This window comes from Myotis nattereri (assembly GCF_964212035.1).
Source record: "Myotis nattereri genome assembly, chromosome: 10".
Lineage (NCBI taxonomy): Eukaryota > Metazoa > Chordata > Mammalia > Chiroptera > Vespertilionidae > Myotis > Myotis nattereri.
In genome coordinates this window covers 7,017,318-7,089,406 of record NC_138085.1, presented here as the reverse complement: position 1 = coordinate 7,089,406, position 72,089 = coordinate 7,017,318, and the positions used below count along the sequence as shown (strand labels likewise).

Below are 72,089 nucleotides of genomic sequence, written 5' to 3'. Positions count from 1 at the left end.
GTGTGAGAGCTGAAACAGGCAGGAGTCAGAGGCCTTGTTCAACCGCAGCTGCAAATGTGCACATCAGGCGATTCCAGGATCTCGCCCTATGGACAGGCCCCTGACAGGCCATGGGGACCAAAGGGGGGTGACAAGTGCATCTCAGTGAGGAGGTGAGTTCGCCAACAGGGAACGCGGGAATGACGGGGAGCAAGCATATGTCCTCCTGGAATGGCTGGTGAGAGAGGATGAAGATGGCCGTGCCCGACACAGTCATCCCCATCATCCATGATGGAGGGGCGGTCACCCACACCTGGACGATGCTCCATCCCAGCCACCAGCTGGAGGCCCTTCCCTCCTGACCATCAGCTGTGACCGTGACAGGGCAGGTGAAAGGGCACCATTTCCAGGGGACTCCCCTGAGCTGAGCGCAGCGGGAGCTGAGGGAGCTGGTGTGACTGAAGGCGGAGATGCTGCTGCAGGGGCGGGCGGGTACCTGTCGTTCTCCTGCCGCAGCCTCTCCTCCTCTCCGTGGTTCTCTCTGGCGGCGGCCAGGGCCTTGGCCTCCTGCTCCTGCTTCAGGGCCTCCTGGGCTTCGGGCACCTGCTTGTCCTGCTGCCCCGGCTCCTCCAGCTCCCTCTCCTCGGCCCCCTGTTGGTTCTGGGGGCCCAGACTGGAAGGATCCTCCTGCCCAGAGGGAAAAGGTGAGGATGCCTCACTGGGTGCAGGCCCCGGGGAGCAACAGACCCCGTATCCCTGCACCCCCACATGCAGTGAGGGGCCAAGAGCAGGGCAAGTGCAGACCCCAGAAGAGCAGGGACCCTCGGGGCAGGCAGCACCAGCCGTGCTGAGTGCGGTTCCCCCAGCACTGAAGGAACTTCGCTGGCCGGGCCCACATGGTGTTACGGGAGCCCTGCGCCCTCTCCACACTCGGGACCTTTAGGGGCACAGGATGCCCACTCTCTGGATCAGCTCCTTGGCTGCCCTCTGTGACCACATGTAAAAGCCTATTTTTTTAAAAGGACATAGAGATCAACCAAAGGACTTCTATGCCAGCATATAGGCCTAACCAATGGACACGGACAACACGGGGCTGAGAGCATGAGTTCCCTCCCCACACCAATAGGGGGCAATGTGGGGATATGGACACATATGTAATAACTTAATGGACTGTGGTGGCTGGTAAGCAAGGAGGCATGGAGGAGTGCGCTTGCCTCTGGGGCTTGGACTCTTCGCGGGGATGTGGGTGTCCTCAGGAGCGCCAGGGCCCGGCTGAGATGGCAAAGGCCCAGGGCAAGCGGTGTCCTCAGAAGAGCCAGGGCCCGGCTGAGAAGGCAGCGGCCGAGGGCAAGCGGGCCCCAGCAGAAAAGCAGCACGAGGCGGACTCCGCAGTGGGGTGCTGGGTGGGAAGTGGAAGAATCGCGAGCCCCAGGCCGCCCCCGCACTGCTCGCTGCAGGACCTGCGGGTGGAGATGCTGGTGGTTATCTGTGCCTCGCTCCCCGTCACAGACCTGGCCAGCCTGGCCCAGGTCTGCACCAAATTCTGCCGCACCCTGCACCTGGACAACATCTGGAGACGGCGCTGCCGGGAGGAGGTTGGCGTTTGTGAGACCTTGCAGAATCTGGAGGCAGTAGGCAAGTCTTACCGAGAAGTCTATGCAAAGCTGTTCCACCCAGACAGACACATTTTGGGTTTGTGGGGGCGAGATATTGAGCTCTATAAAACACTGCTGTATGTAGCGGTGGACGTCTTAGGCATTACTGGTTGGACGTACAGGCCTGGTCTTAACACCCATGTGGACGTCCCAATGCAATTCAAGCCCGCGTTCCGAATCCGCCTGACGGAGCGGAAATCAGCCACGGTGGAGTGCATGGAAGGCCGCCACCGCAGGCCCCACAGCCGCCACCTGCAGCTTCGGAAGGACAGGCTCACCAGCCAGTGCCAGAAGAGAGACCACGGAAGGGATTCACCCACGCGGCTTAGGGAGGAATTCGGGACTGCGGGCGCTGATATGGAATGTCACAGTCAGTGCGGCATCACTGCTGGACCTACCGCCGCCTCTACCTCCTGCCCAGCCACCCGGAGGACCTCATCAGGCCAGGCCTCTTCCAAGGCAAATGCGATCGGATCGCTTGGGCCTCACGATTTTCATGCTCAGCTTCCACGGGAAGTGTGCCAGGCTCACGCACAGCACGGGAATCGCATTCCACATATTAGAGATCCACCTCACGCGCTGCATCCAGCTGCGAGATGGCGAGATCTTCCGCGACTTCCAGGAGCTCTCCCGCGTGGTCCGGGAGATGGAGGAGCAGGTGCTCCGGGAGCAGCAGCAGCAACAAGAAGACGGGACCGAGGAAAGCGAGGGCCATGGCTGGCAGAGCCCCGCCCAGCCCAGCATAGGGGAGTCCGGGGCTGCAGCTGCAGAGGAGCAGCCTGTCCCGTTTGTTCTGCCTGTGGGCGTGAGCCCAGGGGACCAGATCTACCCCTGGACCTGCAGGATGTGTTTCTATGGCATGGAAACTGTTCCCGTATGTCCCTCACACTGGCGCTACCCTGGAGTCGTCATCCTGTTCGATGAGAACCACTTGGGGTTCATCGATCTGGAGGAGAAAGCCTTCATCCTGTTTGGCAGAGTCCAGAACACCTTCCAGAATGTGGAGGCAGCATCCCCGCAGGCCTTCCTGGGGATGCTCAAGAACATTCACCCCCGACCACTTTTACCACCCAGAGAGGATATCTGATGTTTAGAGAGAGTAGGGGAGAGAGGGAAAGAAAGAAAGAATCGATGTGAGAGAAACACATCAGTTGGTTGCCTCCTGCCCAAGCCCGGAACAGGGCCAGGCTAGGTAGGGGCCAGCAATCGAGGTCGAAATAAACCTTAAACCAGTGGTTCTCAACCTTCCTAATGCTGCGACCCTTTAATACAGTGTCTCATGTTGCGGTGACCCCCAATTTCATTGTTACAAATTGAACATAATAAAAGCATAGTGATAAATCACACAAAAAAATAATAACTTAATCAATAAAAATATTTTAAAAAGAAAAGAAAAAGAAAAAGTACATAGCACAGCAGTCAGGATACAGAATATCTGAACAACACTAGCAGCCAACTGACCCTGATATTTACGGAACAACCATCGAATGGGCACAGCCAGCAGCACCGCCCTCCTCCTCCCCTCAGTCCTGTCAACCACCACCAAGATGGCCAGTGTCCCAGGGAGGCAACACCTGCCCCCGCGGCCGGCAGCGGCTGAGAATTGCTGGTCTGAGCTGCAGCTGAGCGAGGGAATATGGTCACCCAGGAATCACTGATCAATGACCAGGACACGGCTGTGATCCCGGAGGCTCCCTCGGGCAGGCAGGGGCGCCAGGGGGACATGCGCTCTGGAGGGCCTACCTGCGTGGCCCTGGAGGGCCTCACGGTGTTGGCGATTTTAGACTGGGGTTCTCCCTCCAGCTCTTCCTTTTGGCTGTTGGCCTTGTCCTGGGTGAGTTGGGTCCCCAACTCTTCCAGCTGCAGAGCCAAAGACCCAGCCCGTGACACAGTCAGGTCACAGAGTGAACTTGGCTTGAGAGCAAACCCCAAACCTGTCACCCCACGGGACACCTGGCCACCGGCTTGCCCGTCTATTCCGGACACCGCCCACCGTTACCTCTTTCCGGAGCTGCTGGTTCTCCTCCTACAGCGTCTTTACTGTGCCCCGGAGGGCATGGGTATTCTCCTCCAAATCAGTGATCCGCGTGCAGGCTGAAAAACAAAGTGGAGTCAGAGCCCAGCTTCCAGGGCCTCCACTTCCCCTCTCTGACTCTGGCCCCGAGAGGACCATCACCCCAGACGGCCACCCCCCCACCCCGAGGCCAAGGTGTGAGGGCCGGGGATGGTCAGCTGGGTGTCGTACACAAGGTGCTGCCGTTGTTGGTTGTGGCCCCTGTGCTGGCTCAGCTGGGGGCCGGTAGGGGAGCCATCCAGACCTTAAGAAGAAGGCAGGTGACCTTGGAGAGGCCAAAGCAGAAGTTCCAAACGTTGGAACTTCTGGAACCACTTTTTACCGAGTTCTAACCTGACTGTCTAGTCAAGGATTTCAGAGACTCACAGAGATGGCAAAGACATGGCATGGTCCGGGCCAGCCGTCAGAGTGGGGGGGGGGCGGGTCTGGGTGGCTCAGCTGGGGATTGGGAGGCACGGTAATTGACCAGTATGCCTGCGGGGGGTAGCGGATCTGGGGCGCGTGTGTCGAGGACTTGCCACCCGTGGGTTAGGTCCTTCGGGAGGAGAGGTCATTGAGCAGTCTCTGCCCAGGGAGACAGAGTGCAGACTGCACCCATCTGCCCGAGGAGGACATGAATGGAGGAAATCAGCCCAGGCCTCTGTTATAATGCAGGTGAGTGAGCACTGGGGAAGCTCCTGCCATCCAGAGCTTTCAATCCCCCACGGACAGATCTAAGACAGCCTCTGGGGTCAGCGTGCTGTCATCTGGAAGCTCCCGGGACTGCCCACACGGGCGCTGAGAAATCTGAATCTACTTACTTGTAGTTCATGTCCTGACTTTGAGGCTGCCAGGCCCCTCATGTTCCCCTTGGGTAGAATGGCAATGAAACGGTCCCAAATGGCCCCTGAATCACACCCTACTGACTTGGGCTGAGGGTGGGCTGACCCAGGAGATTCAGAGCCAAGGGCTCAGCTCCCTGGGTGAGGGAGAAGCCACAGCCAGGCTGGCTCCCCGGCGCCAGGGGTTGCTGCCTACCTTCTATCAGCAGCTCCAGGTCCCAGCTCTGGTGGGCGGGCTGGTTCCTCCTCTGGACCTGTTCAGCCTCGAGGGCCATGATGTCCCCCAGCAGCTCCTCAAGGAACTGCTGGGGGATGTGTCCACGATCCTAGTGCAGGAAGAGGGGTGGGGTGAGGATGCGCACCATGGAACCCGCTGGCCTGCCCCGCCCCAGTGCAGCTACCCTCATTCCCCAGGATGAAGGGCCTCCATGCACCTGCTCGCTTCCTAGAGCTCAGCTTCACAGAAGGGACTCCAACACAGGGTCCTTCTGGGAGACCTACAGCCACTAAAAGACATGCTGACCCCGTTGTAGGTGATGAAGACCCATGAGGCCTCTGTGGTGTCTGAGCAAAGTGACGCACAGCACAGGGCTGTAAAGCAGGTGACAGGAGGACGGGGGGCTCTCAGGCCCCTTAGCTGGTTTACCATGTCTTGGAAAGGCCGTAGGGACTCCCAAATCACAGCTCGGCCCACATCCTAGTTGCCAGCAGAAACCCTTATTGCCAGTCACCCACCTACATCCATCCTTACAGAAAGCAACACAGCAGTCAGGCCCTATCCGGTTTTTTTTTTGTTTTTTTTTTTAACAACCTATAGAATAAAAGCCTAATATGCTAAGTGTCCGGTCATCCATTCAACCAATGAAAGCATAATACACGAATGATATGCTAAGGCCACTCAACAGCTTGCTATGACGTGCACTGACCACTGGGTGGCAGACGCTGCAACTGGCAGGTTGGCTTGCTGCTGGGGTCTGGCTGATTGGGGCTGAACTAGACAGGCCTGACATGCCCTGGGGCCCTCCGAGGGTCCCTCCCCACTAGCCAACCTCCTGTGTCCCTCCCCGCCCTCATCATATACCAGTGGAGTCCCACTGCCTCGCCTATGCCCTCTCGCAATCTGGGACTCCTCAGGGGCTGTCAGAGAGCCAGTTTCAGCCCAATTCCCGTAGGCCAGGCCAAGGGATCCCAATTGGTAGAAGGGAAGCTGTGGACCTGCCGCCAGTGGACACGGTTCTGGTCAAAGCCTGGCAGCGGGAAAGGTTTGTTCACAGACTTGGGAGTCACCTGGACACTGTCTCTCTGCCCATCCCGGCCCTGCGCCAGGTGCCCTCTGTCCTTGCACAGTCACTCCTCACAAGAGCCCTGAGGGGGAGGCAGGGACAGTCCATTCTCACACAGGAAGAGGCTCTGCACTCACCGACTCTACGACCACCGACTCTTCTTAATCCAACTCTTCAAACCGACTCTTCACACACTGACAATTCGCACAGACTCTGCACCACCAACTCTGCACCACCAACTCCGCAAACACTGACTCCTCACCCTCCAACTCCACGCCCACCGACTCCACGCCCACCGACCTCACACCTAACATTCCACTGTCTCCATGGCTCCCCAACCAAACTGCTCTAGGCCAAGCATTCTAAACGGCTCTGCCAGAGGCTCATGCCCCATGCCAACTGCTTTAGGAATACGCAAAAATTAGGACACTCTCCCCATCAAGATTAAGATCTATCTGGCACATAAAATATAAAGAAACATAAAGGTTATGTTTATAGATCCTATACCATTATCAATGGAAATTAACCACTTCATTCTGATATGTCTGTCTATGTTTCAAAAAATTATTTTTTCCCATCAGCCACATTACAGAAATTTGATTCGTTCCTTTCAGGGAACTACACAATCATTTTATTTTGTGAAGTCTTACCTACAGAGCCCAGCTCGGAAATTCTCACCATCGACTGTCAATAGTTCATACGAAAGACCCCTCAAGTCCACCAGTCAATTGCCTAAAAAGCAATTTGACAGACCACTCACTAATGTGTAGTTTATAAGAAAAATGAACAAAGTAAAGCTATATATTTGAGAAATATTTTATATACATATATATTTTTAAAAATATATATTTTATTGATTTTTTACAGAGAGGAAGGGAGAGGGATAGAGAGAATCATTGATGAGAGAGAAGCATGGATCAGCTGCATCCTGCACACTCCCCACTGTGGATGTGCCCACAACCAAGGTACATGCTCTTGACCAGAATCAAACCTGGGTCCCTTCAATCCCCAGGTCAGCCCTCTATCCAGTGAGCCAAACTGGCTAGGGCTATACTTTATATATTTTAAAAAAATATATCTTTATTGAGTTCCGAGGGGAAAGGAGAGATAGCGAGAGAGAAACATCAATGATGAGAGAGAAGCATTGATCAATTGCCTCCTGCACGCCCCATAATGGGGATCAAGCCCCCAACCAGGGCATATGCCCTGACTGGGTATCTAATGGTGACCTCCTGGTCGTAGTGATACACTCAATCACTGAGCCGTGCCGGCCGGACTGGAAAATATTTTAACAAAAGGACTTTGTACGTAGCTTTCAGTGCAAGGAGTACTAAATTAGCACATGCAAGAAAGACATTTAGAGAACAAATATACAGGCACCCTCAGAACAGAATTTAAACATTTAGGCTGCCAATCAATTATTTCTAAACTAGTAATGGTTTACTTGGGTTAATTAAAATACTCATTCTTAATTTAAGACAAATTTAAATTGTTTAAAGTAGATGAAATCTTTGGACTTAGATTGGGGGTGGGGGGAGAGTACTGATTAGCATTTCGATTCATTATCCAGCTCCAATGACTGTTATAAAATTACTGAAAGTGAATCTGGACAAGCAATGGGTCCGGGCTGCTGGTCACTCCTTGAGCCAATGAGCAGAGACAGGGTTGAGATCATTTATTCCATGAATGCAGCAGAAGGAGAGAGCAGCAGGTAACCCACAAACGTCTGCTCTACCCCCTGTCCCCCTCCCCCAATAAGCCAGCTGCTTATCTTGGGTAGAAGGACAAAGATCACACGGGAAAGCAGACATTTCAGGCCTGGGAAATTAGGAAGTTATAGTGGTTACAGGTTACAGGCAACTCAGGCTGGGTGTTGGCAGATGCCGGGTGGCTCCGGGTCCAGATTACAGGCAACGAGGTTGCTGATCTAGGCCTTTCTCAGAAAGGAGGGTGGCCTGCATTCCCTTGTTAGCTCCCATGTCCCAGGGCGGACAACTCTCCACCAGATCAGAACGTGCTTTCCCTCATTAGAACAGAACAATCATGCTTAACAGAGCACCATTAATATTCCTTGTAATCATAGCGAGTCCCCAGCAGTTTATTCCTGCCCCGAACAAAAGAACAAAACTGAAAAAAATCCCACCTAAAGTGGTTACTTTTTCATACCTATCTCAATCAATTCCTCGTACAGAAGCTATTCCATAAATCTAACTGCCTTCATTTGTGGGCAGCATGATGAGATTTCAATTCATGTCCAACGAAATGTGATCTAACCTGGAAACAAATTTATAGATGCAGTGACCTGAAGTGAGAACACAGCGAATAACATATACTTTAAGGAATCTTGAGATAATGAAAATTATTTATCATTATGCAAATCAAGATTTCAAGAACAGTTGAATTGATGAGCTTATGCCAAAGGGATATAAACTGGATGATAAAAATTCAAACTCTCTGCTCCCCGTTTTCAGGGCCAACATTTTAGAGAAACGATGCAAAAGTTATGAACCTAGTGCTATTTTTAAGGAAAATACATAAGAATGACACAGAAAACAGGATGAGGCCGACTGAAACCACAAAAGAGTGAGCACAAGCCTGGCACAGTGATGAGCACATTGCACACATTGCATCTCATTCACTCAACTCAAAGTCATCAAGGTGTTCCATGAACGCCCATGAACTGAGCTGTATTTTGGACCACGGATATGCACAAAGGTTAGGAGTCACAGAAAGTTTTCTTTCCTAAAAATTGGTCCACGACCTGGCCGGTGTGGATCAGTTTGCTGGAGCATCATTCTCTACACGGAAAGGCTGTGGGTTCAATTCCCGGTCAGGGCACATACCTAGGTTGGGCGTTCAGTCTCCAGTGGGAGTGTGTATGAGAAGCAACCAACTGATGCTTTTCTCTCACATCAATGATTCTCTCTCTCAAATCAATAAGCACATCCTTGCCATAGGTTTTAAAGAAAAAGTGGGTTCCATTAGGTCGTAGAAAGTCATTCTCAAATTTTCAGTTATCAATTCTTAGCAACTTCTCCAATAGTTTCAAAGAATACCTTGAAGCTAACTAAACCAGGAATACCATTCTTTTCTTTATACAAGCAGGTTTACCGGCACCCGAGCCTTGTCGGCCTGGTCCAGTGGTTGAGTGTCAACCTATGAACCAGAACCAGGCAGTTATGGTTGGCTTCCAGGTTGGGGCCCATGTCCCAGTTGTGGCCTCCATCCCCAATGGGGGGTGTCCAGGGACAGCCAATCAATGGTTCTCATCATTGGCGTTTCTCTTTCGCGCTCCGTCTCCAGTTTTCTGTGAAGTCAAGAAAAGTATATATAAAATAAGAATTCTCCTCAGAAAAATGAATAAAGAAGTAATGGTAGAGGACGCCCTGACTGGAGAGGGCGGTGGGTCTCTGCTGTGGTCCCACGTAAACATACCTGGGGTGGTTACATAGGCAAGCCCCTCAACTGCTGGGCTAACGCCTCTGGTCCTGGTGGGCCCTCTTCCAAAGTGGTCAGAAGGTCTATGGTGATTCTGCTGCACAGCTGAGTCCAGCACCACCGGCTAAGTGTGGGGGATGCTGATCTCACAGGGACACACTGCACACGGGCCCCTCACAGGGTCTCACCGCAGAAACACAGCTGCCATTCGATCCCTCGCAACTCTTGCTGACCAGGCCGGGCACCCGACTCGCGGCTCCAACTACCTCCCAGCCTTCCACGGTGGGTCCACGTCCACAGGGCACTCACTTCCCCTCTTAGCAATTTCCTCAGTTTCTCCACAGGCTCAGGCTCACAGCCCGGAATCCTCTGTACGCCACTGCTCTTCAGAACCAGCATCGTTTCCAGCACGCAGCGAACCTTAAAAACATAAAGAAAAGAAAGAGAGAGCCATCCATTTCAAACGGTCATCACTTCAACTTGGGAAGAAACAAACCAACTCTGCACGTGGCCACCACTGCTGATAAACCCGATGGTCGTAGGCAGACCATCCCCACTCCAGCCTCTGCAGCCTTTTAACATGACCCGGCACCGGACTCCCGCCAGACCTCCACCAGGGCCTGGACCACTACCCACAGAGCTCCCCTTCCCTCTCCTGCTCCCCTCCACCCCCCTCCTCCCACTCGTTCTCCCCCCTCCCTGCACTCCTCCCTCCTGGCCCTGGGCTCTGAGCCACCCATCCTCTCCACGACCTTGGCCATTCCTTCCCCACTCCTGGCCTGTACCCTCTTTAACTTTTCAACTGGAAAGAATGTCACACTGAGAGAAAAGTCGCAAGCACAATTCAGAGACCTCCCAGAGAGCCCTGTCTGAGATTTCTCCAAGTATTCACTTTTCAGTGAGAGCATTCACACAGCATCACACCCACCCATGCACAGTGTCCACTGCGTATGTTAAGGGCTGTGCGTCCTCAGAGGGCTCAGACCACAGTACATCCCAGTGAGCATTTCAGGTTTCAGGATGGTCCCGTCCTCCCTTCTGAGCCTGTGTCTCCTGCATGTAGTGCTGTCCACTAAAGGCCCAGCTGAGAACATGCGCTGACCCCACCTTCCCTCCCACCCATTCTCCACCTGGTCAGTTCCAACTCCCACACCCTCTCCCACACCCACGTCCACTACCACAGAGCTAATCCTCCCACCACCATCTCTGACCCCTGAAGGGGGTCTTCCTGCCTGACCACCTCCGTCTTCTACGTTGTAGCCAGGGTGACCGTTAGCACGAACCCTTCCCAGTCCATTTTCCCACTCAGAACCCTCCAGGTGCCTCCAGGGTCAACGCCCAAGTCCTTGCAACGGCCTCTGCCCTGCTCCCCTGTGGGCCCCACACGCACCCTCTCCCTGCTCCTCACACATCCCTCGGGGCTCCCCCGCCCTCCCCTATCTCTGATCTGCAAAAAAGGAAAAGAGGCAGGAGCTCTGCTCAGCCCTGTGTTCTACAAGGGGAAACTGAGGCTTGGAAGACTCAGGTCACATTGCTGTCCACTGCTGAGCCAGAAGTCCAGGTCGCTGACACCTGGCCCCGAGCCACACGGCCTTCCTCAGTGAACATTTGTTGAACAGATGAGTGTGAATTAAATTGACTCTTAACTCACAAAAGACCCTAGTTTTAGTAAAGGAATAAGGTTTGCTCACACACTCACGATAAAAACATCTTCATCCCAGGAGCAGACGATAACAGATGGCTAGGGCATGGCACACAGCATTTCCCCACTTATTTCACCTGCTGCTCAGCATCTGCGCACTTAGGCACTTAGGAGGCAGGTCGAGTGACCCACCGTCCCTGGTCTGGTCCCGGAACGTGCTGCCTGCCCCGCTGGCTTTGCCCTGGTCTCTCTGATCATTGTCAGGGACATAGCATCGTGTTTTCTCAATGAAAATCCCCAAGATCATGGTGCTGGTAGTTTCAGTGTCTGCTGAGGGCCTGCTTTCTCGCTCATTGCCAACCTTCCCTTCACTGGGTCCTCACTTTGTGGAAGGGGCACTAATGCCAGTCAGGAATGCTCCACTCTCATGACCTAAGCACCACCTCCAAACACCATCACATACAGCATATGGTTTCCACATGGGAATTTTGGGGCGGAGCGGGGCGGGGGCAAGTATTCAGTCCTCTCAGCAAACTCCTTCTTGTATTGAAGTCTTCTGAGAAGAGGCATTTGAGCTAAACCCTGAGGGCTGGCATTCCAAATAAAGAAATGAGGATGTACCCAGATCCCAAGACCACAAAGTGCAAGGTGTGTTTGGGGACACTCAGGAGATGATCTTAGTGCAGACATAGGTTTCAGCCAATTTTATATTTCTGGATAAAGAATTTGAACTTGATTTCTTAGGCCATAAGATGTCTATTGAATGAATATATATATATATATATATATATATATATATATATATATAGAGAGAGAGAGAGAGAGAGAGAGAGAGAGACAGAGAGACAGAGAGAGAGAGAGAGAGAGAGAGAGAGGGAGAGGAAACTATATATATATATATAGTTTTCACCTGAGGATATATTTATTTATTTATTTATTTATTTATTTGTTTATTTAGAGAGAGACATTTATGTGAGAGAGAAACTTCAATCAATTGCCTCCTGCATGCCCCTCACCCAGGATCAAACTGCAACCTAGGTATGTGCCCTGATTGGAAATCAAACTCCCAACCTTTTTTGGTTACAAGAGGACACTCAACCAATTGAACAACGGGGTCAGAGCTCCATTGATATTTTTTAAAAATATATATTTCTTTATTGATTTCAGAGAGGAAGGGAGGAGAGAGAGATAGAAACATCAATGATGAGAGAGAATCACTGATCAGCTGCCTCCTGCACACCCCCTACTGGGGATGGAGCCTGCAACCCAGGCATATGCCCTTGGCCTGGATGGAACCTGGGACCCCTCAGTCTGCAGGCTGACGCTGTATCCACTGAGCCAAGCCGGCTAGGGCTCCATTGACATTTTTAACCTAGACATCCTATGCCGTGGGAGAGCAGAGCTCAGGAAAGTTTTCTAGTTTCCATCAGTGTGAGATTGTACAGCTAAGTCCACGGAGAGCGAAGGCCGGTAAAGCTGGGGTGCTTCATCCAGGTCTAGGGGTCACCTGGCGGTGTGTCTGTGAAGCTCAGAAATGGCACGCCATGTTTCTGTGAGGACCTCCGTGTCTTTCCTGCACTTTTCACAGGGTCTGGCCCTACAGGGTGAAGGAGCACAGGCAGAGAGGAAATCAGCGCGCCCCTCACAGCCCCAGTCCCACAGGGGAGCGAGCAGAACCGGCCTGGAAGTGCGGCAGCTCCGGGTGGAGGCAGCTCAGGCTCCTAGTGACAGGACCCGGTGCAGATGGAGAGGCCTGGACGGTCCGGTCACAGCTCAGACTCCAGCTGACCGGGTCCTGCTTCCGGGCTCCACTCGGCGCCTGGGACCAGGCGGTACCGGCGGGCGGACCCAGCATCCTCCCCGGAAGCGAGCAGAGCTGGACAGCGGGCTGTGGTGCCTCCTGCGAGACCCGGTGCTTCAAGGCCCCGCCCCCGGGCCCCGCGCTAAGCAGGACGGGAAATTCAGCGGAGTCCGTCCTTTGGTTTTAGAGCGGGAGCTAACGCCCGCGGTCCTCGGCTGCTGCTCGCCGGTTCTCGGAGCGGGGGACGGAGGGGGAGGAAATGCTCAGCGGCGGCGGAGTCCAGGTGACCGACTCTGCTGTGGCCCCGGGGGCGCAGCCGGGCTCCCGCGCCTCGCGCGTCCCGAGTGACTCAGGCGAGGCCCGGCCGGTGGCGCTGCTGGTCGCCGCGTGTCCCTGACCCTGCACCCGACCGCCCCGGGCGGCGTGGCCTGGGCTCCGCGCTGCCCCTCCCCGCGCAGCCCCCGGCCTCCTTCCCAGCTGAGCGCGGTGTCTCCGCGGCTGCAGCTCAGAGCAGGCCCGCCCTGTGGCTGGCGCTGCTGAGGCCTCGGCTCAGCCCGCGGGTCTCGCCCACCCTGAGGCCCCTGACGCGGCCCTTCCGCCCAGACCTGGCTCCTGTGCCTCCTGTGCCTTCGGGTCCCCCCGAGCCGCCTCGGGTGCTCTTGGCAGGTCCCTGTTCCCAGGAAGCGAGGCCGCGGTCTCCCTGGGAGCGCATCAGTTCCATGCGGTGCTGTTATAGGGCCCCCAGGAAGCGCACACACAGTTGGGGCTGCAAAGATCTAAATATACTAATCAGCACAAAGTGGCCATTGTTCTGTGCAGGCGATCCTTTAATTACCGATTCTGTGGCTTCCTCTCAGAGTTAATATGTTGGATAACCTGTTGACTAGAACATAGGAAGGCCGGCTGGATTTTGTGGTGTTTGGTGTAAGTTTTATAAGGCACTGTGGGGTGCACAGTCCTCTGCCAGGGGCTGTACCCACGTGAACGCCGGGCAGTAGACAAAGAGGACATGAGAGACAGAGGCATATAGGAGAGTCTTTTTAAAAATATATTTTCATTTTTTTTTACGTAGAGGAAGGGAGAGGGATAGTTAGAAACATCATGAGAGAGAAACATAGATCAGCGGCCTCCTGCACACTCCCTACTGGGGATGTGCCTGCAACCAAGGTACATGCCCTGGACTGGGACCCTTCAGTCCGCAGGCTGTTCTCTATCCACTGAGCCAAACCGGTTAGGGCAGAGTCTCTTTTGCAGGCCATGTAGCCATTGCTAACAAGGAGCCATCAGACAAAACAGTTCTTCAAAGTAGCTTCACACAGTGGCTGCGCCAAGCAGCCCTTGCTAATACAGTAGCAAACAGGAGCCATACCAAGCAGCCACCCACTGGCTGGTTAGTAACACGTTTATACTAACTTAGACACAAAGGCTTCCTGCCCAACAGTGACATCAGTATTTGGGTGATAGTAAGGTACTCCTGCCCAGTGTGTACAGTACAATCTCTGTGTCCTTGCTTAGATTGGCCTTGAACATCCCAATTAGGATTCTCCTGCTCAGATTGGCCTTGAACATCTGGCATACTCTGATTAGGCTCCCACAGGCACTATCTCAGTCATGGCCCAAGTTAAACTGTTCTCAAAACTGACTTATCAGAAGGAGGAAAAAGTGTCATGAATGTGACATAACCGTTCTCTCAGGAATAACACTTAATTCACAGAAAACATAACTGCAACCCTAGAGGAGCTGCATGGGAACCACAGGCTTAGATATTTCAGCCAAGAAAGCTGCTGGTGCCAAAAAGATCTCAGAGGAGAAACGAAGTCATATTAAACTGTTTGTGATGTGAAAGCCCTTTCAAACACTGTTTTTAAAGGTTGTCTAGTGCTGACATGAATGTGTGTTTTGATTCCTGTATTTGAGGATTGCAGCTTAACCGCTATGCCACAAAACCGTTTTCCATATAAGAGTTGTTTGAGGCAGAACTGTCATCCACCTTCTACAATGGCCGAATTTGACTGGCTGTCAGTGACTGTTCGTAGAAATGTTCTGGAAGTAAGGGGTGAGGGCTCTTTCCACCCACAGCTCGCCCACTTCTTTGTAGTAATGAGCTGAACTGTAGTAGATTGTGTTCTTTCAAAGCCAGAACTGTTAAGTTTGCAAACAAGCATGACTGTTCCATCGCCAGTGATTTTGTTCATGCCTTGGTCTTTGGGGTTTGCACCAGAAATTGGCATTGCTTGCAATTACATGTTTAGGTGGATTGAGGCTCACAATTAATGATGACATTGACTAGTTTCTTAAAGCACCAAGTGGGTCAACTTTTGATGAATTAGAAATGATATATTGTTTTTGTTTGTTTCATTTCAATATGCCAGTGATCTGTTAGGTGTGCTTTTTAAATGTTGTTCCAGCATTTGAACAGAAATGCCCTTAAATGTTGAGAGCCATTTACTATAAAGTAAAACTTGTCTAAATCCTTAAATGTGAAATGTGGAGAAATTAGTGAGTAGTAGTAGGAAATGTAGGATCAATATTGTCAGACATAAGTGCTTATCTCTCAGCCCAGTGATTTCCTACAGTTGATTTTGTCAGCAACTAACATGTAGCTGTAATGTTAATTATGTACTGATAGTGTAAGGTAACTATGAAATGGAAACTAATAACCTGAAAGAATCAGATCTGGAATGCCCGTTGATGTTATGGTTACTTGTACACCTACAATGTGATAGGATTGTATGACACTCATTTAAGGATTTATGGCTCTTCTGTAAACTTCTGATAATTTTCTTCTCATTTTGATTCCAACAGCTGGCCAGAATGTGTTTGAATTCATACAGAAATAATATTGATATCTGAAAGCCATGTTGAACTTCTCTGAAGAAAGGGCAACAATGATTGCAGCTGGGGATTTGCAGGAATTTGTTCCTTTTGGTCGAGACCACTGCAGACACCACCCTAATGCTTTGAACCTTCAGCTTCGGCAGCTGCAGCCAGCCTCTGAGTTGTGGTCGTCTGATGGTGCTGCTGGCTTGGTGGGATCCCTGCAGGAGGTTACAATCCACGAAAAACAGAAGGTTTTATCAAGATTCTCAGTTTGCTTTTGAAATGTAGAGAGATTCGATCTACTTGTAATTTAAGGCTACCCAGATGCAACTGAGAAATGAGTATGATGCTACTTCTAGGGTATTGGTTAAGATTTGGTAATTTCCATGAAAGCTAAAAATAATGACCTTAATTGTATTACAGTGTCATGGCTGTTTAGACATATAACTCAGGGATTTATAATGAGAGTCACTATGATTATGGTCCATTTAAATCTCTTTTTCTTCATTTAGTACGTGGGACCAGATTTCATGTTATTTGATGGTTAGATAGTCGAGTTAGCAATGGTCCCTGCTGCCCAAAACTTACATATTTCTAGAGGAGAAAGGAAATGCCACATAAGTAGATACAGTACTAGTTTTTAAATAGGGGAATGAGAAGTAAGTGCATGTTAAACAGTCAGTCATTCTCATCTTAATTCCATTTCTGTATCCCTTTTGGGATACCAAAATTTCCAGGAGCGGAAGTCTGTAGTTAGGAATCCAAACCTTTCTCTGCCCTGTTCATTCTGATGGTTGGCACAAGGGCAGGAAGGTGAATGTATATGCAGTTGTGAAGCAGGGAAGTCTGCATGGTTGGTAAGCTCCCCCAGTGTCCCATGTGCACTTCACTGCCCCCTCTGCTTCACCCCCCATATGCTTCATATGTCTTTCGTCTCCCAAGAATGTTGGTTTAATTTTTGGATATATAGGTAAGGTCTAATTTTTGTTTATTTATGTTTTTGGCAGCATAAAATGGTAACGTAATAATAAAATACTTAATATAGAGAATTCTTGAGGTAAATTCCCATTTTTGAAATCCTGTAAGATACAGTATGATACATACACCCACACCCCCTCCTCTGTTAATCAGTGGCACCGAACCTAAGAGTTGGGCTTGGACTGAGCCTTACTCCACAGACAGAGCAGGAGACTTGTATCTGAATTGCTGTTCAATTTTAATTAATAAATCTTGCTCCATAATGTTGCAAAAGAAATAAAAACTGCTTAAACATGTCTTACATATGTAAATTTTTTAGGAAAGCTGGCAGTTAAGGAGAGGCAGAAGTGAAATTGGAGAAATGGATTATGACGAGGAACTCTATGTGGCTGGAAATATGGTGATCTGGAGCAAAGGGAGTAAAAGCCAGGCATTGGCTCTTTACAAGGCCTTTACCGTTGATAGTCCTGTTCAACAGGTGAGTTGATTTGAATTTTAGTATTTGATTGATTATTGAGTGTTTTTTTTTTTAAAAAACAAAGCTTTTATCCTAATTTTAACAGAAATAATAAAAACAATATATAATGATCTCAGTAGCTAGATATATGTTTTAACATGTAGTGAAGATAATGGTAGGGAAATAAACATTTCATTTATTTTCTATATCATCATTTTTTTGCACTGTTCTTTGTCCATTTCATGGTAATGTTTAAACACTTGAGTAATTTAATTAGCTATTGCCGAGAAAATTTATGACTTAAATTTAAGGGTATAAGAATATATTAGCACATGATTATATTTGGTTGCAAAGTGTTGAATAAATAAAAATCAAGTTCATAGTAAAAATAGAGAGTACGGGAAAGGAAAAAAAAAATCTAATTTGCTGTCATTGCACATGCTTGGGTTGCTGGCTTGATCCCCAGTAGGGGGCATGCAGGAGGCAGCTAATCAAAGTTTCTCATCATTGATGTTTCTATCTATCTCTTCCTTTCTGAAGTCAATGAAAATATATTTATATATGTATTTATATTTCATAAATTTATATATAAATTCATATGTATATTTATTTATATGTAAACTACATACATTTCTAACTGATTATAAAAAAAAGAATAGAAACAAATAAAAATTAGTAATTAAAGGGACAGAATTAAGCATTTGCTCTGCCTTTTTAGGAAGCCTTGCAGTTCATCTCCAGTTAATAAAGGAAAACCGTTATTTAAAGTAGAATTCCAGCTAATAAATATAGAAGGACTGGTAGAATTTGAAAATCGCTATTCTGTGTAACCTCTTACTCCAGTGTAACCTCTGATTCAGACAAGGATTGTAAGTGGGATAGTAATGCCATTGCGTGAAAGGTGTTAGCATGGCACCAAGGTGTCACCCAAAGTGAAGAAACAAATGCATCTCTACTTTGAAGCTGCATGTTGTTCTCCACCTCCACAACCTGGTGGGTTACCATCACTGATAGGGGACAGAGGACTCCTTTATACCTACAGCTGTAATGTGGCATGGAGACATGATGTCATCTACTCAGTTTTCTTCCCCCAAATATTTGATATGAATATGTAGACCTAACTTCCAGTTATAGGAAGTATGGGGCCTAGAGGATCAGTTTGTAAAATGAGATGAGGAATGGGTGGAGGTATAGATGAAACAAGAACCACCAGAAATTGAGAATTATTGAAGCTGGCTGTTGGAGATTTATTATGTTACTCTGTTTCCTTTGTATATATTTGAAATTTTCTATAATAAAGACTTAAAGAAAAAACCACTATGAGATACAATTAGACAAATCCAGAATATGGGATAGTCTACATTCTGGTCTCCTTAAAGAGTTAGTCATGGAGAGAAACCAAGATGGCAGCATAGGTAAACACTGGAGTTTGCTGCCTCGAACAACCACTTCAAAAATACAACTAAAAGACGGAACGGACACCATCCAGAACCACAGGAAGGGTGGCTGAGTGGAAATTGTACAACTAGAAGGGAGAAGGAAAGAGAAAAGCATACCGAGACTCAGAGGAGACGCAGTATGGCAGTAAAATACTATGGTGCGGAGGTGCATGCGGAGCGGGCTGGCGGCTGAGGGCATGGTTGTCGTTTTCAATCAGAAGGGAGTCTCAGGCTCTGAGCTCCAGTTCCAGGCAAGTTTCTAGGGACCCAGACTCATACGGGAGAACCCGGACTGTCTGGCATAGGTCAGAACTCGAGGGCAGCTTTCTCTCCGAGGTGCTTGCAGAGGTTACCAGGACATTGAGAAGCAGAGCCTCTGAGGGCTGGACTGAGAGCAGCCATAACTGCTAGCCCCACCCTGTTGATCCCGTGGGACCCGCCCCGCCTAAGCCCTGCAGGGAAGATTTTGCTGTATAGCATCAGGCAAAGGCTAGATTAGCACCTCCCTAGAGATCCAGGAGCCAGGAAACCCAGAGGTCAGAGTGGAACCATCCAGTTTGCAGCTCCGTGGAACCATAAAGGACACACTCAGGGGGCAGACTCAGTGAGCACCAAAGCCCCATTGAAGCAAGTCTTGCCCCAGAGGAGTGTGTCCAGCACAGAAGTTCTCCCACTGCAGACACAGCTGATACTCACAGCCAATTGGCCTGGAGGTCAATTCCTCCCAGTGATAACTACAACAATCAAGGCTTAACTACAACAAGACTGTGCACAAAGACCACAAGGGGGTGCACCAAGAGTGTCCTCCTCAGGTAATTGGAGAGGCTGAACCACTGGGCCCTAGTGGACACTCAAAACAGAAAACCACTTTATCAACACAGGGAAGCATAAAAATGCGGAGACAAAGAAGAAGGACACAAATGACAGAAATGGAGGAAAGCAAACTACTGGATATAGAGTTCAAAACCACACTTTTAAGGTTTTTCAAGAATTTTCTAGAAACTGCCGATAAACTTAATGAGATCTATAAGAAATCTAATGAGACCCTCGAGGTTGTGATAAAGGACCAACTAGAAATTAAGCATACACTGACTGAAATAAAGAATATTATACAGACTCCCAACAGCAGACTCTCTAGCCTTGATTGCAAGAATCACGTCCACGATTTGAAATATGAAGAAGCAAAAAACATCCAACCAGAAAAGCAAAATGAAAAAAGAATCCAAAAATACGAAGATAGTGTAAGGAGCCTCTGGGACACCTTCAAGCGTACCAACATCCGAATTATAGGGGTGCCAGAAGAAGAGAGAGAGCAAGATATTGAAAACCTATTTGAAGAAATAATGACAGAAAACTTCCTCTACCTGGTGAAAGAAATAGACTTACAAGTCCAGGAAGCGCAGAGAAGCCCAAACAAAAGGAATCCAAAGAGGACCACACCAAGACACATCATAATTAAAATGCCAAGAGCAAAATACAAAGAGAGAATCTTAAAAGCGGCAAGAGAAAGACAGTCAGTTACCTACAAGGGAGTGCCCATACGACTGTCAGCTGATTTCTCAACAGAAACTTTGCAGGCCAGAAGGGAGTGGCAAGAAATATTCAAAGTGATGAATGCCAAGAACCTACAACCAAGATTACTTTATCCAGCAAAGCTATCATTCAGAATTGAAGGTCAGATAAAGAGCTTCACAGATAAGGAAAAGCTAAAGGAGTTCATCACCACCAAACCAGTATTATATGAAATGCTGAAAGGTATCCTTTAAGAAGAGGAAGAAGAAGAAAAAGGTAAAGATACAAATTTTGAACACCAAATACACATCTATCAACAAGTGAATCTGAAAATCAAGTGACTAATCTGATGAACAGAATGAACTGGTGATTATAATAGAATCAGGGGCATAGAAAGGGAGTGGACTGGCTATTCTTGGGGGGCAAAGGGGTGAGGGGGATGTGGGAAGAGACTGGACAAAAATCGCACACCTATGGATGAGGACAGTGGATGGGGATTGAGGGAAGTGGGTGGGGTGGGAACAGGGTAGAGGGGAGTTATGTTGGGAAAAAAGAGGAACAAAAGTAATAATCTGAACAATAAAGGTTTAATTAATAAAAAAAAAAAGAACAGTAGTAGAAAGCAAAAAAAACAAAAGAGTCATGGAGGGAGAAAAAGGTGGGGCCTATTGTAGGTTAAAAGAGACTAAAGGACATCACCAAATGCAATATTTTTTGCACCATTTTGAATGAACTTTGATTGAGTCCTGGTTCTAGAAAATTGTCTTAAAAAAACATTTTGGGGAAAATTTGAAAAAGTTGCAAATGGACTGAATATTAGGTGATGTTAGAAAAAATTTTTCTTAGGCAAGATGATGGTTTTGTGGTGTATAGGAGAGAATATTTATTTTGGGGAAATGCATGATGAAGTCATGATGTGGGGGGTTTTCAGGTAGTCATCATCCCGCAGTCAAATCCCTCACATGCACATAAGCAGATATGGCATATTGGTAACCACTGTTAGATTTATTTGTTTATTTTTAAAACATTTTTTATTGATTTTAGGGAGGAAGGGAGAGGGAGAGAGAGAGAGAGAGAAACATCAGTAACATCAATGGTAAGAAGAGAATCATTGATCGGCTGCCTCCTGCATGCCCACTACTGGGGACTGAGCCCGAAACCTGGGTATGTGACCTGGACTGGAATCAAACCCAGGACCAGTCCGCAGGCCGATGCTCTACCCACTGAGCCAAACCGGCTAGGCCTTAACAACTGTTAGATTTAGATGAAACAGGTGTTCACTGTATTATTTCAACTTTTACTGAATATTTTTAGAATAAAAAGTTTTGGGGCGGGGGAGAATATATTTATAGCAGTTGAATTAATTATTGGGCTATTGACAAGAGATTTCAAGACTTTTTGACTAATGTTAAATTCCTTAGTGGTAAGCACTGCAATCTTGATACCTGGACATTGCTTTTGTGTTTTCCCCCATTAACTGTTTCCTGATGAACATTGTACCCTTCTAACAATATACTGGGAACGATAAACTGAATTATTCCTAAACTTGAGGGCATGTGTAAAAGCATTTCTGTCCAGGAGTGTTGAAGCCAGTGACCATTTTTTTAAAAATATATTTTTATTGATTTCAGAGAGGAAGGGAGAGAGATAGAAAGATAGAAACATCAATGATGAGAGAGAATCATTGATCGGCTGCCTCCTGCACGCCCCCTACTGGGGATTGATCCCGGAACCTGGGCATGTGCCCTTGACTGGAATCGAACCTGGGACCCTTCAGTCTACAGGCTAATGCTCTATCCACTGAGCCAAACCAGCAAGGGCCCCAGTGACCATTTTGATGATATTTCCGCCCCCCCCCCCCCCGTAACCATATGGTTAGTGTAGTTGTGAAAGTGGCATGATGATATCCAACAAGGGTTTTTTTTAATATGTATTTTTATTTTCCAGAGAGGAAGGGAGAGGGAGAGAGAGATAGAAACATCAATGATGAGAGAGAATCATTGATTGGCTGCCTCCCGGGGATCGAGGCTGCAACTCAAACATATGCCCTGACCTGGAATCAAACTGTGACCTCCTGGTTCATTGGTCGATGCTTAACCACAGAGCCATGCTGGCCGGGCTCAAACTCATTCTTTGCTTCTATGTTTCCATCTTAAATTCTCCAAAGGATGATTGCATGTTTACTAGATTCCATGGATGTGCAGTTAGATGAATTGTCTCTTTTGTCTCCGTTATCTTAAGTCTGCTTGTAAATAGAACGATAAGATTTTTAATTTCAGTCCTTTTGGTCTGGAAAACATATTGTTCTTTAGTCTTCTTACTATATGCGGGAAGATATTTTATATTTTGGTTAGGAATCAATACCAGGTGTATGTGACTCAGATTTAGTTGAACAAATAAACAGATAACTAAAATGCTGTATGCAGATAAATTAAAATGCCACATAATACCTGTGTGTCCACAGTGTGGTGAGAGTCAGGGGACTGGCTCTGAAGGAAGGATTTCTCAAAGAAGTTGCTGATTGAACTGGAAGTTGGTAAAAGAAGGGCATTCTAGGCAGAGCGAATCAGCCAAACTATTTATGGAAAAACATGATGTTTTTAAGTTCAGAATGGATGTACACAAGGTTTGGGTGTGGAGAGATGCTTGCAGGTGCTGAGTGGATCCAAACTTAAGGGCCTTGTTTGTACCTGGGAACTTGAAATTTAAACTGTACACAGAAGGAGCCTGTCAAGGATGTTAAAATGGAAAGTACATCTTCAGTTCTGTATTTTGAGAAGATATGACTTTGGTGGCAATGTGTAGGATGTGTAGGATTGGCTGTAGAGTAGAGAGACTGTTGTCAAGGATACTGTTCTATGATAGTTCAGGGGAAAAAGATTGGCTCTGAAGAGAGAAGACAGAAATGAGAGACAGAGCTGAGGGAATGTGCAAGTCCTGAGACATCAGGAGTAAGGGAGAGTATGAAAATACTATTGGGGTGGGGATGGGAGTGGCCCGGAAGAGACTAATGCGGGGAAAGGAGGACCTATGTAATACTTTCAACAATATAGATTTAAAAAATAAAAATAAAATAAAATACTATCTGCTTTTATAGACTGGGAGGATGGGATTTCATAAAAGGAAGCTGAGTCAATAATAGGTACATGCCGGTTTTTCCTAAATTCAACAACCACAGATCAGACAATTCAATTTAAAACTGGACAGAGGGCTTGAACGGACATTTCTCTAAAGATATGTAAATGGCCAATGAGCATATGAAACAGTGCTCAGCATGTTTAATCATTAGGCAAATGCAAATCAAAACCACAGTGCGATACCATGTCATACCTACTGAGATGACTGATTTATTAAACAATGAAAAAAATAAGTGAGGATGTTGAAACTGGAACCCTGTGATTACTGGTGGAAAAGTAAAAAATGCCACTGTGGGAAACCATTTGCTGTTTCTCAAAATATTAAACCTAGGCAGGGTGGAGGGGATGAATGGGGGATAGAAAGGGACATCTATAATAATTTCAACAATAAATTTCAAGATAAATTAGGGGGGGGGGAGTTAAAACTAGAATCACCATATGATCCAACAATTCCCCTTTTGATTATATATACACAAAAGACAGAAGCATCGATCAGATGCTCAAACCTCAGAGGGAAGGTAGGGGAGGGTGGGAGTAAGGGATCGAGGTCAACCAAAGGACTTGTATACATGCATATAAGCATAACCAATGGACACAGACCCAGGGGAGTGAGGTCATGAATGGGAGTGGGGTGGGGGGCAATTGTGGGATAAGGACATATGTAATTCCTTAATAAAAAAAATGTTGAAATAAAAGGAAAAGATTTGAAAGTGGGGACTCAGTCGAACACCAGTATTCATAGCAGCATTATTCATAATAGTTGAAATTGGAAACAACCCCAGTGTGTATGGAGAGATGACTGGATTTACAATATGTGGTATATGCCTACAATGAAATATTTAGCCTTTAAAATGAAGGAAATTCTGAGATGTGCTACAACATGGATGAACCTTGAGGATGTTATACCCAACATAACATAAATACTGTATAATTCCACCTTCATGGGGTACTTTGCTTTGAATAGGTAAATTCATAAGGACAGAAAATATAATAGAAGCTGAGGGAGGGAGAAAGGGGGAGTTGTTGAATTGGCAGTTTCTGTTTGGGATAATGGAAAAGTTCTGGAAATGGATAGCATTGAGGTTACACAACTTTATGAATGAATGTATTTAATGGTACTGAATTTGTACACCACAAAATGGTTAAAATGGTAAATTTTACATTATGTATATTTAACCACAATTAAAAAACCCATAAAATACCATGAAATAATTTCAAGTAAGTGATTGTTAGGCATGCTAGTGAAAGTTGAATGGCATTTCCTAGTTTATGTTTTGCAAGATGAAAGGGAAAGTTTAGTTTTTCTAAAGATATTTTTCTGACTGTCTAAGAATGATAAGATCATTAAGAAACCTGTAGGTTATGAATAGCTCTTCTGGTAATCTTTAGTTTTATAAAGGACATAAGGTCAATACAGGTTGAGCCACGGTTTGAGGTCACTTTTGTGGCAAGGCTTCTAGCTAGTAGATTTTTAAATGTTTGTCTACTCTTTTCTTAAAATTTATTTACACACATACTTTATCTTATAATATTTATCATTCATTTGTTTAATTTTATTTTACCTTTTTTAGTTCCCATGGTGCATGTGTTGAGTTGGTGAGAAGATAGTATATAGCTATATGTCATAATTATTTATTTATTTATTTTTAAAATCTTTCCTTTTGAAAGTATTATAGATGTCCCCCCTTTTTTATTGTCCCCTTCTAGCTCACCACAATTCTTATTTAGATATGATTTGTTAATAGGCTATTATTTAGATGCAATTCTTAGATAAGCATTTTGTTTTAATTTTAGGCATTTATCATATCACAGGGTAAGTCTGAAAAAGCCTACAATAAGTTTCTTTTTGGAATTTTATTGAACTTTTTGATTCCAAATGTATACCTCTTTTTTTGTTGTTCAAAACAAAATGAATAATGGTGGTTTTGTCTAAGCATTTTTATATTATTCATTAAAGGAAGAGTCCACATCTCTTTCCGTAGAAGGTGCTGTGGAGACTGTGGAAATGACAACAAAGAGCCTCACATCTCGTGGAGAAAGTGCTTTGGAGACTGGAAATGACAACAGAGGATTTAGAAGATCACTAAAGTCATTTAGGTGTTTTGATATTCCTTTCATTTTCCAGCATTGTGATTACTTAATTTTTAAAATGTTTTCATTGATTTCAGGGACAGGAAGGGAGAGGGAGAGAGATAGAAATATCCTTGATGAGAGAGAATCATCAGTTGGCTGCCTCCTGCACACTCCCTCCTGGGAATAAAACCAGAAACCTGGGCATGTGCCCTGGTCAGGAATTGAACCATGACCTCTTGGTTCATGGATTGATGCTCAACCACTGAGCCACACCTGCTGGGCCAGCATTGTGATTTTTTTTTTCATATTCTTAGATCAACTTAATACGAAAATGGAACTTGAATTGCTTTAATTGAATTTTTTTTATTGTTTAAAGCAGCGGTTCTCAACCTGTGGGTCGTGAGCCCTTTAGGGGTCGAATGACCCTTTCACAGGGGTCGCCTAATACCATGGGAAAACACATATATAATTACATATTGTTTTTGGGATTAATCACTGTGCTTTAATTATATTTAATTTTTAACAGTGAAAGTGGGGGTCAACATAACATGAGGAACTATATTAAAGGGTCGCGGCATTAGGAAGGTTGAGTTTAACACTGGTTTAAAGTATTACATATGTCTCCTTCTCCCCTCATCGACCCCTCCTTGATCACTCCCACCCCCCTAATTACAAGGAGGCATGATTTAAAAAATCAATATCTGTTTCTTCTTCTCGGGATTGGGATTATTTACTGAATTCAGACCACCACCAGAAGGTTGAGTCTCACCTTTTGAACAGATCTTTATGTCTGAATCCTTTGGAAAGTTTCTCAGATGAAGGATGAAGACTTGTCACAGAATCTTAGTCTGGATTCTTCTACACTTCTCTCACATACCTGCAATCTTTTTCCTACTTCACTGGGTCTCTGAGGAGCCTAAATGGAATACTCTGATGGGAGAAGGAATTCATTCACTTGTTGACGCCCCTTGTTCAGTTGGCAAGGTAAATACTGTGTGTAGAGTGAAAACTTCCAGGAGTGCTCAGGTGACTCAGACGTTGGCCTTAAGAACCCAGAGCATTTTTTGCAAAACACAGAATTGTTTGAAGATACTGGCTATGTAAGGGCTTGTGAGTCATCTTTGTCCTAAGATCAGTAGGAAGTCAGGAAACATGGTAAACACTGGGGGTGACCCGAAGAGCATTTCATGTTGACAGGCTGACTGCCTGCACTGTGGTGGAAGGTCTATAACAATACCTGCTATGCTGTAACAATACCTACATTCTAGTAGTGCTTAAAGTTCAGAGAACTGCAGTTTAGCTACATAAATTGTCAACCAGGCCAGGGAACCATGACCCCCATTAGTGATGAGAAAACCTGTCAGTGTGTTTCCAAGACCCTGACGCCTGGTTCGCTGTGGGCTCTCTGCTGCACTTGTGCTGTTGCCTTCGGTGTCTGTCAGGTTCCTGGTGGATCTACGTTTAAATGGTGCTAACACTGCACTCTCACAGCCTGGCCAGCGCTCTGTTTAACACTGAATTCTAAAGGTCACACACTTGGGTATTGTGACCGTTGATAATAAATAAAATTGAATGGAATAAAAATACCAACATCTGAGTTAATATTACAGAACGTTTTCTAATTTTTGTGATCTTCCTTGAGATAAAGAAGTTGTATTCTTAGACATGGCACTTTTAATTTTTTTTTTTTATTTCTCTTAGGACAAATCATTACTATCGTGAAAACTTTTATAATGAAATGATTTCCAACCCTAATTATGGGCTCTGGTATTTTTCACATATTTTATTTAGTTTTAAAACTTCACAGTGAATTAACTGGTATTTCCCCATTTTCTGGAAGAAAATATTGAGGCTCTAGAGATGGTTTGTTCAAGATCAACAGCCAATAGGTAATGGAAGAGAACCGAGATCACAGTGTTTTTACAGTAGTTTCACCTGCACAACATCTGTCTAGCAAAAGTAGTTGAGGTTGCACTTACAATAGTGGGCACAGGAAAGTCCAGAAATAGAATAAAGGGGCTCTGGATTTGATTATCTTTTTTCTCATAAGTGTTTTTAAATGGGAAAGTTCTATTGATGATTGCTAACTGTTGGGGGTAAATATTGGAATACCTTCCTAGTTATTTGTATTTTATATGTTCTTGTTGTTGTAGGGACTTAAAAATGGAGTTTTACTTAGATCATTACTGCAAAGATTACACAATGCTTTTCAGAACAACTGAAGAAGTATGCACACTTGATCAAGGTAAGCAACTGTGTCATTAAAGGTTTTGTGAACAGTATGGTGACATTTGCTTGTATTTTGATTATGTTTGGACTCTATGTTATAAACTCACTTCTAAACAACATCAAGTACAGGCCAGCTGATGGGGTGTCAGGTCCTGTCACTTGTCTTGTACTCTCGTCCTTGAGGTCCCTTCCTTCCTCTCAGCCTCTCTCTCGCTTTCTCTGTGTGTGTGCGTCTCTGTCTGTGCCACTGACCTGTTGTTCTGTCTGGAAGCTGAGTCCACCCCCTTTTCCTTACCACTTTAGCAAGTCTTGGTTTTGGTATGTTCTCCACTTTGTTCTGAGAGTGTTTTGATCTGAGAAAAGATACGGCATATCGTGCTACTTTATTGTAACTTCTAGACATAAGCTGTCAAGTGCCATGAGTGGGATAGATTTCCACCTTGACATTCCTGATACAACGATTCTAGTGTGAAGCCATCAAGGTTAGCAGCAAGAGTACTAAGCCCCATTGACTTCGGGGCATCCTGATCCCATGTGTGCTCTGTGACCTGTCAACCTCTAGTATCGCCAGGTCCCTAAGCATTCTCTACCGGCAGCCCGAAGGATCTTTTGAAAATGTCAATATGATCATGTCTCTTCTGAAAACTGCCAGTGGTCTCCTATGGCCTTTAGAAATGAGTCCCAAATCCTTAGCGTGTCCGTCCAGGCCGACCATGATCCGACCTTAGCTCCTATTGCAGTCTTGTCTCTCCCTCACCCCTTTTCTGTGGTCACACTTTGAGATCCTCATTGGCATCACACCCTGCCAGCCCAGCTTAGAGCTGTGCCATGCCCTGTATCCCGACATCTCCCTCTGGAGTCGGTGGAAGGCTGGTGTACTTTCCGGCATCTCCCATCTTTCCCCTGTCCTGCTCTCTGCTCCCATTGTTTTTTGTTTTTGTTTTCGTGTTTGGTGTTGTTGTTGTTTTGCAGTACCATGAAATGCTACAACCTTGTCCACCCTCAGGAGTTTTAAGGATCTCATTCAGTGTGGCAGCTGAGAATTATAAGCAGCAGAATAGTGATGAAGCTAACAGTAGGGACTTGTCTTTCTCACAAAAGAACAAGTCCACAGGTAGGTGGATCCAATATTGAATTCAGCTGCTCAGTGATGTCAGGGTAGGCTCCCAGCATCACCGTGAGGAAAAAAATCCTCTCCTCGCTGTTGTGCTTTATATCAGGGAGGAACATAGTGTCTCAGAAATCAACTATGAGACTCTTGCGTGAACCCTTGGGCAGAACGGGCCAAATTGCAAGGGACATGGGGCAGTTTAGTGTCAAAGTGCTCCCGAAGGAGGTGCCTCAGCCCAGGAGGAGGTGGTGAGGGGAAGGGCAGTGGGGACGTGTCGGATGGAGAGCTTCCTGTTTCTACTGTGATCACTAAGGGCCCCGTACATTTCTTCTGTGTGGACTTGTGGAGGAAAGGTGTCCCGAGACTCAGGGATGACTGTTTCACAGTCATGACTGTTTTGAAGTACCCTGTCTCATAGGGTCCATATTATCCACATAGAACTGGTTAAACATATATGTTTTTATTGATCTCAGAGAGAGGAAGGGAAGGGGAACAGAGAGAGCCGGGGGTGGGGGTGGGGGTGGGGGTGGTGAGGAGGCTGGGGAAGGGGAGAGAGAAACATCAATGATGAGAGAGCATCATCAGTCCCATAGCTCCTAGCGCGCAACCCCGGTACAGGCGGTGACTGGGAATGAATCGGGGATCTCTTGGTTCCGGGGTCCACGATCAAGCACTGAGCCACGCCAGTGGGGCAGCCACATATCAATTTAAAATGAAACTTTTTTTTAATTCAAATTTAGTAAAACTTAAAATTCACTGAGACATTTAGGTTTCTCCTGTTGGATACCTGAGGAGTGTTGGCTTGGTGTATTGACCAGCTAGCTGGTTTTCCTTGAAAGCAAATATGAAATGAAAGAAAGGAAATGTGTCTCCCCTCAGAGCAAGAGTACTGCTCACATGAGAACGATGAGCTTTGGATGATTGGGCCACAGCACTGAATGGATCCCTCTTGCACAGCATGCCTCCTTTTGAAATACTCACCAGTGGCATTCCTTTGTCCTTTTATGCTTAGAATTTTCTGACATGGTGGTTTTCATTTTAATTATAGATTGTTCCCGTGGTGGTGGTGTCAGTGAACTATGGCCCCTCGGGTAGAACCAGGGCTGTGTACCTTGTTTCCGTACCGTCCTGTTCCAGTGGAACCATTTCCTCTCCCTAAGCTGAGTTTGACTGGTGAGTTAAATTCTGGGCTCATGGAGGAAGGGAAATGATTCAGGAAGTGTTTAGTGGAGGGAGTTGTTTTGAGTTACTCCTGTTGCAACCAAAGCAATGCTCTTGCTATCCCTAGTGATTTTAAGTATGGTTGAGAGCTAGTCTACTGGTTGTTTCTGGCCAAATAGCAAATGCAGCTAAACGGCGAGGGAAGTAGAATGCCCCCCATTAAGTAATTTTTCCTTTCCTGAGACCATTTCAAGATACAAATTGGCACTTGGGAAAGTTTAGAAAGATATGATTGAGTCTGGCCAGTGCTGCACGGTGGTCGAGCATCCGCCTGTGAAGCAGGCAGGAGTGCACAGTTGGTTTGATTCCGGGTCAGGGCACAAGCCTGGTTGCAGCCTGGATCACCAATAGGGGTCGTGAAGGAGGAAACCGATCCATGCTTCTCTCTCATGGTTTACATTCCTGTCTCGCCCTTTCTCCCTCCCTGAAATCAATCAAAGTGTATTTTTTTAAAATATATACTGAGTCTAGCCCCGGCTGATGGGGCTCATTGGATGGGCATCTCCCCTTGCACTGAAAGGTTTCCGGATCAGTTCCCAGGGAGGGCACGTGGCAGGGTTTTGCGGTCAGTTCCATGTCAGGGTGGGCAGGAGGCGGCTGGTGCACCTCTCATCTGTGTTCTCTGCCTCTCCCTTCCTCTCTCTACTGTCTATGTCTATATATTGGAGGTATGATCCTTGTGTCAACCAGAACCTATACATGAAGCAAAATGAGAAGAAACTGTCACTTCTGGTAGTTTCACTGCTGACAGTTCGCCAGTGTGAACATTCTGGTGTATATATTTCCAGATTTTATTTCCCCATTTTATCAGTGTATACGTAGTTATCAGAGGAAATTAAATGTTTCAAAACTTATTTTAAAACTGTATTATACAGTGAGCACCTTCCATGTCAGCATATATGTGTACGTCTGTGTGTGTGTGTGTGTATGGAATTATGTATATGTACGTGAGAAGACATGGTCTACACGTGTTTTTAATAAACAACCTTATTTATTCAAAAGGAGTATTTAACTTAATGGGAAATAGTCTACATAAATAGGTAGGTACTTTAGAAATTATCCTTATTTACTATTATAAATGTACAGTTGGGATGTATTCCTCTGAATTATTGAAGATAATCGCCTAGAACTCTTCTGACAGCACGAGAGAAGGCTTCCAGCGCAGCCAGTAGCTGGCTCCATAATGGCTTCAGGTACTGCCTCGAGCCAGGCCTGGCCAGGGCAGGGCCTCTCGTTGGACCAGGCTCTGGCCCCTGAGCAGGCCCTTCCTCTGCCTCCGGAGAGCTCTGGAGCACTGGGCGTGGACGTGGAGCAGGAGAAAGAGACACATTGACTCACACTCCTGGCTTTCCTGTGACTTAGTGCAGACAGGAAAGATGCCACCACCTTTAAGGGAACTCCAGCCCATGAGCCTGCCCTCCCCCGATGATCTGCCCAGATGATCATTCTGCCTCACCTTGTTGAGTTGCCTCGGTGGGCTCAAGGTGCTGCAGCGCCAACCATAGATTTTGGGTGTGGCCCACCAGGTTTGGGCAGGGGAATTGATGGGCACCAAGGCCTGCTCTACCTCGAAGAAGGCGGAGGGAAGGGGCTGCCCCAAACCCTGGACATGGTCCAGCCAGGTCCCCACCATCGCAGCAAAGGCCCTGGGGAGAGGCAGGTGGGCACCAGATTCTGAGTCCTAGTCTTTCCTTCCAGTCTGCCCTCCCATGGTACACTTGTTTAGATCTGAGCTTCTGTGCAGGTCTCCCATGACCACCCATGGGAGAGCACCATGGTAACCCCGGCCCTTGTGTGGCTGTCATGGTTGTAGCAGTTGTGGGATCCAGCAGGTTCAACACGGAGTCTGTGTGAGACTCTTCTTCCCACTGGCAGCTCACCTAAAGGTCCAGTGCACTGCCCACCCCCACCCTCCAGGCCCTGGGCATCTGGGCTGAGGACTGAGACAGGCTTGTGAGCACCCTGCTCACCACAGTCCTGTTCTGAGCCTGGCCACCGTGGTCAGGGGAGATGGATATGGAGAGGGGCAGGCAGAGCGGGTGGGTTTGTGGGGGGGGAGGGGACTGTGAGGGACCAATCAGCACAGCGTCCCCTCTGGGTCTACAAGGCCCGGGACCCCACCCACTGTCGTCTTTGACTCCTATCCTCTTGGAATAGAAGACTCCAGAGCCCAGGCCTTTCTTGGGAATCAGATGATGTATAAGATTAGGGTTCTGCCAGGCACTCTCCATCCCCCACCCACCACAGTCCCCACGATGCTGACTCTGAGGGCCCTCCTTCTGGACCCGGAGACCACTCACTTTATGACTTGGTCCTGCGGTGTGTCAGCCCGGTCATTCTAAACAGGTGTGCATCCAGATGGAAAAATCACTCTGATCGCATCAGCCCTGATGGATGGTGGACACGAGCTGCGAATGATGGTGAGCGTGACTGCTGGACCCAGTGCCCAGAACTGAGGCCCAGGGATTGTGTCTGCTTCATTCCTTGAGTCAGGCTAAGTGTCTCCAAAAGTGCGTGCACATTGTCGAGTAAAGAAACTCCAACCAGGAGCATGCCATACATCTGAGTGGGCCTGGGCTCCTGCTCTCCCCAGAAATCCCCAGTGTGGTTACACCAAGGACCAGGACCGGCTAGGTGAAATCTCACACTGCTTAACAGGTTGCTTTGCATGTGCTTTTCCAACCTCTGATGCCACAGGCCGCTGATGGTTGTGTCAGAGTTCTTTCCGTGGGACAGAGTGAAAGAATTGCCAACAACAACTGCTGCACATCCAGCTACCCTGTCTGCAGAGCCAGGGAGTAGGTGAGACCTGCCATGGCTTGTCCCCACAGCAGTGCTATGAGGTTCCCCCCCCCAGCAACCCACTTTTCAGAGGAGCATCCTGAGACTCGGGAAGATGTGGTGACATTTTCATGCCTCACAGCTAGCAGTGGGCAGAGTCACGAGTGTATGCTCACCTAGATAGAAGCTCGTCCAGGAACCGTTGGGCTCTGCAGAAGGCCAGCGTGGAGACGTGGGGGTGATTCCCCCTGGGAAAGCTGGTACCGTGGCCATGGCAAGATGAGGGACAGGACACAGTTCACACGACATCTCTCTCTGATATTGCTACAAATATGTGAGGAGCGTGTCTTTACCGTCCCATGTAGCTGGACGGGGGCGGGGGGTCCTCATTTCTTTGTCTTGGGGCAGTGGGACACTAGGGAGAGTCCTGGGAGGGTATCTGTGGAGTCCTCAGATTTGAGTGTGGGTTCTGGGCACTGCCAGGTTGTGTTGGGGTTTTGGGTGTAGAGACCCTCGAGGCCAGCTCTCACCTCAGACAGGCACTGGTCTGTGTCGTCAGCCTGGTGCACCTGCACCCTGACCCCGTAGGTGGTGTAGTCGGGTCCATGGGCCAGCACCTCAATGATGTCCTCCTTGGAGCTCTGCAAAGACAGAGTGGGTACTGAGCCAGGAGGCATCAGGAACCTTCCACCCAATCTGTGGTCCTGTGTCATGGCAGACCTAGCCTATGAGGACAGTGAGGATGTTCCTGGCAGCCCTGCTGAGCTTGCAACAATTGATTTGTGTCAAGGTGTAGCCACAGTGAAAGCCTGAATGACTGAGGAAAACTCTGTCCTTTTTGGGATGATATGGAGTTGGGTCAGGCCACAGCTCCTGAGCTGGCCACACTGCAATGGTTTGTCGTCCTCTGTGAGGTGATAGGTTGCAGAGAAAAGTATTCAAGGCCTTTATCCCTTCCTACACCCCTAACCCCCACCCCCGCTTCCCCCTCCCCTTTTTTTTCCAATACACAGCACTATCAAGTGGGATGATGTGTATAGCTTGGAGAAGGTCTGCAAGGACAGTCGGGTTGGGGCTGGTCCACAGGATACTTTGGGCAGGGATTTCATCAGTTGAAAGGAGCATGAGGCAAAGAGAGCAACAGATGCTTTCTCTCTGATCCCAAGAAGCACAGGAAGAAAGACTGCTTTTCTCCCCTACCAGGGAGCTTGTCGGGAGGATTGAAGGTGCAGATCACTTTGGGAGCGGGCCTGTGAGAACTTGAGGCCCCAGATTTGTGTCTGACTTCTGGTCCCACCCCAGTCACCTCAGGGTCCTAGGTGTGGGCCAGCTCTCACCTCAGTTTGGCACTGGATGGTTTTCCTGTCCTGACGCACTTGTCCTTTGTACCCGTTGAGGGCATAAGTGAACCTGTCAGCCAGCTCCTCGACGCTGCCCTTGTTGGAGCTCTGCAAAGACAGAGCCCGCTACCGGGCCAGGAGGCATGAGGGGCCCGGGCATTACCAGTGGGGAAGATGCCCACCACCCATTCTGCTCCCCAGATCAGGCAGAGAGGGGCATCTGCAAAGACCTCCAGGCAGGGAGTGAAGTTGATGACCCCTTGGGCACCCCTGCGATTTAACAAGTGGGTAGCAGAGCTCCGACCCCAGCACTCAGCTTCCCTTCCTGTGAGCCATGACCTGGGCAGTGAACAAGATACACCCTCCAACACCCTCCAGGCTTCTGACACTTACCAACCTGCTCCTTAGCCCAGGTTGAGCATCCCTCATCCCCTGCTTTCTTCCCCTCACCATCCCGGGCGCACACACACACACACACACACACACTCCTGGGATGAGGGGTAAGAGGTGTGGGGCTCCCCAGGTGTGACCCCCAGTTGGCGCCCAAGTGTGAGCTGAAAGGGCCTGCCCTTGGTTACCTGTGTGTGCCTCGTGCCAGAGGGCGAGGGGTATCAGTGGTGGCGCTTGCGCCTGTTTCCCCAGCAACAGAAACATCTCTTGCCCTGGGCTTTCTTCTTCCCAGAGCTTCGGAAGAACGGGAAGCAACAGAGAGACATCCTGGTCTCCTGACCTTCTCCACTCAAGTGAGCTGGAAAGGAAGTTGTCTCTAGAAGAGGCATGGGCAAACTTTTTGACTTGAAGGCCACAATGGGTTCTTGGCAGGCTGTAAGATAAGCATGGATAGAGTGTTTGTGTGAACTAATGTAAATTCAAAGTAAACATCATTAAATAATAGGGTGCGGTCTTTTTTTTTTTTTTTAGTTTTATTATTTCCAAAGGGCCAAATCCAGCCCGCGGGCCATAGTTTTCGCATGGCTGTCCCAGGTGCTGGGACTTGGAGTGTCCCATGGGGTAGTGGCTGTTGTGGTCGGGAAGGGCTCATTCCAAGGGTGAACTTGGGCTTGTCAGGTATTTAAAACGCTTGGAAGATTGGGGCTTCCCTGGGCCTTGCTCTGTGGGGGCAGCCAAGGAGTCACTTTCCCAAAGGGTGGGACTTGTCCAGCCCCTGGTTCCTGGGAGAAACCAGGAGAGTGGAGAGGCTCCATCAAGTCGCCACCTGGGACCAAGAGCCCCAGTGAGAGACCAGTAGCCCCAGTGTGGGCGCCTTCCCTGTGCGGGGCTGGTCCCCTGTCATTGTGGGGCAGGTTGCATGTGCTCCCTGGACGTGGAGGAGTGGTGGCTGCTGAGCTGACAGGAGGCAGCTGGGGACAGAGTTCCCGCCATACCCCAGCAGGGCCCCCTGTCTATTAAGCCAGGAAGTGAGGGGTCCTGCTTCTCTGGGGCTTGTGTCTCAAGCCAGGGGACAAGACGCATCTGTAGTCCCCAGAAAGTTAACTACCTGGTCAAATAGGGTGTGTGTGTGGGGGGGGGGGGGTGAGCAGGGGAGGTTGGAGAATCGAGCTGAGGGAAGGGAATGGGCATGGGCAGAGCTTATTCCAGGCCTATGAATATGTGTCTAGGAGGGTAGTCACCACGTGAGCCCATATACAACTTGGTGTTTATTTAGCAGTGTCTTCAGTGCAAGGATGATGATTAAATTGTGGGTGGTTGGTTGGGTGGGTGGGAGGTTGGTTGGTTTGGTCTCAGAAGAAATAAGAGGTAGAGACAATCGTCAGTCTTTACTTAGAGCCCAGCAGTGGCCTGACTGGGTCTTGGCTGGTAGGGCCTGTCCTTCTCAGGCTGAGTTTGGAAGTGTTCTGAGAGAGATGGCAGCACTTCTCCCACCTGTGAGCTGAGGCTGGTTTCCTTGCTGCCTAGCAGCTGGCTGTCCGAGGGGCTTAGTGGTAGGAATGATTCACACACAGCTCCCTTCCTCACTGGGGAGAATAGGTGACATGTGGCTCTCAGTCCTTGCACTAAACTAATGTCAGGTTGGGGCAGACCCTACATGGAAGTATTTCAGCTTCACAAACCATTTGAGTGAGTTATATAACAACTCTTATGTTTTTTTAATTTTTAAGGCAGAAAATACAGCCACATTTTAATTTGATGTTTACAAGAGTTGATTTTCACACCCCCAAAATTGGCTTCAGCTGAAGTTTTCCATACCTGGGAAGTTACTTGTTGAATTTTAATAAAAGTGACATATGGTGCTCAACACATCTGTATTTTCTGAGCCTTTTCACACCAATACAAAGAATATGCAATTGATGTTTTAAAAAGATAGTGCTAAATTTACTAATTTGGGTTATAGTACAGTTACTAAGAAATGTTTAATAGCATCTACCAAAATGTTATAGGATAAGGTTTATAGAGGTTGTATATTTTTAAAATGAGTAGTATTATAAAACTGTGTTTACATTTTTGTGAAGTTTTGTACCACAAAGTTTAAAACAAGGAAAAGTTTATTATTGCTGAGATATTTAGGAACATTGTAGAAATCTGAACCTACAATTATTTTTTGAAGCGTTTGTAGAAACCTTATTTAAGAGGTCTAATTTTACCCTCATCCTATAGATGCAGCCTGGAGACCCAGAAAGGGTAAGTGAAATCCCCACGACCACAAGCTATTAATAGCAGAGATCAAATGAGAACCCAGGGCAAGTGCTCATTCTATTTTTCCTGTCAGCCTCTGTAGACCCAGTTGAGGTTAGAACCATAGAGCTGTGACTTAGGAGATCTGAATCCTTTAAAAATCTTTTCTGTATACATATGTTTCTCTTAGGAGTCTTGATAGTATTATTTAATTACTAGAGTCCCAGTGCATGAATTGGTGCACATTGAAAGGAAATTAATTAGAAGAAATATTGTAAGATCACTATTTGCCCTTTCTCAATAATAGAAGTGTATACCAAATTCACGATCAACAATGACAGATGGAAACACTTGCAACTGGCGCCAGAGAGATAGATAGATAGATAGATGTAGATATAGATATAGATATAGATATCGATATAGATATATAGTTATAGATATAGATATATAGATATTTGCTTACTTAGACCTGCTTTCTGATTAGGTAAACTTTTTCCAGCTTGGTGAAGTGCCCCAGTTTCTTTTTCAGGATATTGACAGCAAAACAGCATAAATACCAAAATGAAAGCAGATTATTATTGTGGATCATGCAGAGATAACAAAGGGAGAAATATTTAACTATAACCCCGTTTGACTATATTCCGTGCAGTGAGAAAACCTGAAGTCATGTTCAGGCTCTACCATTTCTTGCTTCTTTTCAGTTGGGTCAATTTTTAAAACATTCTAAATCTCCATTTTCTGGCTAATGAAATGAAAACAGGATTCTACCGAGTCTCCTCTCTACCTATTCCGGGACTTCAGTGAGGATCAAATGAGATGAGGCACATGAAAACACTTCAAAGACATTTGGTGAAAGTGTAAAATGTTTGCACCTGGCTATAAAGCAAGTGGGTGAAGAAACTCCAAGGAGGCTAGTCGCTAGGGAGAGGAAGCCTGGCATTACTATGTGACATCATTACCTGGTGCCCACAGCCACCATTTCTGTGCTGGGCTGGCCTGTGGGCTTTGTGCCATGGGTTCGTGGCGGGGCCTGTGTCCCACTTGGGAAAAGCGGAGTGTTGCTTGTGGACTCTGGGTGCGCAGTGCCCTTCCTCTGTAAAGGGCCAGTTCAGGTCACAGCAGCTCCAGTATTGAACGCCTGCCCCTGGTGGTCAGTGCTCTTCATAGCGAGTGGTCAGGTGGTGGAATCCTTAGCACATTAGCCTTTTATATATATGGATTTGCAATAAGAACGGCAAAAACCGTTTTTAAAAAAGTTACTGTGGCTCATGTCTGAAGTTTATCAAATCTGAAACTTTACTGTAGATATCAGCCTTCCAATGAGGAATTCTTCAAATACAGCCTGAGCTGTGGACCCTGAGGCATCCTGCCTAAGAGCCTCTCTTCAGGGTTGCTGACCCGCCCCATCCCCTACTGCGCCTCTAACCCCTGCCCATTATTTTTCCAAGCAGACCCAGCATCTCCAAAGCCCAGTGTTCTCATTCAGGAGCTGTTGGAGTGCAAGAATGCATTTTAAAGGATATTTCACAACCCAAAGCACTTTTTAAGCTTCTCAAAGATAAGTGGATGGTCACTGAACATGGATGCAAAATGCGTTTTACACCAAAAAAAGTTACTTAAATGTGTTTTAGAAGATTTTTTTCATTATCAAAATAATATAGGATCATTAGAATTTTAAAAAGAATAGTATAAAGTAAAGGAAATCACTTCTTTCCACTATCCAAGGTTAACCACTGTCAACATTTCAAAGTATTTCCTTTTGTCTTTCGTACATTTATATATCTAGATACCTTTTTGAGGTGATACAATTAATTCATTTATATTAATATATGTTGTATTGACTTCAGAGAGGAAAGGAGAGGGAGAGAGAGAGGTAGTAGTAATATGAATGATGAGAACGAATCATTCATCACCTGCATCCTACATGCCCCCTACTAAGGATGGAGCCCCACGTACTCTGACAGGGACTCCATGTATGACCTCCTGGTTCATAGATCAAGGCTCAACCAGTGAGCACGCCTCCAGGGCAAGATGATACTATTTGTTATGTGTGTATCCTGATTTGTTTTCTCTTAGTTATGGTGTTTTCATTCCACTGCATCTATAACCACTTTTTTCCCGTTTATGAAGGCACTGTTTATTTTTCCCAGCTTTATTGAGAAATAATCAATATACACCACTGTATAAGTTTAAGGCAGACAAAAGGATGGTTTGATTTGCCTACATTGTGAAATGACCACCACAGTGGGTTCAGCTAACATGTACTGAAGATGTGACAAACCAAAATTGAAATCTCTAATGTAATTTGGGTTATTTTTTCTTCAAAGTCAAATCTACAATTGTTACTATTGCAAAAAAGAGCTTGTACTTGGAACTAAAGTGCAGGGTGTGGTGGGTCTGCAGGCTGGGGCTCTACTGCCCTGGCCCCTTGCACTTGAGCCCTGTGCCTATTCACATGCAGATCCTTTCTCCTTCCAGACTTCACATGAGGCTGGTGATGGATGTGCTGCCCCTGCTGGACGGGTTCCACAGTCTGTCTTCCCACCACGGAGTGTCAGAGGTGAGAGCCCCCTGTGTAAGGCTGTGGAGCATATGAAGTTCAGAGTCACTTTTGTCTCAGCAGCTCTGGGGGTGACCTCAGCATCAGCATGCGCAGAGCCTATGCTGGCCTCCAGGGTGTGCTCTGTGCGGGTCCAGCTCACCCACAGCTCCTCTCTCCCTGGATTTCAGCCACCTTACTGGTCCTTCTGCTAGAAGCTCTGGTTCTCTCAGAACCTTACACTCCTCTCCACCCATGAGCTGTGTGGCAGCTTCATATAACAGGATGGTTTTCAGGGAAAACTGGCAAGAGAAAAAGAAGAAAAATAATCAGGAGTCGCCACAATACTTTGGAGTCCAGGGCCTGGCCAGGAGACAAGGGGGAAGGGTCCAGGGCAGCCGCCACTCTGGCTCCAACAGGCCCCTGGTCCAGTCCTCTCTGAGTCATTCCCGACCTGTGCACAGAGCGGTGCTAGGACTCACTGCCTTCAAGACAAATCAGCTCACCATCGTGCTGGTCTCTGGTCAGGTTCTCAATTCTCTCCCCACTCAGCCCACTGCTGCTCTCTCTGGAGTCCGCAGATACTATTCTCTCTGAGACCATGGTTGACATCATTGGATGGACAGCTGGCCATTGGTCTGCTCCGTCTCGATGGCTCCAGAATGATGTGTTTCCTTCTTTTGAGAAGAAGAAAAACGAGCAAGAATATGGGTCTGGACAGCAAGTAGCCTTTCTGTAGAAATGCATGGACAGTGAGTTTTTTACTCTTAGTACTTTGAAGTGCTATGTGGATTGGCACGAGGTACTTTTATTTTATTATTCTTTCTGGATGTTCTCCCTGAATGTGACTGAGTTGGCTGGCTGCACAGGTAAAGGAACAAGAGGGTGAGTGTGCTGCCCTGTGTGCCAAGTAGCAAGGAGTTTGTGCTGTTCTGCATTTCTGAGCCTCTCTCACCATGTGAATCAGCTCTGGCCAGAGGCAAGGATAGCCATGAGTGGCTGCCCCCAGGCCATCCTGACACCACTCGTCTGTCCGACCTCTACACCAGTGAGCTGTGCTCATTGCCAGCTAAGTCCACAAGCCAGGGGAGCCCTGGAGCCCTGAGTCACTGCGTGCAGAGCATGAGCATTGGTGGCTCCCTGGCCCACATCATGGACCAAAAAGAGCAAGATTTTATGGGGTACAGACACTGAAAAGGCCTTCATGACAGCCCTGCATTATTACCCTAATGATACAGGTTTGGATGGACAATTACAAACTCCCTACTTGACCACAGAGTAAAATATCAAACCTTTAATGCGTGACACTCCGTCTCTCATCTACGTTTCACCCCTTAAAATAGGGATGTGTTGATTTCCTCCACCAGCATTACTTCTTCCATCTCGCATTCAAGTTGACAGGAAAATTGGAGCCATCTATGGAAGGAGAGAGCATATGAAGACAGGGTATTATTTTTAGATCATTTTGAGCACCACTCTGTCGAGTACAAAGAGAAAAATTATTTATCTTTCCTGACTCTTAACAGGGCATAGGGATATTTTCCACAGTTGAGATCTGTAGGTGATTAAAAGGCACCTGCTTCCAAGGACAATGCTGCCTTCCTTCATCCTTGTCCTTGGGTTGCGTCACTCCTGGGCCCTGTGCCCAGGTCCCAACCAAGACACCGAAAAGTGAATCTGCTCTGTCGACGAGACCCTGGCCCAGCGTTCCTGGAATGGCACAAAAGGCCCATCCTTGTCACTTGGTGGATGTGGTTTAATGAAGCAGAGGGTCACTGTGGGAGATTTGCACTACCTGCGTTGTGTTTTGTGAGATGGTTAAAAGGTTTGAAGCTCCTTTAAGAAACCAGGTGGCACAGTGAAGGAGCTGTTCCCCCCAGTGATCGCATTAGAGGTGGCTGAGACACAGCAGCTGTATTAAAAGCTGTGGAAGCTTCATGATGGGATGAGAACTTAACTGTGTAGGTCACTGGTCTGGATGGTGGCCCTCAATCCCACTGACCACCAGTTCCTGTGGGCAATTCCTTATCCTCAGCCCTGACCCCAACTGGACCTGCTGGACCAGATTCCCTGGGGCAAGACCACCAAATCTGGTTGTCGCCCCTTTTAGTTTTGAACCTTTTAAAAATATAATTGTAGATTCCATTATTTATAAGAGATAACGCAGAGGTGGCCCATGGAATCTGACCTGGTTTCCCTCAATAATATCTTATAAAAATCTCACAACCAGGATATTGACAGTGACCCAACCGCCCATGTAGGGCCGATAGAAAACAGCTCTAACTGATTCTCCCACACCCAGGACAAAGCCTTCTATTTTTATTTTTTGGTATATTATTATCACAGTAATATATACACAATGAAATTTACCATTTTAACCATTTTTCAGAGCACAGTCCAGTGGTGGTAAGTGGTCCTTAACACAACTTAACAAACATATTGTTGTGCTGCCCTTACCACCATCGGCTCCATCACTGTTCTCATCTTCTACAACTGAAGCTCTGTCCCCACTAAACAGCAACTCTGCATCCACTCCCCCATTACTGGTACCCTCCATCTTACCTCTATGACTCTGATGGCTCTAGGGACCTCATGTGAGTGGGATCACACACTATTTGTCCTTTTGTGACTGGCTTATTTCATTGAGCATCATGTCTTCAGGGTCCATCCAGGTTGTAGCATGTGCCACAATGGCCTATTTTTCTAAATTGAATATATTGGGGTGAGATTGGTAATGAAATCATGTAGCTTTCAGGTATACAGTTCTGTAATACATCACCTGTATGTTGAAGTATGTATCTCACCTCCCTCCCCTCTTACCCCAGGTCAGGTCTCCTTCCATCACAATTTATCCTTTCTAAGCCCTCTTCTACACACACCCCTCTCTCCGTGATAATCACCAAACTGCTGTCTGTGTTTCTAAGTCTTTTCTTTGCTTAATCCCTTCACCTTTTCCCCCTAGTCCCTCAACCTCGTCCCCTCTGACAGTATTCAGTCAGTTTTCTGCACCTATGAGTCTGTTTCTATTTTGATTGTAGTTTGTTTTGTTCATTAGATTCCACATTTAAGTGAAACCATAAGGAACCTGTATTTCTCTGACTGGCTTACTTCACTTCACTTAGCATAATACTCACCGGCTCTGTCCATGCTGTTGTAAAAGGTAAGACTTCCTTCATTTCCTTTTTGCGTGTGTGGGTGAGTCGTATTCTGTTGTGTTAATGTACCACAGCCTTTTCTCCACTTATCTGCTGCTGGGCACTTGGGCTGCTGTGAAATCTTCGCTATTGTAAGTAATGCTGCAGTGAACATAGCATTGCATATATCCTTTCCGATCAGTGTTTCAGGTTTCTGCAGATATATTCTCAGAAGTGGAAATGTTAGGTCATAAAGCAGTTCTATTTTTAATTTTTGAGGTAAGTTCATACTACTTTCCACAGTGGTTGCACCAATCTGCATTCCCCCCAAGAGTACACGAGAGTTCTCTTTTCTCCACATATTCACCAGCAGTTGATGTTTATTGATTTATTGATGATAGCCATTCTGACAGATGTGAGGTGATACCTCACTGTGATTTTAATTTCCATTTCTGTAATGATTAGTGATGCTCAGCATCTTTTCATTTGTGTAATAATCATCTGCAGATCCTCGCTGGAGAAGTGTCTGTTTAGGTTCTTTGCTCATTTTTAAATTGGATTGTTTAATTTTGTTATGATGCTGTGTTTTTTAAGTTCTTCATAAATTTTGGATATTAAACCCTTATCAGATGTATCATTGGCAAATATGTTCTCCCCTTCAGTGGGTTGTCTTTTCATTTTGTTGGTGGTTTCCTTTGCTGTGCAACAACTTTTTAGATGGATGTAGTCCCATTTGTTTTTTCTTTTGCTTCTGTTGCCCAAATAGATATATCAGAATAAAAAATATTTCTATGAAAATTTATTGCCTTTACTTTCTTCTAGAATTTTTACGGTTTCAAATCTCACTTTCAAGTCTTTAATCCAGTCTGCGTTTACTCTTCAATATGGTGTAAGAAGGTAGTCTGCATTCATTTATTTTTCTACTTATGTGTCCAATTTTCCCAATAGCATTTATTGAGTGGACTATCTTTACCACATGTATATTCTTGTGTCCTTTGTCTAATATTAATTGACCATAAATGTATGGGTTTATTTCTGGACTTTTTGTTCTGTTCCACAGGTCTTTATGTCTGTTTTATGCCAGTACCATACTATATTTATTACTATGGCCTCGTAGTATAGTTTGTTATCAGGTAGCATGATTCCTCCCACTTTGTTCTTCTTTCTCAAGATTACTCTGGCTATTGGTTTGGTTTTATTTTGTTTGTTTTATTTGTGTGTGTGTGTGTGTGTGTGTGTGTGTGTGTTGGGTTTCTTGGTGGTGTTTTTTTTTTTTTTTTTTGTACTTCCATATAAATTTTTTGTGATATTTGCTGTAGCTCTCTGAATTACGTCATTGGACATTTGAACGTTGTTAATTCTTCCTGTCTTTGAACACCATATGTACTTTTATTAATTTGTATCTTCTTCAACTTCTTCCTGTCTTTCTTCCTTTCTTTCACTTTCTTCCTGTCTTTCACTTTCTTTCCTTCTTTTCTTCTTTCTTCCTTTCTTTCACTTTCTTTCCTTCTTTTCTTCTTTCTTTCTTTCTTTCTTTCTTTCTTCCTTCCTTCCTTCCTTCCTTCCTTCCTTCCTTCCTTCCTTCCTTCCTTCCTTTCTTTCTTTCTTTCTTTCTTTCTTTCTTTCTTTCTTTCTTTCTTTCCCTTCCTTCCTTCCTTCCTTCCTTCCTTCCTTCCTTCCTTCCTTCCTTCCTTCCTTCCTTCCTTCTTCTTCATGATCTTTATTATGTTCAGGTGAATTCCCTCTATTCACCTCAACAGGTGGCATGGGTGAAGCTGCAACCCAGGTACATGCCTTTGACTGGGAATCGAACGCATGATCCTTTATTGTAGTCAAATAAATATAAGATTTAGAGTTTTAACCACATTTAAGTATACATCAAGTATATTGACATGCAATTCTCACCACCATGTATCCCCAAATTTGTATTTATTTATTCATTTTTGCTTTTCATGGCTTTTATCTCTGTTAATAAATTTATTGGGGCAGGGTGGTTTTAGGTGTGTACAATTCAGTAATAGATCACTTGTAGGTCAGTTTTTTCTAATTGACTTCTAGTTTTATACAGTCATGATCAGAAAAGATTCTTGATATGATTTCAATCTTCTTAAATTTACTGAGACTGTTTTTGTGCCCTAACATGTGGCCTATCTAGATAATGTTGCACGTCCACTTAAAAAGAATGTATATTCTACTGCTTCAGGGTGAAATGCTCTGAAGATACCAATTAAATCCATTTGATCTATTGTGTTATTTCTGTCCACACTTTTTTTTTTTTAAAAGACTAGGTGTGAGGCCGCCCTGTGCAAGGGTGAGGCAGTGCCCAAGTCTTCCCCCCCCCCCCGTCTTCTCCCTCCCCCCCCAGCCCCCGCCCATCTCCCTCCCCCCCCAGCCTCTGCCCATCTCCCTCTGCCCCCACCCACAGGGGCCCCAGCCCAGGAGGAGGTCAGGGCTCAAGTCTCCCCCCCGCCTTCTCCCTCCCCCCCCAGCCCCCGCCCATCTCCCTCCCCCCCCCAGCCCCCGCCCATCTCCCTCCACCCCCACCCGCAGGGGCTCCAGCCCAGGGGAGCCAGGTGAGCATGTCACACACTAGGGCGAAGGGAACGCTTCACTGATTTCAGTGTCACCCTTGCGCAGGGGCCACCCTAATCTCCTCTGTATCATTCCAGCTTTACTATATGTGCTGCTGCTGCTGCTGCTGCTGCTGCTGCAGAGTCCAGCACCAGGCCACTCTTTGCTTCTTGATTTTCTGTGCGGAAGATCCAGCCATTGATGCCAGTGGGATGTTCAAATCCCCTACCACGTCTGTATTATTGTTGAACTCTCCATTTATGTACATCAGGATTTGATTTACACATTTACTTGCTCTTATGTTGAAGAAATACATGTTTGCAAGGGTTATATCCTCTTGTTGGATTGCTCTCTCTTTATCATTCTGTGGTGTCCATTCTTATCGCTCAATACAGCCTTTGTTTTAAAGTCTATTTTGTCAGCTATAGGTTTACCTCCCCGGCTTATTTTTCATTTGTATTTGCATGAAATACCTTTTGCCATCCCCTTGCTTTTTGTCTGTATATCTTTCATTCTGAGGTAGGTCTCTTGTTGACTGCATATATATGGTTCTTGATTTCTTATCGATTCAGCTACCATGTCTTTTAATTGCAGCAGTCAAGCCACTTACATTTAAAGTGATTGTTTGTAGATATGTTTTATTCTTTTAACTCTGTTTCCCTTTTATTCCTTCTTGATAGTTCTTATACTAATGGTTTGGTGGTAACACACTTCTTTTGCTGTTTCTTGTCTGGGAAGCTCTTTATTTCTCCATCAATTTTAAATGACAGCCTTGCTGGGTAAAGTAGTCTTGGTTGAAGGTCCTAGCTTGTCATTATTTTGAATATTTTGTGCCAATCCCTACTGGCCTGGTATGTTTTTGTAGAGAAATAAGTTGACAGTCTTATGGGAGCTCCCTTGTAGGTAACTGACCGTCTTTCTTTTGTTGCTTTTAAGATGTCCTGTCTTTAATCTTTGTCATTTTCATGATGATGTGTCCTGGTGTCAAGCCTTTTTGGGTTCATCTTGTTTGGGACTCTGTGCTTCCTGGACTTGTGTGTCTCTTCCTTCACCAGGTTAGGGAAGTGTTCGGTCATTATTTCTTTTAATATGGTGTAGTCCCTTAACCTTTCTTTTGTCCTTGTACTCCTATAATGTGGATGTTGTTAATGTTTCATGTTGTCCCAAAAGTCCCCTAAACAGTCCTCATTTTTAAAAGTTCTTTTTTTCTTTTTGCTGCTTTTGTCTTCTGTGACCCTGTCTTCCAAATCACTCATTTGATTCTCTCCTTAATCAAATTATTTATTTTCTCTAGTGTATTCTTCATTTCAAAGATTTTACTCTTTATTTCTGACTGGATCTTTTATATGGCTTAAATGTTCTTTTTCATGCCTACTATCAGTTTTCAAGTTCCCACTGATTTCATCCATTCTTCACCTAACTTCAATTAACTATCTGGAATATTGCTTGCCTCACTTTGTTTAGCATTTTTTCTGGATGTGTCCCCTGTTCTTAAATTTGGGGCATGTTTCTTTGCATTTTGGCTGCCTCTGTGTGTTTGTTTCTTTGTGTTAGAATCCAGGTCTTGGTAGTGTGGCTTCGTGTAGTAGGAGTCCTGTGGAACCCAGTGGCAATTTCTTCTTGATCATCTGAGTTGAGTGCTCCAGGGATGTCCCGTGTGTGTTATGTGAACCTTCCTGTGGCAGTTGATTCTTGATGGCTGTTGGCCCATTCATGTACTGATTCGATGCTCAGGCTAGTTGGCTGTGACCACAGTGTACCCTGCCTACAGTGTAGTGTATGAGCTGCTGACAGGTGTTGACCACGTGGAGCACAATTCATCTCAGCGGGGTCTGGTGCCTGCCTAGATCTCTCTTTGGATATGCCGCTTCTGAGGCTAATTGTATCCTTCTCTGATGTGCTCTGAAGCTGGCTATCGGCTTGTTGGTCCTGGGGCTTCCTGGGAGGGACTCTGGTGCTGAACAATGTCAGAAGCTTGATGTGACTCTCCCAGGGCAATCTATTTGCATCTACAAAGCAATTCACAATTTGTGACAGCCTCTGCTGAGGCCCAGTGAGCACAGGAAGGTCCAAGCAGGGCACCAAAGCTGGCTTTGACTAGCACTGAGCCTGGGGACAGGTCAGCAAAAGTCCCAGAGCACACCATGTTCTGCCTCCCTGTCTGCCTCCATCTGCCGGGTGCCTGTTTCTCTCAGTTAATGAAAGAGTCTCTGGAAGCACTCAAGTTGCATGAGGTAGGTTCTCAGGGAGTCCCCAGGTAGAGGTGAGTGGTGTTCACCAGATGGATACAGGTTCAAGCTCAGTGTCAGTGTTGGGTCTGAGGCCACTCAGCAAATGTCCCAGGGTATACCACGTCCAGCTGCCACCCGCTGGGTCCTCACACATCTTTGAGCAGTGTACAGAAGACACAGACCTGGCATTGTTTGTAGGAGGAGAATGAAAAATCAAAAGAGGCTGCTTCCCAGGATTGAAGATGTCTGGAATCTGTAGTCTGAGATCAGCCGTGTGAGCTTAAGGGCTTTGCAGAGGGTCTGTGGATTCTCAAAGGCCAGAGAGCTGCTTCCTGTTGTAGATGACTCATGGATCCCCTGGGATGCCACAGGGGAGCGAGAGCATGGTGGGATCATGCAGGTGCACTCCAGCCATCACGTAGTGAAAAGTAGAGTCCCCTCATGGGTGGCTGATTTCAGCAGATTCATCCCTCCATTTCTGTCCTAAGAGAACTAGAGCTCTCTCCAGACTTCCGACCACATGCATGCTCACTGGCTTCCCGGGCAGCACTGTCCCTGCCTTCTTTCCTCAAGGCTGGGCGAGCCAGGCTGGCTGGAGTGTAGGGAAGGGAGGATAGAGGTCCATTTGGAGGGTTGAAATGCTGTGAGAACTTTTAAGGTTTAAATTGATTTTCTCTGTGTCTGCTCCCACACTACAACTAAGCAGCCAAAGTGATGCTTAGCTCACTCTCAAGGAAGCACAATTCTGCCCTGCACCAGTGCCACACATCACCAGAGCAGTGAAGGGAGCTACTGGAGGAAGAAGACAGGGCATTCCTCTCCCAGCAGTGTAACACCCTCACAGGCATGATTCTGTCTGGAGAGCTGACCCCTGCTGGAGCGCTTAAGGCTTTTAGGCACAGAGTGTAATGATCTGATTTATATTTTTTAAAGATCACTCTGATTTGCATTTGCATTTTTATTAAAAATTACTTCTTTAATTTTTTTTTCAATTAGGGATGACATTCAATATTAGTTTCAAGTGTACAAAATAGTGGTTAGACATTTATATAACATATAAAAGCATCTCCTGATAAGTCTAGCATGGGATATCTTTGAAAAGGGTATTAATCCTATTCACGAGGGCTCCACCCTCATAACCTAATCAACCTCAAAAGACCCACCTTTTATTTATTTTTAATCAACCTTATTTGGGTGACATTCATTAATAAAATTGCATAGGTCAGGTGTGCAATTCTCTAATGCAGCATTTGTATATCGCATTGTGTGCTCACTGGCTTCAGGTCAAGTCTCCTTCCATCACCATTTATCCCCCCTATGCCCTCTTCTCCCTCCCCTACCTGTCACCCACCAACCTTAGCCCCTACTCCCCACACGCCACCCCCACCCGCCACCCCACACCCCACACCCCCAGCCCCGACCTGCCTCACCACATCCCCAACGCACAGCCCCCATCTGCCACCCCCAACTCCCCTCCCGCCAGCTCTCATCCCCCAACACTACCCCTCACCCCCACCTCCCACTCTTACCCCCAACCCTACTCCCCACCGGCCCCCCCATCACGCACCCCACACCCCACACCTCCCATCCTCCACCCCCAACTTCCCAGCCCCCACCCCCCACCCCCCTTCCCCTGCTTGTGATTTGACATTTGAAATGATATTTGAGATGTGTCTTGAGAGCACAGGTAGGATTTAGACAGATGAAGAAGGTGAGAATATGCTTCAGGTACAGGGAGTGGACATTCGGCCTGGAGGCAGGAGAGATGAACACTGGACAGACCAGAGCATATGCCCCTCAGATGCCTGTGAGTGAGGGGTCAGGGCAGGGAAACAGAAGACCCTGCATGGAGGGAAAGGGTAGAGGGATAAGCGGACCAACCACAGAGTGGTCAGAGCAGGAGAGACAGCAGCCCCTCCATGGGAAGGCAGGGCAGCAGGGTCAGGGGACCAGGGGAGGGGCCGATGGACAGGTATGAGAGGGAATGCTGCCAAGGGGCAGGGCTGGGGGCAAGGGCTCCACCATGGGGAACAAGGAACTCTCCATAGAGGGGTCTGTTTCCCCTGTTACCTATCTCTACTCCCATGTCCCCCGTTCCCTGGCCCCTCCATGGATGGTGCCCTAACCCCCCTATCTTGCTCGGACTATGTGGGGTCCTTTGTCCTCCCTGCCCTGCTACCTCCCTGGAGGATGCCCTCTCCCCCCTGCCCTGCCATCTATTTCAGGACCTGTGCTAAAATCCTTGCTGTCTCAAAGTAGGCCTCCCTATCCCCCCAGCCTCTCCTCTCCATGGAGGCTTCCCTATTCCCTCTCATGCATGCCCTGTCCCTCCATGTAGGATTCTGTCCTCTCCCTGCCCTTCTCCCTCAAACTGGGGCTCCCTTTCTCCACTGCTTGCCCCCTCAAAGTGAGGTTCTCTGTCCCCCTGCCGTGCCCCCTCCATGAAGGAAACCTTCCTCCCTGACCCTCCCCCTCAAAGTGGGGTTCTCTACACCCCTGCCATGCCCCATCCATGGAGGGTACCTTCTCCTCCCTGCCCCTCCCCCTAAAGTTGGGATCCCTGTCCCCCTGCCCTGCTCCCTCAATGGATAGTTCTGTCTCCTCTGTGCCCTGCTCTCTCAAAGTGAGGTCCCCTTTCCTCCTGCCCTACCCTCTGCATGGGGATTACCTGTCCAACTGCGCTGCCCCCTCCCCATAGAGGTTTCCTGGTCTCCCCTCTCCTCCCTGCTCTGCCCCCTATAATTGGGGTTCCCTTCCTTCCTGTCCTCCCCACTGCATGGAGGGTTTCCTGTACCCACTATTCCATCCCTGCAAGTGCAGTTCCTTGTCCCCCAGCTCTAACTCCTTTCTGAAGGTTTCCCTGGCCCCCTGCCCTGCCCCCTCCATGAAGGTTTCCCTGTCTCCTGCCCTCCACCCTCTATGGAGAGTCCCCTCTCCTACCTGCCCTGTCCCCTCCATGGAGTGTGCCCTCGCCCCCCTGCCCTGTCCCATCCATGGAGGGTTTCCTGTTCCTCTGCTCTGCCCCCTCCAAGGAGGGTCCCCTCTCCTCCCTGTGTGGCCCATCCCTGTTGGGTTACCTGGCAAGCCCCCCCCCCCCTCGAGTCCTGCCCCCTCCATGGATGGTTCCCTGCCCCACCTGTTCTGTACCCTCCATGGAGGTTTCCCTGTCACCACTGCCCTGCCCCCTCCCTGGAGGGTCCCCTCTCCTCCGTGCCCAGTCTACTCCAAGGAGTATGCCCTCTCCCCCGAGCCCTGTCCCATCCACGGAGGGTTCCCTTATCCTCTGCTCTGCCCTCTCCATGGAGGGTCCCTTCTCCTCCCTGCCTTGTCCTCTCCAAGGAGAGTCCCCTCTCCTCTCTGCCCAGTCCACTCCATGAAAGTCCCCACTTTCCCTGCCCTCCCTCCTCCATGGAGAGTCCCCTCTCCTCTCTGACCTGCCAATCCTTGGAGGGTCGCATGTTGCCAGTCCCCACTGCCCTGCCCCATCAATGGAGAGTTCCCTGCTCCCCAAACCCCCTGCATTTCCCCCTCCATATAGAGCACCCATTACCACTATCCTTCCCTTCCTTGGAGGGTCCCTTCTCCTTCCTGCCCTGTTACCTCCACGGAGGGGTCCCCCCTCCTCCCTGTTTGGCCCATGACTGTAGGTTTCCCTTTCCCCGTCTCTGCCCTCTCCTCCCTGCCCTGTACCCTCCATGGAGGGATCCTTCTCCTCCCTGACCCATGCCCTCCGTGGAGGGTCCCTACTCCTCCCTACCTGTTCCCTCCGTGGAGGGTTCCCAAAACCCTACTGTCCCCCTGCATGGAGAGTACCTTCTCCTCCGTGACCCGTCCCCTCCATGGAGGTTCCCATCTCCTCCCTGTCTTGTCCCCTCCATGGAGAGTCCTCTCTCCTCCCTGTCTGTCCCCTTCATGGAGAGTTCCCATCACCCTACAGTCCCCCCTGCATGGAGGGTCCCAATTTCTCCCTGCCCTTCTCCATCATGGAGGGTCCCCTCTCCTCCCTGCCCTTCCCCTCCATGGAGGTATCCTACTCCTCCCTGACCCATCCCCTCTATTGAGGGTCCCCACCCCTCCTTGCCTGTTCCCTCCATGGAGGGACCCCTCTACTGCCTACGTGTCCCTGAAAGGAGGGTCCCCTCTTCTCCTGGCCCATCACCTCCATGGAGTTTCCCCTCGCACCCATGCCTGTCCCCTCCATGGAAGTTTCCCTGCCCCCACTGCCCTGCACCCTCCATGGAAGGTCCCATCTTCTCCCTACCCTTGCCGCCTCCATGGAGGGTCCCATCTCCTCCCTGCTCTCTCCCCTCCATGGAGGGTCCGCTCTCCTCCCTACCTGTCCCCTCCATGGAAGGTTCCCCACTGCCCTGCACCCTCCATGGAGGGTCCCATTTCATCCCTGCCCTTTACCCTCCATGGAGGATCCCCACTCCTCCCTGCCTGACACCTCCATGGAGGTTCCCCCTCCTCCCTGCCTGTCCCCTCAATGGAGGGTTCCCATTCCCCATGGCCCTGCACCCTCCATGGAGGGTCACCTTTCGTCCCTGCCCCGTACCCTCCATGGAGGATTCCCTTTGCTCCTGGCCCTGTCCCCTCCATGGAGGGTCCCCTCTCCTCCCTGCCTGTCCCTCCATGGAGGGTTCCTAGTCCCCACTGCTCTGCATCCTCCATGGAAGGTCGCTTCTTCTCCCTACCCTGTCCCCTCCATGGAGGGTCCCCTCTCCTCCCTACCCTCACCCTTCCATGGAGGGTCTTATCTCCTCCCTGCCTGACACCTCCATGGAGGTTCCCCCTCCTCCCTGCCTGTCCCCTCAATGGAGGGTTCCCATTCCCCATGGCCCTGCACCCTCCATGGAGGGTCACCTTTCGTCCCTGCCCCGTACCCTCCATGGAGGATTCCCTTTGCTCCTGGCCCTGTCCCCTCCATTGAGGGTCCCCTCTCCTCCCTGCCTGTCCCTCCATGGAGGGTTCCTAGTCCCCACTGCTCTGCATCCTCCATGGAAGGTCGCTTCTTCTCCCTACCCTGTCCCCTCCATGGAGGGTCCCCTCTCCTCCCTACCCTCACCCTTCCATGGAGGGTCTTATCTCCTCCCTGCCTGATCCCTCCATGGAGGGTCCCCTCTCCTCCCTTCCTTTCCCCTCAATGGAGGGTTCTCTCTCCCCCGTTTTTTTCCCCTCCATGGAGGGTCCCCTCTCCTCCCTGCCCTCTCCCCTCCATTGAGGGTCTCCTCTCCTCCCTGCCTGTCCCCTCCATGGAGGGTCCCCTTTCCTCCATGCCCTCTCCCCTCCATGGAGGGTCCCTTCTCCTCCCTTCCTTTCCCCTCCATGGAGGATCCTCTCTCCACCCTGCCCTGCCCCCTCCATGGAGGTTTCACTGCCTCCCCTACCCTGCCCCCTCCATGGAAGGACCCCTTCCCCCTGCCCTGCCCCATCCATGCAGGGTCTTCTGTTTCCCTGCCTGGTCCCATCACTCACAGGCTCTGCGAGGCATGTGCTCTGGTCCCCAGTGTTCATCTGTCCTGCCTCCAGGCCGTGTCCACTGTCTGCACCTGAAGCACATCTCACCGTCTTCATCTGCCCAAATCCTCCCGGGCTCTCAGGACACATGTCAAATATCATTTCAAATGTCAAATCACCGAGTGATCTTTAAAAAATATAAATCAGATCCCCCTATTCTCGTGCCTAAAAGTCTTCCTGCTGTGACAGCAATTTCAACCCACACTAGGGCCCTCTATGTCCCCCCGCCCCCCGCCCCACGCTCTCTGCTGTTCCCATCCAGCCTGGCTGTCCTTGCCCTGGGGCACTGCCTCTCCTTTTGGGGTGGCTTCCCCAGGTCTCCATGGGGACAGCTCTGTCTCAACAGCCATGTCTCAGTTTAAACATGTTGGGGAGCCCTTTCCTGAGCCTGCTAGGGAGTCACTCTGCTCTGAAGCCCCCATGTAGCCCTATGGTATATCACCTGGCAGTAAGTCACAATACTAACAGAGGTCAGAATGCTAAGACAGGTCATAGAGGTAACCTAGCCACCATGCCAGGTCAGCCATGTGGGCCAACCTCTCAAGTTTTCTGGTGGTGGTGTTGTTAAAAATCAGTGAATAAACATTTATTGACCCCAACATACCAAAGGCCCTCTACAGAAACCACAGGAGGTGTGGCTCTCCTGGGTCCTGGCCCTCAGTAACCAGGTGTTCTTCAAAGTGAAAACTGGGTGGGAGGGTGTGTCAGAGAAGCCAGGGAGGGACTCCACTTGAGTTGCTGGCTTTGAGGCTGGAGGAAGGGATCAAAGGCCAAGATTTTTGGGAGCCCCAGGAATCTGGGAGTGGCTTTGGCAGGGACACAGAAGGGAACTGTGCCATAAGGAATGGATTCTGTCACCTCCCCATGTGCAGGCCCCCGAGGCCTCCTGGGAGGAGGGCAACCCAATGAACCACCTCAGGTTTCTGACCCACAGCACCTGGGACCCCACACTTTGTCCTGTGAACCACTGCGTTTAAGGTCATAGGTCAGGGCACCAATAGAAATCTTTTGCGTCCCTGTGGCTCCCTAGTCATATAAGCTAAGTCTATTTTCTTCATGGCTCTTCCTATCTTCTGAAATAAAGTGTGGCCTTGGTTCTTGTTCACCTGTCTGTCTCTCAGGCCCTCTCAGCACCTGAAAGGTGACCTGTGAAGGCCCCGCCCCCAAGACCCAGGTAGACAGCACACACTTGCTGAATGATTTCCTGAGCAAAGAGCTCTTTTAGATTTCATAAATTTTTTATTTGTAATAAACCTGATTCATTAACATGTACATACATATGATATCTTCATCCTCTTTAGGACATCCCACATAGATTCATGAATTTTTAAAATATCTTAATTTTTTGGTCAAAACCCGCGTCTCAATTTCTTGTTCAGAAATGCAGTAGCTGCTTTGTGACCTGCCTCGGGGAGGAGAGGGTTCTGACTGCAGACCAGGTTCACGCCAGGATGTTGCTCCTGTTCCTGGTCCTTCACAGGCCAGTCCTTTGGCCTCTGGTGGCCAGTTGACCCATGATGCGCCCTTACACCTCATCTCCTATTCACCAGTCTGGTGTTGCTTCCTGTGTTGGTCACAAGGTGCAATATACAGATCCTGTAACATAGAACCCACACCTGAAACCTATATGTTTTTGTTGACCAATGTCACCCCAATGGATTTAATATATAAAAATATTAAAAAAAAAACAACAACACACACTTTAGTTATTTTGCAGATTGAAACTGGTTCAGGGAGATGAAGTGACTGGTCTGAGGTTCCCCAATATTCCCACTGCCCATGATTCTGAATGCCCAGCACTTTCTTGTCTTTCTCCCATTAGACTTCAAAGGTCCTGCCTTTTAAAAATCCAAAGGAGCTGCAAAAACAGTAGGAAGCTTCAAACCTCCTTTGGAAAGCACACTTTAAGTCAGCAGAGTGGAACATCTTCTCTATGAGTGTTTCTTTGCTTCTTTGTTCATTCATTTGCCAAATGTATGTTTTACAGACATTTCTAGAACTGACCTTTTCAGTACTGGATCTCCCTCTCAGAAGGTGCCTAGGCCTGTGCTAGGACCAAAGAGTTCCCAGTGCTGAATGGGAATTCAGCAATGACTTTTGAAGGTTTCTTTTTAAGAAATATATACAAATTCTGAATTACTTTTATCACTAGATACTAGGAAGGGTTCTCCCCTCACAAGAGCCTTTATGCTATTTTCACAAGACCCCTGCTCAGTATCTGGTGAAAGAAGCTCAGCTTACTTTACAGAAACACAACAGCTGAAACCACAGCACGATTTTTATAATAAGGAATTTCCTGCCAAAACCGGTTTGGCTCAGTGGATAGAGCGTTGGCCTGCGGACTGAAAGGTCGCAGGTTCCATTCCGGTGAAGGGCATGTACCTGGGTTGCAGGCACATCCCCAGTAGGAGATGTGCTGGAGGCAGCTGATCGGTGTTTCTCTCTCATCGATGTTTCTAACTCTCTATCTCTCTCCCTTCCTCTCTGTAAAAAAATCAATAAAATATATTTTAAAAAAAAAGAGAAAGAAATTTCCTTTGCACATTGTAGCGAGGAAGAAAAACCTTTAAGAAGAAATGTCAGATAGAGTTACAGTTTTGTATGAATAAAGATAAGTACGGATCAAAGTTGCAAATATATTCAGTATGTTTAATGTGCAGAAAAAATATAGCTTATTTATTTATTTCTAAACGGATTTTCTCTTGAGTCCCCCACCAGGGGATAGAGGGGATAAGAGCAAAAGAAAATATTTAGCTCAATTAAATATCTGAGTTCAGCCTCATGAAGGGAATCCTGTCTTTAAATGAACCCAGTGCCTTTCCCATTGGTGTTATATGGGATGGGAGGCGGAGCTATTTTGTTTTTCTGGCAACAGGGGCAGAGTATTTGTATCTCCTATTGTAGCTCAGGGAGTAGCTAGTCTGGGTCCATGTGTGGGGTCCTACTCCAAGTTTCCCTCTGGAGTTCTACTCACCCAGAGAGTGAGGACATGCAGCATCCCTGTTGGGGGCTCCCAGTCTGCCCAGATAATCCCAGGGGAGCAGTCCTCAGCCCTCCAATTCTAACCCCAGTGTCTGTGTGTCCCCCTCTCCCCTCTGAGAGTCCTGGCTGCAGAGGAGGGGACAGGAGGCATCTGCAGTTCCCTGTACTCAATCTCTTCATTTGTTCCCACAGTTACCAGAGCTCAGAAGGCATTGCTACTCCTTCCTATCCATACAGACCTTACCTGATGGAAAATTTGAGAACACTGGAAAACAGGGCACATGAAGACTTTTCAAGAGTATGTAAGTGTTTACAAAGTATTTGAGAAAATTAATTTCTAAATTCTGTTCCTTCTAGGTGCTCTTTTCAAATTTGATCTGCCTGAGGAGTCATCTGTGATTATTTTTTTTTCCATCTCACCTTTCACAGTTTCTCCTCTCATTTTAGTAAAGAAAACCATGCCTTCCCCACCTCCTCCCAGAAATCTTACCATTGCCCCTGGGGGTGACACTCTCCAGCCCTCTGAACTATGAGTGCATGCCAGCTAATGGCACTGCACGAAGCAAACTCTATCTGAGAAGGAATTCTTAGGGTGATCTGAAGGCCACAGGAAAAACAAAAGCAGAGACTTCAGAGGTAGTTGGAGCCTCGGTCTCCTCCACCTACACAAATGTTAAACACAGCCTGACACCTGGCCAGACAGTGTAAAATCTCACAGTGCTCAAAATGGTTGATAAAAGGGAAAAATGGATAATTTTCTGTTAAATAAACATCTGCATAATAAGAACTAAAAAAAACCTAGTTGTCTTCCATAATTCAGGCACTTTACATGTATTGTTCTAATCCCACAATGGTCCCCATGTGCCTCCCATTTTAGAAAGCAGAGAACTGAAGTCAGAGAACTGACGACAGGAGGCCAGAATTGGTGGGGCTCCAAATCCAGCCAAGTCGGCTCCCCCAGAGCAAGCTGCCTCCTGTGTCCAGGGTTTCTTGTCCTCCTGATGGAAAGTCTGACCTTCCGTTCCTAAGACACATGCTGGTGTCTTCATGAATTTCAACCAATTTCCAAAAGCACCAGTGGGAAAAGAATTTTTACGGTTAAGGACAGCAATAGGGACACAGAAGAGACTCTCATTCAGAACAATTCGAGCATAGACAATGTTTACAGATCTGCTTCCGAATAAATGAATGAATGTCACACTGGGCTCAAGGTTTAGACAGGTGCAGCTACAGAGAGAATCCAGAGACCACTCATCTGCTCTGTAGACATGGGAGCATGCTATGAATGACACTTGCCATGACACCTGTCTTGTTGACAAGAATTATGCAGACGGCTTCAGCGGATATACAAAACTTTATTAAATAAAAAAAAATCTTTAGCCAGTACCACTTTGGCTCAGTGGATAGAGTGTCAGCCTGCAGACTCAAGGGTCCCAGGTTCGATTCCGGTCAAGGGCATGTACCTTGGTTGTGGGCACATCCCCAGTGGGGGGCGTGCAGGAGGCCGCTGGTCGATGTTTCTCTCTCATGGATGTTTCTAACTCTCTATCCCTCTCCCTTCCTCTCTGTAGAAAATCAATGAAACCTATTTTAAAAGAAATTCTTTAGAAAAAAATCTTTAGTTGTTGTTTTTTAAAGTGAATTACTGAATCTTCTGAAACTTATTTTGGCTTTTGAAAAAGTTCAAAAAATTCCACATTCTTTTTATAGTTTCTTCCTTCGTTGATTTTTTTTCTCTCCAATACTGGAAAAAGATAAAAAAATAAAGGCATGTTGAAAGAAGAACATAAACTTCTCCATAATTTCACATCCCACAGTTAGATAATAGTATGATCTTTTCCCTTTGTTTCTTTGTGTGTTTTTTTTTTCCTTTTTATATAGGTATGTATATGTATGCACAGTATAAAGTTGCCAAATTTGGAATTATATATCGAAATGTGTATGCACATATATTTATAAAAATATATGTACACATACTTTTTGCTTCCTCTTGTTCTTAAAATTATACCATAAACCGTCCCGCATATTCTAAGAGAGTCCTATCTTAATGGCTTTGTAATATTCCAGCATATGTTTAAATCACAATTCAGATAACCAAAATTCTATCACTGGTCATTTAAGTTTTTCCCACTTGTTCAGTGTTACGAATAATAAAAAGAATCAGCACTTTCTAAAACTTTTTCTGTTTTTTGAATTAAAGAAAACTAATTTTAAAATCACTAAAATCCTTTGAGAATAGAAATGTTTTATTTTGCACTTTGCAGTAGAGTAGCCAGTAGCCGCATATGGCTATTGAGCTCTTGAGAGGTGGTTAGTGCAACTTAGGAGCATGATTTCACCTTTGACTTCATTTTAAATTAGCCTCATGTGGGTAATGTCTACCTTATTGGTCAAAGCAGAACTTGAGAGCGCCGAACCCTAACCACTAGGCCTCCAGGGACTGTGGTACATATAATGAACAACATAAACTGATGAACAAAAACAGATCCAGAGACAGAGAAACATCTATCAGACCACCAACCTCAGAGGGAAGGTAGGGGAGGGTGGGGGTAAGAGGGAGAGATCAACCAAAGGACTTATTTGCATGCATATCGGCCTAACCACTGGACACAGACAACAGGGTTTGAGGGCATGAGTGGGGAGGGTAATGTGGGGATAAGGACACATATGCAATAACTTAATCAATAAAGAAATTTTATAAAAACAAACAAACAACAAAGCAGAACTTGAAACTTGGGAGCTCAGTGCACTGCTTTGAGAATTTGCTTGTATGCAGGAATACCCCCATCTTGTGGTCTTTTAGAATATTGCTTCTGAAATATTGGGAACTAAGGTGTATTAGCAAGTGTGAGCAAGTATTTTTTCTTATAACTTCAGAACGTTCATAAACCATAAGAGTCACCTGGTAGATTATATAAATTATCTGGAAGTTTTAAGACTGGCATGGCTAAAAGACAGTCCGCACACAGGGCAAATGAATTGCAGTGGACAGTAAATATTTAGAAAAACACTAAGAATAGAGTCACTCTTTTGATTGGGACATACGGAGGATTTTAAACAGAGGGACCTTGTTATCTCCCAAGTCCAACAGTATTACTATGTACAGATAAAGCTTCGTATGGTTATTCCTAGAATTAGTACAATTGGGACATGATCACTTTTAGGCATCAAGGATATCTTTTTCCAAGAATGGCGAAATGTGAAGAGTTCCTGGAAGTTATTACATCCTTGAAATAGCCTTGAAACATATTGTATTGGAGATTTATCCCTAAAGCACACCCCTTTTGGGGTATGTTAACCAAATATCCAGGATGCTACATTAGCCTTTCTTTTTTTTTTTTGAACTTTGAAAGATCAGATTTAATGCTGGGGTCCAACCCCAGCAGGTCCAGGGGTCCCCAAAGGTGTGTATGGAGTTGGCGAAGAAGAAATGACACATAGGCAGCGTTCAGGTGATCATCATAGCCAGGTTCTGTAGCTAGGTTCTCTTGCCATGTTCTCTCGCTAGGTTCTCCAGCCAGGTTCTCCAGGTTCTCCAGCCAGGTTCAGTCGCCAGGTTCTGTCCAGGTTCTCTAGCCATGTTCTCTTGCTAGGTTCTTCAGCCAGGTTCTGTAGCCAGCATCTGCAGCCAAGTTCTGTCTAGGATCTCCAGCCAATTCCTGTAGCCGGGTTCTGTCCAGGATCTTTTGCCATGTTCTCTCACTAGGTTCTGTCTCTAGGTTCTGTCTACTTTAGTCTTTAGGGCTCATTCTAAGCTTAGCAGAAGTAATGGGAAAAGGGCAATAAAATGAGGTCCAATGGACTTTGTGAAACAAGGCAGAATGGCCAAACCTCAAATCCCCTGCAACAAATGAGGTAAATTATCAAGCATTGGAAAGCGAATCCCATAGCTAGTTACTGGAATTTATTTAGCCATATGTAAGTAATGAGCAGCAACTATCTTGTCATCTGTAATTATTGGGAACAATCAAGTTTTTATAAGGAAGCTCAGTTTTTGTTTGGTTTCAACGTCTCACATTGGCCTTGGAACAGTTCCCTGTTGCATTAGAACAACTAATACATCTATTGTGTTTCAATAAAAGCTATTGGCTGTTATTTATTTTTCTTTTAGGATAAGTTAGTCATAAATGACTATGGTGGGCGCGCTGGGGCTGTGGTCTCTTCTCCACATCCCGCAGGGAGGGGGAGACTTGAACCGGTTCGAGCAAGTTAGGAGGCTCTTTGGAGTTTAAAGAATAATGAAAGACAGACATAAACTAGATTAAAAGCTTGGGCTGGGTGTGGTGTCTGCCCTTTGACTCCAGGGACAGACAGAGAGAGTCTGCCCTCTGGAGGGACAGGCACAGAGAGAGCCAGCTCTGAAAGCTGTTTATTATATACTCCAATTACAGGAAGTTACATCACATCTGGGTGGGCCTGAGACATCATGAGATCCATCCCCTTAACACTGGGCCAGAGAGTCAGACTGAGTGACATCCAATCTTTTGACTGGTCCCGCCCTCAGGGCATGGCTCTGACCTTGCCCTGAGTCCCAGCTGATGTCTATTAAGCCAAGTGTATTCTAAGGGCCCTTAACAAATTAGTGATTCTCTGATAAGTCATCAGAACCCAATGATTAACATCAATTTTATTTTATTTTTTTGGTGGTATGTGCAGATTTGGTCTGCATTTACACCATTCACATTTCTCTTGTCAACAAATAAAAATAAATACTTCCATAGCCATGTTGCCTTCCTTTTTTATGAAAAGTAATATTTATGGTACAGAAAACATTTAATAGATGTAGAATAAACAGTGTACAATAAACAGTGATCATATCTTGCCCTCTTTCTTTATATTTTCATTTTTTAAGAAATAAGGAAACACTCGGGCTGGGTAGCTCAGTTGGTTGGAGCATCGTCCCATACACCAAAAAGTTTCAGGTTTGATTCCCAGTCAGGGCACATACCTAGGTTTCTGGTTCAATCCCCAGTCATGGTACATACAGAAGGTAGCATTCAATGATTCTCTCTCACATAGATGTTTCTCTCTCTCCCTCTGACCCTCTTTCTCTTTCTCTCACTCTTAAATCAATAAAATTATCAGGTGAGGATTAAAAGAAAAAGAAAAAACACAACACAATAATAAAGAAATAATACAATACAGTAATAGTCTATATCATGTTCAGTCCAGTTTCTCTTTATATTTACATTATAAATTTTCTAATCATTTTTCTAATTTAGGTCTTTAATCATTTGTTACCTATACTAGAGGCCCGATACATGAAATTCATGCACGAGTAGGCCTTCCTTCCCCCAGCTGCCAGCACCAGCTTCCCTCTGGGACCCGGGACCGGGCTGCTCCGCAACCCTCCCCCCCCAACCCCCTGGCCACCCTTTGCAGCCCTGGCTTTGTCTGGAAGGTCTTCCAGAAAGATGTTTGCTCTAATTAGCTCTTATTATTATGAATATATATCAATCAACCTTATGCAGTATTAGTTCATCTTTCTGGATTTATATACAGGTATATTTTATGTAACATTCTGGAACTTTTGTTTATATTATCATAAATTTTAAAATCTATCTACTTTGAGACAAATAGTTCTTTATTGATTTTAACTGCCCTGTAATATTTATTCATATGAGTATTTCAGAACTACGTATGTATTCCTTTTCTAGTGAACATTTACCATATTTTGTTGATTTTATTTATTATTATTTTTAAAAAATATATATATTTTTACTTCAGAGAGGACGGGAGATAGAGAGAGAGAAACATCAATAATGAGAGAGAATCATTGATCGACTGCCTCCTGCACACCTCACACTGGGGATTGAGCCTGCAACCCAGGCATATGACTGGGTTTCAGAGCTGACCTTGACTTCCTAGTTCATTGGTTGATGCTCAACCACTGAGCAACACTAGCTAGGCATATGTTGTTGATTTGCAAATGTGCAATAGGCCACATTTAAAATCATTTGAAATCCAAATACAGTGCTAATAATAACACACATGGCCTTCATCTACTCTGTGTAGGACAAGGGTCCGCAAACTTCCTGTGTAAAGGGTTTGATAGCAAATGGTTTGGGCTCTGTAGACAATCCCATCTTGGTCATAACTACTCAACTCTGCCATTGTAACATGCAAGGAGCCAAAGACAATGTGTTAATGAATGTACATGTCTGCCTTCCAGTGAAACAGTAATTGTGGACACCAAACATTAATTATGGACACCAAAATGTTAATTTCATATTATGTTTATGTATCAAAAATATTCTTTTCATTGTTTCCTAACCTTTAAAAAGTGAAAAAAATAATTCTTATCTCATGCGATATATATAAACAGGCAATAGTCCAGATTTCACCCACTGAGTATAACATCCTGACACCTGGTATGCAGATAATATAATGACATACCCTCCTTTATAACATCTATAAAAATTATTTCCTTCTTTAATATAAAACAATGAATAAAATAAGTCAAAAATTAAAAGCTCAGATATTCTACATGATGATGAGCAAACCAGTGACCTAATGAAAAATTCTGGCTCTCGACAGTGACTTGGTCAGAATGCAGAAGTGTCCTGTGTTGAAGTTATTCTGCAGGGACAGACTGTCAGGAAGCAATGCTGGGTGGATGAACTAACCCACACTACTGAGCACAGCAGGATGGCAGCAAGGAGCCCAGGGTGGCCTCCAGGTACTGCTCAGAGGCGCCAGCAGGTGGCGCGGCAGCAGCAAACTCCCCTGGCAGGCCAGCCTGGCAGATCTGGCCACAAGCTCCCACTTGGGTGAGGGGGACAGGCCTGGGGACCACCAGTCACAGGACCCGCTGGGCTTCCTGGCTCGCACTGCTGCCTCATCCGGGTCCGCCAGGGTCCTGAGGGCGGAGGAGCCATTGGAGGCCGAGCCCAGCTGGTGTGGATGCCGCCCCTGCCACCAGACCAAGTGCATCTGCCTGGAGTCCAGGCCACCATCCTGCAGGCACTCCTCTCCAGCATGTGGGCAAGATCCACTTGCACATCTGAGGGAGGAGCTGGAGCGGAAGCTGGTGAGGGGCAGCGCTGGACCAGACCACCTTCCTCAATGTCACCAAGGTGAGTGCCCTCCTGCTCACCTGCGCAGCGACTCCAGCCTAAAAGCCTAAGTGGACCCCCCCACCCCCACCCCCACCCCACGCAACTGAGTGCGGGTTCCAGCCTATCTGGCACCTCCCAGGTGCTGGGACTTGGAGTGTCCCACGTGGTAGTGGCTGTTGTGGGCGGGAAGGGCTCATTCAAAGGGTGAACTTGGGCTTATCAGATATTTAAAACGCTTGGAAGATTGGGGTTTCCCTGGGCCTTGCTCTGTGGGGGCAGCCAAGGAGTCACTTTCCTGCAGAATGGGACTTGGGGAGCTCCTGGACCCCGGGAGAAAGCAGGAGAGTTGAGAGGCTCCATCAAATCGCCGCCTGGGACCAAGAGCCCCAGTGAGTGACCAATAGCCCCACGGGGGCTCCTTCCCTGTGCGGGGCTGGTCTCCTGTCATTCTGGGGCATGTGCTCCCTGGACGTGGAGGAGTGGTGGCTGCTGAGCTGACAGGAGGCAGCTGGGGACAGAGTTCCAGCCAGACCCCAGCAGGGCCCCCTGTCTATTAAGCCAGGCAGTGAGGGGTCCTGCTTCTCCAGGGCTTGTGTCTCAAGCCCGGGGACAAGACAGATCTGTAGTCCCCAGAAAGTTAACTACCTGGTCAAATAGGGTGTGTGTGTGTGTGTAGGGGGCAGAGGGTATGAGCGGGGGAGGGTGGAGAGGCGATCTGAGGGAAGGGAATGGGCATGGGCAGAGCTTATTCCAGGCCTGGGAATATGTGTCTTGGAGGGTAGTCACCACGTGAGCCCATATACAACTTGGGTGTTTATTTAGCAGTGGCTTCAGTGCAAGGATGATAATTAAATTGTAGTTGCTTGGTTGGGTGAGTGGGTGGGTGGGTGGGTGGGAGGTTGGTTGGTTTGGTCTCAGAAGAAATAAGAGGTAGAGACAATCGTCAGTCTTTACTTAGAGCCCAGCAGTGGCCTGACTGGGTCTTGGCTGGTAGGGCCTGTCCTTCTTAGGCTGAGTTTGGAAGTGTTCTGAGAGAGATGGCAGCACGTCTCCCACCTGTGAGCTGAGGCTGGCATCCTTGCTGCCTAGCGGCTGGCTGTGCAAGGGGCTTAGTGGCAGGAATGATTCACACACAGCTCCCTTCCTCACTGGGGAGAATAGGTGACATGTGGCTCTCAGTCCTTGCACTAAACTAATGTCAGGTTGGGGCAGACCCTACATGGAAGTATTTCAGCTTCACAAACCATTTGAGTGAGTTAAATAACAACTCTTATGTTTTTTAATTTTTAAGGCAGAAAATACAGCCACATTTTAATTTGATGTTTACAAGAGTTGATTTTTACACCCCAAAAATTGGCTTCAGCTGAAGTTTTCCATACCTGGGAAGTTACTTGTTGAATTTTAATAAAAGTGACATATAGTGCTCAACACATCTGTATTTTCTGAGCCTTTTCACACCAATACAAAGAATATGCAATTGATGTTTTAAAAAGATAATGCTAAATTTACTAATTTGGGTTATAGTACAGTTACTAAGAAATGTTTAATAGCATCTACCAAAATGTTATAGGATAAGGTTTACAGAGATTGTATATTTTTGAAATGAGCAGTATTATAAAACTGTGTTTACATTTTTGTGAAGTTTTGTACCACAAAGTTTAAAACAAGGAAAAGTTTATTATTGCTGAGATATTTAGGAACATTGTAGAAATCTGAACCTACAATTATTTTTTGAAGCGTTTGTAGAAACCTTATTTAAGAGGTCTAATTTTACCCTCATCCTATAGATGCAGCCTGGAGACCCAGAAAGGGTAAGTGAAATCCCCACGACCACAAGCTATTAATAGCAGAGATCAAATGAGAACCCAGGGCAAGTGCTCATTCTATTTTTCCTGTCAGCCTCTGTAGACCCAGTTGAGGTTAGAACCATAGAGCTGTGACTTAGGAGATCTGAATCCTTTAAAAATCTTTTCTGTATACATATGTTTCTCTTAGGAGTCTTGATAGTATTATTTAATTACTAGAGTCCCAGTGCATGAATTGGTGCACATTGAAAGGAAATTAATTAGAAGAAATATTGTAAGATCACTATTTGCCCTTTCTCAATAATAGAAGTGTATACCAAATTCACGATCAACAATGACAGATGGAAACACATGCACCTGGCGCCAGTGAGATAGATAGATAGATAGATAGATAGATAGATAGATATAGATATAGATGATATAGATGATATAGATGATATAGATGATATAGATGATATAGATATAGGTATAGATATAGATATAGTTATAGATATAGTTATAGATATAGATATATAGATATTTGCTTACTTAGACCTGCTTTTTGATTAGGTAAACTTTTTCCAGCTTGGTGAAGTGCCCTAATTTCTTTTTCAGGATATTGACAGCAAAACAGCATAAATACCAATATGGAAGCAGATTATTATTGTGGATCATGCAGAGATAACAAAGGGAGAAATATTTAACTATAACCCCGTTTGACTCTATTCCGTGCAGTGAGAAAACCTGAAGTCATGTTCAGGCTCTACCATTTCTTGCTTCTTTTCATTTGGGTCAATTTTTAAAACATTCTAAATCTCCATTTTCTGGCTAATGAAATGAAAACAGGATTCTACCGAGTCTCCTCTCTACCTGTTCCGGGACTTCAGTGAGGATCAAATGAGATGAGGCACATGAAAACACTTCCAAGACATTTGGTGAAAGTGTAAAATGTTTGCACCTGGCTATAAAGCAAGTGGGTGAAGAAACTCCAAGGAGGCTAGTCGCTAGGGAGAGGAAGCCTGGCATTACTATGTGACATCATTACCTGGTGCCCACAGCCACCATTTCTGTGCTGGGCTGGCCTGTGGGCTTTGTGCCATGGGTTCGTGGCGGGGCCTGTGTCCCACTTGGGAAAAGCGGAGTGTTGCTTGTGGACTCTGGGTGCGCAGTGCCCTTCCTCTGTAAAGGGCCAGTTCAGGTCACAGCAGCTCCAGTATTGAACGCCTGCCCCTGTTGGTCAGTGCTCTTCATAGCGAGTGGTCAGGTGGTGGAATCCTTAGCACATTAGCCTTTTATATATATGGATTTGCAATAAGAATGGCAAAAACCGTTTTTAAAAAAGTTACTGTGGCTCATGTCTGAAGTTTATCAAATCTGAAACTTTACTGTAGATATCAGCCTTCCAATGAGGAAGTCTTCAAATACAGCCTGAGCTGTGGACCCTGAGGCATCCTGCCTAAGAGCCTCTCTTCAGGGTTGCTGACCCGCCCCATCCCCTACCGTGCCTCGAACCCCTGCCCATTATTTTTTCCAAGCAGACCCAGCATCTCCAAAGCCCAGTGTTCTCATTCAGGAGCTGTTGGAGTGCAAGAATGCATTCTAAAGCATATTTCACAACCCAAAGCACTTTTTAAGCTTCTCAAAGATAAGTGGATGGTCACTGAACATGGATGCAAAATGCGTTTTACACCAAAAAGTTACTTAAATGTGTTTTAGAAGATTTTTTTCATTATGAAAATAATATAGGATCATTAGAATTTTAAAAAGAATAGTATAAAGTAAAGGAAATCACTTCTTTCCACTATCCAAGGTTAACCACTGTCAACATTTCAAAGTATTTCCTTTTGTCTTTCGTACATTTATATATCTAGATACCTTTTTGAAGTGATACTATTAATTCATTTATATTAATATATGTTGTATTGACTTCAGAGAGGAAAGGAGAGCGAGGGAGAGAGGTAGTAGTAATATGAATGATGAGAACGAATCATTCATCACCTGCATCCTACATGCCCCCTACTAAGGATGGAGCCCCACGTACTCTGACAGGGACTCCATGTATGACCTCCTGGTTCATAGATCAAGGCTCAACCAGTGAGCACGCCTCCAGGGCAAGATGATACTATTTGTTATGTGTGTATCCTGATTTGTTTTCTCTTAGTTATGGTGTTTTCATTCCACTGCATCTATAACCACTGTTTTCCCGTTTATGAAGGCACTGTTTATTTTTCCCAGCTTTATTGAGAAATAATCAATATACACCACTGTATAAGTTTAAGGCAGACAAAAGGATGGTTTGATTTGCCTACAATGTGAAATGACTACCACAGTGGGTTCAGCTAACATGTACTGAAGATGTGACAAACCAAAATTGAAATCTCTAATGTAATTTGGGTTATTTTTTCTTCAAAGTCAAATCTACAATTGTTACTATTGCAAAAAAGAGCTTGTACTTGGAACTAAAGTGCAGGGTGTGGTGGGTCTGCAGGCTGGGGCTCTACTGCCCTGGCCCCTTGCACTTGAGCCCTGTGCCTATTCACATGCAGATCCTTTCTCCTTCCAGACTTCACATGAGGCTGGTGATGGATGTGCTGCCCCTGCTGGACGGGTTCCACAGTCTGTCTTCCCACCACGGAGTGTCAGAGGTGAGAGCCCCCTGTGTAAGGCTGTGGAGCATATGAAGTTCAGAGTCACTTGTGTCTCAGCAGCTCTGGGGGTGACCTCAGCATCAGCATGCGCAGAGCCTATGCTGGCCTCCAGGGTGTGCTCTGTGCGGGTCCAGCTCACCCACAGCTCCTCTCTCCCTGGATTTCAGCCACCTTCCTGGTCCTTCTGCTAGAAGCTCTGGTTCTCTCAGAACCTTACACTCCTCTCCACCCATGAGCTGTGTGGCAGCTTCATATAACAGGATGGTTTTCAGGGAAAACTGGCAAGAGAAAAAGAAGAAAAATAATCAGGAGTCGCCACAATACTTTGGAGTCCAGGGCCTGGCCAGGAGAGAAGGGGGAAGGGTCCAGGGCAGCCGCCACTCTGGCTCCAACAGGCCCTTGGTCCAGTCCTCTCTGAGTCATTCCCGTCCTGCGCACAGAGCAGTGCTAACACTCACTGCCTTCAAGACAAATCAGCTCACCACCGTGCTGGTCACTGGTCAGGTTCTCAATTCTCTCCCCACTCAGCCCACTGCTGCTCTCTCTGGAGTCCGCAGATACTATTCTCTCTGAGACCATGGTTGACATCATTGGGTGGACAGCTGGCCATTGGTCTGCTCCGTCTCGATGGCTCCAGAATGATGTGTTTTCTTCTTTTGAGAAGAAGAAAAACGAGCAAGAATATGGGTCTGGACAGCAAGTAGCCTTTCTGTAGAAATGCATGGACAGTGAGTTTTTTACTCTTAGTACTTTGAGGTGCTAGGTGCATTGGCATGAGGTACTTTTATTTTATTATTCTTTCTGGATGTTCTTCCTGAAGGTGACTGAGTTGGCTGGCTGCACAGGTAAAGGAACAAGAGGGTGAGTGTGCTGCCCTGTGTGCCAAGTAGCAAGGAGTTTGTGCTGTTCTGCATTTCTGAGCCTCTCTCACCATGTAAATCAGCTCTGGCCAGAGGCAAGGATAGCCATGAGTGGCTGCTCCCAGGCCATGCTGACACCACTCGTCTGTCCGACCTCTACACCATTGAGCTGTGCTCATTGCCAGCTAAGCCCACCAGCCAGGGGAGCCCTGGAGCCCTGAGTCACTGCGTGCAGAGCATGAGCAATGGTGGCTCCCTGGCCCACATCATTGACCAAAAAGAGCAAGATTTTATGGGGTACAGACACTGAAAAGGCCTTCATGACAGTCCTACATTATTACCCTAATGGTACAGGTTTGGATGGACAATGACAAACTCCCTACTTGACCACAGAGTAAAGTACCAAACCTTTAATGCGTGACACTCCGTCTTTCATCTACGTTTCACCCCTTTAAATAGGGATGTGTTGATTTCATCCACCAGCATTACTTCTTCCATCTCGCATTCAAGTTGACAGGAAAATTGGAGCCATCTATGGAAGGAGAGAGCATATGAAGACAGGGTATTATTTTTAGTTCATTTTGAGCACCACTCTGTTGAGTACAAAGAGAAAAATTATTTATCTTTCCTGACCTTTAACAGGGCATAGGCATCTTTTCTACAGTTGAGATCTGTAGATGATTAAAAGGCACCTGCTTCCAAGGACAATGCTGCCTTCCTTCATCCTTGTCCTTGGGTTGTGTCACTCCTGGGCCCTGTGCCCAGGTCCCAACCAAGACAACGAAAAGTGAATCTGCTCTGCCGACGAGACCCTGGCCCAGCGTTCCTGGAATGGCACAAAAGGCCCATCCTTGTCACTTGGTGGATGTGGTTTAAGGAAGCAGAGGGTCACTGTGGGAGATTTGCACTACCTGCGTTGTGTTTTGTGAGATGGTTAAAAGGTTTGAAGCTCCTTTAAAAAACCAGGTGGCACAGTGAAGGAGCTGTTCCCCCCAGTGATCGCATTAGAGGTGGCTGAGACACAGCAGCTGTATTTAAAGCTGTGGAAGCTTCATGATGGGATGAGAACTTAACTGTGTAGGTCACTGGTCTGGATGGTGGCCCTCAATCCCACTGACCACCAGTTCCTGTGGGCAATTCCTTATCCTCAGCCCTGACCCCAACTGGACCTGCTGGACCAGATTCCCTGGGGCAAGACCACCAAATCTGGTTGTCGCCCCTTTTAGTTTTGAACCTTTTAAAAATATAATTGTAGATTCCATTATTTATAAGAGATAACGCAGAGGTAGCCCATGGAATCTGACCTGGTTTCCCTCAATAATATCTTATAAAAATCTCACAACCAGGATATTGACAGTGACCCAACCGCCCATGTAGGGCCGATAGAAAACAGCTCTACCTGATTCTCCCACACCCAGGACAGAGCCTTCTATTTTTTTTTTTGGTATATTATTATCACAGTAATATATACACAATGAAATTTACCATTTTAACCATTTTTCAGAGCACAGTCCAGTGGTGGTAAGTGGTCCTTAACACAACTTAACAATCATATTGTTGTGCTGCCCTTACCACCATCGGCTCCATCTCTGTTCTCATCTTCTCCAACTGAAGCTCTGTCCCCACTAAACAGCAACTCTGCATCCACTCCCCCATTACTGATATACCCTCCATCTTACCTCTATGACTCTGATGGCTCTAGGGACCTCATGTGAGTGGGATCACACACTATTTGTCCTTTTGTGACTGGCTTATTTCATTGAGCATCATGTCTTCAGGGTCCATCCAGGTTGTAGCATGTGCCACAATGGCCTCTTTTTCTAAATTGAATATATTGGGGTGAGATTGGTAATGAAATCATGTAGCTTTCAGGTATACAGTTCTGTAATACATCACCTGTATGTTGAAGTATGTATCTCACCTCCCTCCCCTCTTACCCCAGGTCAGGTCTCCTTCCATCATAATTTATCCTTTCTAAGCCCTCTTCTACACACACCCCTCTCTCTGTGATAATCACCAAACTGTTGTCTGTGTCTATAAGTCTTTTCTTTGCTTAATCCCTTCACCTTTTCCCCCTAGTCCCCCAACCTCCTCCCCTCTGACAGTATTCAGTCAGTTTTCTGCACCTATGAGTCTGTTTCTATTTTGATTGTAGTTTGTTTTGTTCATTAGATTCCACATATAAGTGAAACCATAAGGAACTTGTATTTCTCTGACTGGCTTACTTCACTTCACTTAGCATAATACCGGCTCCATCCATGCTGTTGTAAAAGGTAAGATTTCCTTCATTTCCTTTTTGCCTGTGTGGGTGAGTCGCATTCCGTTGTGTTAATGTACCACAGCCTTTTCTCCACTTATCTGCTGCTGGGCACTTGGGCTGCTGTGAAATCTTCGCTATTGTAAGTAATGCTGCAGTGAACATAGCATTGCATATATCCTTTCCGATCAGTGTTTGAGGTTTCGGCAGATATATTCTCAGAAGTGGAAATGTTAGCTCATAAAGCAGTTCTGTTTTTAATTTTTGAGGTAACTTCATACTACTTTCCACAGTGGTTGCACCAATCTGCATTCCCACCAACAGTGCACGAGAGTTCTCTTTTCTCCACATATTCACCAGCACTTGATGTTTATTGATTTATTGATGATAGCCATTCTGACAGATGTGAGGTGATACCTCACTGTGATTTTAATTTCCATTTCTGTAATGATTAGTGATGCTCAGCATCTTTTCATTTGTGTAATAATCATCTGCAGATCCTCGCTGGAGAAGTGTCTGTTTAGGTTCTTTGCTCATTTTTAAATTGGATTGTTTAATTTTGTTATGATGTTGAGTTTTTTAAGTTCTTCATGAATTTTGGGTATTAAACCCTTTTCAGATGTATCATTGGCAAATATGTTCTCTCCTTCAGTGGGTTGTCTTTTCATTTTGTTGGTGGTTTCCTTTGCTGTGCAACAACTTTTTAGATTGATGTAGTCCCATTTGTTTAGTTTTTCTTTTGCTTCTGTTGCCCAAATGGATATATCAGAATAAAAAAATATTTCTATGAAAATTTATTGCCGTTATTTTCTTCTAGAATTTTTACGGTTTCAAATCTCACTTTCAAGTCTTTATCCATTCTGCGTTTATTCTTCAATATGGTGTAAGAAGGTAGTCTGCATTCATTGATTTTTCTACTTATGTGTCCAATTTTCCCAATAGCATTTATTGAGTGGACTATCTTTACCACATTATATATTCTTGTGTCCTTTGTCAAATATTAATTGGCCATAAATGTATGGGTTTATTTCTGGACTTTTTTTTCCTGTTCCATTGATCTTTTTTTATGTCATGTGTATTTTTTTATTATTGCTTAAATTTTACAAAAGGTATTACATATGTGTCCTTTTTTTTCCCCCGCCCCTGACATTCCCCAGGCCTCCCCTACCCCCCAGTGTCTTATGTCCATTGGTTATGCTTATATGCATGCATACAAGTCCTTCGGTTGATCTCTTACCTCCCTCCCTCCTGCCCCCCAACCCTCCCTGCCCTTCCCGCTGCAGTTTGACAATCAATTTCAGGCAGCTCTGCCTCTGTATCTATTATTGTTCATAAGTTTATAATGGTCTTTATTATCCCTGAATGAGTGAGATCATGTGGTATTTTTCCTTCATTGACTGGCTTATTTCACTTAGCATAATGCTCTCCAGTTCCATCCATGCCGTTGCAAATGGTACGAGTTCCTTCTTTTTTACAGCAGCATAGTATTCCATCGTGTAGATGTACCACAGTTTTCTAATCCATTCATCTACTGATGGGCACTTAGGCCAACAGCCCGCATTCTGAAGCACACCTGAGCCCGGAGGTGGGAGGGGGGACGGGAGCAGGACCAGGTGGGGGCGTGGAGCCCTGTGGAAGGGGCAGCCTGGTAGGGAGACCTACCAGACACAGTCCTGCGGGACCTGGGAAGGAAGACCCAGAGACCCAGCAGCTGTGTCCAGCCACGCAGCCACTAGATGGAAAAGATCAAACTCTGAGGACCAGGAGCTGGAAGGGGAAACCTCGGGGGGGAAGAGCAGGTTATGGGGGGCGGCTTCAATTGTGGCTGCAGGTGAGTTCGGCCCGACAGGTCAGAGTGTCGTAAACATGTGTCACTGCTGAAGGCAAACACTAAATGCTGGAAGCCTCAAGAAGAGGCGCAGATGGGTAGGAGGGAACCATGACTTCACAGAACCCAGTGCCCATAGACAGGGGCTATTCCTAATTTAATGAATTTAACCTGTAAACTACCTAGTGGAGACTTTTCACTAAACATCAACCTGGAGAGCAAGCCATGACCATGACATTATGTTCAAATAGAACT

The 72,089-nt window shown here is 46.5% G+C and overlaps 2 long non-coding RNA genes across 2 annotated transcripts; both read left to right on the top strand.

The window, feature by feature from the left end:
* Positions 1-15,498: 15,498 nt before the first annotated feature.
* LOC308526228 lies at positions 15,499-29,622 on the top strand. Its single transcript, XR_013996521.1, has 5 exons — positions 15,499-15,764; positions 16,811-16,969; positions 24,994-25,133; positions 27,263-27,354; positions 29,498-29,622. It is a non-coding gene; the product is annotated as an uncharacterized lncRNA (long non-coding RNA).
* A 12,397-nt stretch (positions 29,623-42,019) lies between these two features.
* Positions 42,020-56,187, top strand: LOC308526229. Its single transcript, XR_013996522.1, has 3 exons — positions 42,020-42,124; positions 42,921-42,995; positions 55,592-56,187. It is a non-coding gene; the product is annotated as an uncharacterized lncRNA (long non-coding RNA).
* The last annotated feature ends 15,902 nt before the right edge of the window (positions 56,188-72,089 follow it).